Source organism: Castor canadensis, chromosome 15 (assembly GCF_047511655.1).
Source record: "Castor canadensis chromosome 15, mCasCan1.hap1v2, whole genome shotgun sequence".
NCBI lineage: Eukaryota > Metazoa > Chordata > Mammalia > Rodentia > Castoridae > Castor > Castor canadensis.
The window spans coordinates 1,349,660-1,421,227 of NC_133400.1; the positions used below are offsets into that span (position 1 = coordinate 1,349,660).

A 71,568-nucleotide genomic window follows, 5' to 3' on the forward strand; every position below is an offset into this window, starting at 1 on the left:
TGGTGGTGACGATGGTGGTGGTGTGTTGGAGATAGTGGTGGTGGTTTTGATGACAGTGGCAATCGTGGTGACAATGGTGGTGATGGCGGTGATGATAGTGGTGATAATGAGGTGGAGGATTTTAATGAGGGTGATGATAATGAAGTGATAATGTTCCACAGTAACACACTGAACTCTCCAGGACCTCATGTTAAGCCCAGCAAACGTGCTGACTTTACAGAGAACAACCAGCCCAGCTGGGTGGCTGACGAGTTACTACTGAGTGCAGTAGTAACTGAAGAAGAGCTAGGACAAGGGACTGGCCCAAGCCCACCAAGGCGCATCTGCTCTGAGCACGAGTGGAAATCCATTTTACCACAGCACAGCTTCCTGACTTGGACACTGAGGACCTGTGCTTGAGCTCTGTTTCACAAAGCCTGGCTGGAGACTGAGCAAAGCGCCGTGCCCCTCAGGGCTTTGGCTGGTAGTCTGTCACACCAGGGTGATCAGACCTGCCCAGCTTTTATCTGGCAGTTACTTGAGGACCGAACTACCACACATGTGTCAAGCCCTTTGTCAATTGTCACATCCGTGTCAGCCAGAGAGGCGGTTGCATGTGGGTGTGCTGTGCATGGATCTTAGGGTAAGTCAGTGTTCCCTCCATCGGAACATGGTGTCTACTTAGTCTGACTGACTCCTCCTCCTGTGTCTCAGCTGACCAGGCTTTCTCAGACATGTCTGTGGAAAGCTGACTTTTGTGCATGACAATCAACCTGCATTAGTGGTTAAAGTAGTGATGCAGCTGAGGCACAGGGTGCCAGGCACTGTTCAGCTTGGGCCAGCTTGACTGACCACTGCATTCTGCTGCTAGCATGGCAGGGCCTGTGGGTCTGTGGTTGTGACTGGTGGGACTGGGTCTCAGCCTCATTCTCCAGCAGTTAGCCTGGCTCACTCACCTGGTGGAGAGGCAAGGGCTCCCAGCACCCAGGGCAAGCCCCCACCAACAAAGGCCTTGATGTGGCCCCATGTCCAAGTAGTGGAAAGCAGGGCTCTGCTCTTGGAGGAGGGAATAGCTGCAGAGTCGCCTCTGGCCTAGGGAAAATGGGGACAGGACCAGGAGGGATTTGTGGTCACTTTGCTGGTTGCCCTCCAGGGCCAACGAGGACAGAGGGTCACAACTGGCCCTGGAGCCAGGTCTGGGTTGGAGGCAATGTGGTCTTGACTGTCTGAGGGCCTTGGACCAGTCCCGTTGTCTTCTCACAGCCGTGGTTTGCTGGTCTGTCAAAAAGGGAGGCAGAGCTCTCAACAAGGGCACATGGCATGCAACCAGAGCTGTCTGCGGGCTTCTTATCCTTATTAATCATATTCTCACAGAGCGGAGAGCACGCTGTCCTTAAGCACAGAGGGACAGTGATACCTCCAAACAGACCCAGCAGCTGTGGCCTGCTGCAGGGCAGACACGCTCCCAGTCCGGCCAGAGGCTGCACTCCATGATTGAGGTGCCAGTGACTGTCCTCAGGGGGCTTCTTTGCTCTCCGCCTGTCTCCCAGGATAGCACAGGAGTCTGTGGCTAGGGTTCTTGTGAGCTGGCCTCACTAAAGGTCCTGTCGGCCAGGGCTCTGCAGAACATCCAGCCACCCACAATGCACAGAGTGCTTCTCTGTGGCAGGGGCCTCTGGTGTTGGGACATAGGGTGCGTTATGCTGATCTGGCTCCAGCCCCAGGCGATGGCTGTTTTAAAAGCAGGGGATGGAATACCTTAGCATGTACAGTCACACGGGGTGGGAGCTGCGTGCAGGAAGCGGGCTGCCCAGCGAGGATGCTGTGGGCACTCTGCCTCCTGGATGGCTGAGCTGGGCCTGGGGGCTACCAAGAGAGGCCACAGGACTGTGGGTCCTCCTGGAGTCTTGCGGCACCAGAAAGACTGGCTTGCAGAGCAGGCAGGTTTCCAGCTTGTGGTCAGGGCAGGTCAGTAGTACGTCAAGTCCTTATGCCAAGGCTTCTCTGCAATATGGACCTGGGCGAGCCACTGGGTGTCCAGGGCAGAAGGAAGCTGTTAGGATGTTGGGGTAGCTCTTACAGTGTGTCCTCTGGAGGCCAAACACTCCAGCTGTGGGCAAGGTCCTTGACTCCTCCTGCAGACACCTGGGGACCCCAGGATCTGCTGGGCACAGCTGAGAGAGGGCATGAGTCATCCCTGTCCTCCAGGGAATTATATTCTCTCCTGAGGAAGGTGGAGCCTGAAGAAGGTTGCTCTCCAAAGTCAGGAACCTGGGGACACTACAGAGACAGGCTCTCAGGTATCTTCTGGAGTCCTCCTGAGACCTGAGAGCCTGGTGCAGAGCCTGGGGTCACTGCTTCCTCTACGTGGATGCTTCTCTTTCCACTCACCAAGGGAGAAGCATGGTGTGCTGGCTTGAAGAGTGTCTCCCAAATAGATGTGTCTACGTGCAGGAACCCGTTCCTGTGTGTGTGTGTGTGTGTGTGTGTGTGTGTGTGTGTGGCCTGTGCAGAAACAGGGTCTTTGTAGATGTGCTGAGCCAAAGTCATATTGAATTAACCCAACAACTGGATGAGCAGAGAGAAATTTGCACAGGAGAGACAAGGGATCAGCCATGTGAAGTCAGAGGCCTAGATGGAGTGATGTGGGCACAAGCCAAGGATACCACAGCCACCAGAAAATGGAGGAGAACTCAGATGGAGCCAGCACTGCACAGGCATGAACCCAGGGTCTTGGTCTCCAGGCTGAGCAAGGACACATTTCTATCATTGCCATTCTCCCAGTGTGTGGGCATTTGTCACAGCAGCTGAGGAAACTCACACACTCCAGAACTGGGAAATGGGCAGCTGGCACCAACAGGCAACAGGATCAAGAAATGTCAGTGGCGATGGCATGTTAAGAGTCTGCCCCCTTCAGGAACCAAGACAGGAAGTGACACCATATTTCCCTTAGCAAACGGTTGAAGGTTTCAGGCATGTTGATCATGAGGCTGGCCAGGTAGGGACAGCGAGAAGTCACACATGTATATTCTGGGACTCTCTGAGCCATCTCTGCAGTGTCCGTGACTCTGGGCCAAAGCTGGAGATGGGGAACATATACTGCCTGCAGTACGAGGTGTTTTGGCTAGGAGGAAGACGTATGCTAACATGTACGGGTTTTATTTGCTTTTGGACCTGGGAATGGAACTCAGACTCAAGGAAGTGTGGGAAGACAGCAGCCAGATCAGTCATGGTCATAAAATCAAGAGTGATTTTGACACCTATGGTCTCTGAGGGCATGGTAGAGGCAGGTTGCTGATTGCACCCTGATCCCCCAAAGCTGTGGCTGAACCCCTGTCTCCTTTGGCTCACTTCCATTCAGTGCAGTGCCGGGGGGACCCTTCTCTGTCACCTGAAAAGCAGGTAGGGGCAGTGCCACCCCTGGGAACTGCTCTGAGAATGTCCACAGACTCAGGGATTGCTATATGAACTTGGCTTGTGACTTTACATTAACATTGTCCCAAGAAGCGGTGCCAGGCTCAGAGAAACAGAGACTTGCCCAAGGTCACACACCCATGACCACGGGATGGCACTAAACCTTGCTGTGTGTGACTTTAATTTCATGTTCTCCTACATGGCTTGGCTGCTCTCTACTGAGGAGGAGTAGGCAACCACTCCTGTCCTGTTTGTCCTCATCCTATAAGCCCAGGAGCCCCAGGAAGAAACAAGATGACTTTAGCTACAAGGAGGGTTTGCTGTCATTTGCACCAGGCTGAGACGCTATGATGTGGTTAGGGTGGGGAGGAGGCCTGTGCTGTACATCCTACCTACCTGGAAGCAGGGCTTTATTCACAGGTGAGGCCAGGGTAATCCTTGGTCTTAACCTCCCTGGACCTTTTCCCTAAACCAGACCACTCCCTCCCTATCCTCTCCGGATATGGTGGCCAGCTGAGTAGACCTGCTGCTCAGATTCCTTTGAGGAGAGCAAGGAGCACTGGAGCCAAGGCCACTGCCCTCCATGCCCTTCAGGCTGCAGCCCCTTGGCGAAGACCTTGGGCACACCTTCCACGGCAATGCCTTCTTAGACCACGCCCCAGACCACACCCATGGCCTCGCCCCATACCATTCCCTCCACAGGCCACACCCATAACCACAGCTCCCACCCGGTGCCTGAGCACTGACTCCAGGGAAGGAGGCCTGGGTCATCAGGAAGCCTGCAGAGAGGGGCTCTGCCTTCCCCAGGAGTCCTCTCCTCTGGATCAGGGGTGTGTCCAGACCCAGAAGAAGCCTGGTCACTTTCCCACAAGTGCAGGCAGGGCTCTCTGCCCCCTTCCCATGATTGCATGAGGCTGCAACGGGTTCCCATCTATCTGGCAGCAGCTCCATACCCAGTGCCCTTCCTGGGCAGAGGCTAGGCCCAGTTGAATGGGGACAGCTTGTTTGTATTTGATATAAGCACTGGATTGTTCTCTACCCTTGCTGGCTATTATGCAGAGGCCAGTCCTAAAATAATATTGAATTTCCTCTCTTATAATTTGGAGGGAGGGTGCTCATCCGGAATTAAGCTGGATGGGGACGCTTTCATCTGTGAGCACTGGGGACTTCTGCACCGACTCCTGGCGTGGGGATAAGAATGTGGGTCTGTTTGCTGAGGAGCTGGAGCCACGCCGTGGCTCCAAGTTCACCGCGTGGAGGCTGCTTGGGAGAGCTCTGTTTTTGTTTTTTAATAAAGTTAGTCTCTTCGTTGCATTGTGCAGAATTCCAGATGAGGCAGTGAACCCTGGATCCCAGAAATGGGAGCCAGTGACTGATTGGTGGCCAGCTGTGTCAGGCCTAGGAAGGCGCCCCAGGACATGCAGTGCCTGGCGTGTAGTGGGTGGTCACTGTGACTCTAGCACAAAGAGCTCACATGGTCTTCCTTGTGCGGCTGGACTGCTTGCTCCAATTTCAAAATACTTGCTTTAGTTTTCTGCACATGCTTCCTGCTGAGGTTCTCATGGCCTCCTTGTATTCCTCGTGGCACAAGTGTTAGGGGCCCTGGGCATCAGAGGAAGGGTGAAGGTCATTCTTTCTGGGGCTTTCTGCTGGAGAGACAGCCAGGCTTTGTAGCCCCTCAGTCCATGCTCAAGTCCCAGACACTGCTGACTAGTTCTGGGACCTTGGACTAAACTTTTCTGGGCCTGGATTTACTCACGTTTAACGTGAACTCAGAGCATGCACCTTGAGGATTGCTAAGAAGATAGAGACGAGATGGCATGGAACCCAGTGTCAAACTCAATACGTGATACCACTGTTACTAAAATGAAGAACATTGTGCATAGCTGGGGTTTAATAGGCTAATTTATGTTATTTACTCAGCAAATATTTGCTAAGCACCCACAAAAATCAGGATCCACAACAGACACTAAGGGGACACAAAGAGCAAGAAGACCTGGATGATCCAGTCCTCCAAGCAAAACAAGATGATGACGGTGATGGTAGTAGAGGTGATGGTGGCAATGGTGCTGATGACAATGACAGTAGTGGTAATGACTGTTGTGATGATAATGGTGCTGTTGGATGATGGCGGTGAGGGCGATGATGAAGCTGGTATGGTGATGATGGTGGTGATGATGATAGTGATGGTGATTTAGATGGTGGTGGTGGTGGTGATGACGGTGGTGGTCACGATTGTGGTGATGATGGTGATAGTGACAATGATGGTGGTGGTGGTGATTATAGTGATGATAGTGATGGTGATTTAGATGGTGGTGGTGGTGATGATGGTGGTGGTCGTGATGGTGGTAGCAGTGATGGCAGTGGTGATTGTGGTGATAGTGACATGCACAATTACAATGATAGGCTACAGAATTTATTTTGTAGAAATGAACAAAGGAATTCTAAAATTAATAGGGGAATATAATGGACCAAGAAAACCCAAATAGCATTGTAAAATGAGAACAAAATTGTGGGATTTATACCAGTTGAATTCAAGGCTCAATCGAAAGCCACTGCCTCCAGACAGTAGGTGTGCTAGCCAGCCTTCCAGCACTGTAACAAATACCTAAATTAATCATTCAGAAAGAAATGTTTATTTTGGCTCACAGTTTTGGAGCCATTGCTTTTAGGCCTCTGGTGGTGTTGTTGAGGTAAGTAGAGTGCAGTGGAGCAAAACTGTTCATCTCATGGCCAAGAGGCAAAAGAGAGCAAGGACGGAGCTGGGTCCCACTGTCCCCTTCAAGGGTGCACCCTAGTGACCTGAAGGCCTCTCATCAGGCCCCATATCCCTCCACCTCCCAATAGTGCCAAACTGGGGACCAAGTCACTAACACCTGGGCTAGAGAACACTCCAGATCCAGTGTAGCAGGAGGTACTGACAAAGGAGTCAGCAAACAGATCAGAGAGCCAGCTGGCAGCTAGAAACGGATGCCTGCTTATATGGTTACAGTAAGCCTGCCCTATTCACAAATTTGGACCAAGAACAGCCGAAAATAAATTAAAAAATCAAAAGAAATTTCAAAAACGAAAGTGTTAAATTTCCACACGTGCATTTCTGTAGCTCAGTGGATGGGGGAAGCTCTCGCTCAGTCCCATGCGATCCTCGGTTGTGTTTAAATAGTTTGTGTGATCTGCTGAGTGGCCCTTAATTTTGTGAAAATCTGTCCCCCTCAGAAAGCAATGATACCCTATAAACAAGGTAAAAGTTGTGGTAATCATCCCAAGCCCAAAGGGCACATCACAGGCTTAATTATGTGATAAAGTGAAAACTTTGGTTTGTTGAACGGTGGCATGTCGTTAGTGAAGTTGGGCGGCGTAATGGAAACTGAGCCAAGCACCCACAGTTCCTGATACGTGTACTTTTCCTCATTGGTGGTGTCCTTGGAACCGCATGCCCACGGACACCAAGCCCACTACATTTGCCTTTCTACAAAAGTGCAAAGCAACCCATGCCAACGGACGACTTGTCAACCAATGGCTCCCACACCACAGTGTGCCTGCCCTACAGCATTAGCTCGGGACATCCCACAGACCCTAGGGTGAAATGCTGAGGCTTTGAAAAGAAATCTAGGTGAACATCTTCCTGACTTGGGAATTGGGAAGTTTCTCAGGACCTACAAAAGCAGTAACATACAAGAAAACATGTGTGAACTAGGGTTTAGTAAGATACAAAATTGTGCTCACGAGAAGTCATCATGAAGAAAACGGACAGACAAGCCACAGTGGAATCCTGTGGTGTGCGCCTCCTGGGGAGCGGGATTGCCTGGGAAGGGGTGAAAGGACAGGAGGGTCTGTGGGGATGGTGATGGTCTGTACCTTGGCAGATTTGGGGTAATATTCGTCAAAACTCATTGGTAGCTTCCACCTGTACACTTAAGACCAGTGTAGTGTATTACATGTAAAGCTCATCTGAAAAGCAAATCAAGAAGCAATATCCAAGTATTGACCTCTCAGGGAACAATAAGCAATGCCTCTTATTTTAAAATGCATCAGAAATGGATGATGGATGGATAGGAAGGTAGCCAAGTTATAGACAAGTAGATTCAACGTCAGTTGCAGGATCCAGGAGTCAGGCACAGGGCAGGGTGATCGGTGTAGGATTCTTTCAAGCTTTTTCATGTTTGAGCATTTTTAAACACATTAATCAGATGTTGGCCTGAGCTGCAGGTTGAAAGTGTATTTACAATGCTTTTTTCAAACAAACCACTGGTATCCAGGAAGTGTTTTAAAAGACTTCAAAAATCAGTAAGAAAAAGACGACGTTTTAGATAAGGGAGCAAAAACTTGAGCAGAAACTTCCCAAAGAGAACTCCCCAAAGACTAACAACCTTGAAAAAGTTTGCAGCGTCAGTAGGCAACATTTCAATATAAATCAAACCCAGTGCGGCGCCTCCCACGCAAACCGGAATGACTAACCATGAAAAAATAGCAAAATGGGACAAAACCAGACAATACCAAATATTGGTCCTGAGCCAGCAGCACACTTAGGCACCACTGCGGGAGTGCGACCTGCCCCAGGTAGCGTCCGCCAGGCTCAGCATCGGTGTAGCCTGTGCCTTGGCCATCCCACTGCCAGGGGAGCCCCAACAGGAGTGGCGGATGGTCATGCACAAGAGAGCCCCTCAAGGACACAGACCAACTGCAAGCAGGACAACCCGAAGCTTGGGATGGCCCAGGTGTCCAGCAATGCAGAATGGATCAGAAAATACAGCCCATTGACTGGAGGGAACTCTACACACTTCAAGGCTGGGGGATCTTAGAGGCACAATCTTGCTTAAAAAGAAGCCAAACGCAAAGAGTATTACTTCATGAATATAAAATTTGAAATTATGAGCCTGATTCCTAGTGAGTGGGCAGCCTAGGGTCCTCAGGGTCTTGGAGGAGGAGCTGGACACTGCAACGTCTGGCCTTCATGGCCCTACATGGGTGGTGCCTTGCAGAAATTTGAGTTAAGGAGCATCCTGACACGAAGGATTCTGCAGTACAGGAAACAATTCTTGGTCTACAGGGATCTCACTCATGACCCCACCCTAGAAGGCCCCCTAGAAGGCCAGCCCCGCCCAGTGTGGATCTTCCAGCTGCGGGGTCCTGGGCGTGGGGCAGTCCAAGCCTCCAGGCCATGTTTGCTTAGCTGGCCTCACAATGCCGCCCCTGTCTTTTCTGGGGGTGAGTCATGCACTGTGCATGGAGTGCTATGGGCACCGAGGGGCCCTTGGGCAGCCCAGGGGGATGAAGCCCACCCTGCAAGGGCCCTGGATTGGGAGTCAGGGGACCTTGGCCTGCCCCAACTCCTTGTGTGCACAGGTGACCTTGGCCACCTTTCTTGTCCTTGTGCCTCAGTTTCCTCCCGGGCCAAGTGGAAGTTTTAGGCAAAGTGCAGCCCTCTGTAGCCCCAAGGGGGTGATGAAGGAGACTTGGAGAGGAAAACACTTTGCTTCTACCCCAGTGGCTCCAGCAGACTCTGGGATCTCACCGCCTGTTCCCTCTGCTTCCTTGTCTACACCTCCTGCCTGAGTCACTCGCTTAATAACTAACACAGGTTGGGAAATATTTTAAGCACACTGCACATTTTTCTCATTGCATGGACAACAAAAGGACTAATTGAATCATGATCTCCCATGGTGATGGCAGACCTGGCGTGCTTGCATGCTGAATGCCGTTAACTTGAACCAAAGCCGCCCACATCTTCACACTGTCCGTGTTCCTTCACCACAGATGCTGGGCAGGAAAGGGCCCTAGGGTTGTCCTCCTCCCCAGCTGAGCCCTCCAGGCCAGAGGCAGGGGGCTCCCTGGGAGCAGGGCCCAGTTGAGACTTGTACCTAAACTTCCTGTCGCCATTGGGAGGCCTCTTCCAGCACTTGGGAGTCAAGGCTAAATGTCCACCTGCAGGTGAGGGACATGTTGAGTCTGGACCTTTGGGAGGGTGGCATTCTTGTTGATGACAGCTGGACCTGCCTCTGGTGGCTTCGGAAGCTCAATATGACATCTGGGCCTTGCACGCTGCACCGGATCATCGTTCCTCTCTCACAGGCGAGAGAACTGAAGCCCAGAGAGGCTGCCAGTGGGACAAAGCATGGGGCAGGAATCAAATCTGGTTCCTGGGGCCTGAAGAACCAGGGGAGCACAAGCCTGCTCCTGATGCATCTCACACTGCTTCAAGGGAATCTTTAGCTTCTGCTCCAGGCCTCAGCATCACCCCCTGACCCTGGCCTGTGCCCCCTCCCGGCCCCATCTCCCAAAGCTCCATGTGGCTCCTGCCCTGGGGACTTCAGCCTGGCAGCAGGATCAGGGAGCCCACTGGCTACATCAGAACCACCGCAGGCATGATGCATGATGGGATGTTTTCTGCAAGGACCTTGTTCATTTATTGCCCCTCCTCCACGTGGAGGAAATTCTGACCCTGATATCCCTTGGGAGCCAGTGACAATGGTGATGATGGTGATAGTGACCGGCACAGTCACAGCCATGTGTCAGTCAATGCTGTGTGGCACAGACAGATGTCCCATGGGGTGATGTCACCGAGTGACCCTGTAGCCATCTGCCTGTGGGTGCACAGTCATTACCTACATGATATTATTTACTGCACCCTAAGGACACATTTCCCAAACATCCTGTCATTCAGTGACACAGGACGATACCCGGGCACACACACGGCTGCTCGCTCCCACACCGACACAGGTGCCCGCTTCCCACGGACACGCACTTTCACTTGTAAGGAGGCACAGCTCTGCCCAGCCCAGAGGCTCAGCTATGATCCCCGTGCCATGCTGTACAGCAGGCATGGAGGCCCTGCTCCCTGAGGAGGCACGGACGCTCTGAGAGCTGAAACCTTGGCCATATGGCTCAGGGTGGCAGGGGTGGGATTTGACCCCAAAGCTTTGTACCCAACTCTTCCATCTTTGACTTCTGACCTTCAACTACCAACTCTCATCTCCATGTCCCTGTGACCAGTGGGGACAGGGTGGAGGTCTTCAGAGCTTAGGGCCCAGACCCGGGCAGAAGTGCCTGCCGGGGAAATCCCAGTGGTTATGGAGCCTGTGACAAGCCAGGCGTAGGGGTCCTATTTTCATGGACACACATAGGGAACGCAGTGGGTGACAAGGACTGGGCAGCCGGTTTTGCTGATGTTTGAAGAGTGTAAGGACCAGTGGTCCAGCTTAAAGGCCTCTCTCCTCTGGGGCTCAGGTGACACTGCCCCTCTTGGCAGACCCTCAAGCCAAAGGCTCTTGTTCAGCCCCTGCCTGCGTGTGGGACTCAAGGTTGGGTGATGGTGCCTGGCCTGGAGAACAGCCACCAAGAAGCAGCTGTGGAGGGTGTGTACTACACTCGCTGGGGTTGTCCTGTGCCCTCAGGTCCAGATCACTGTGCCCTCCTATGTGTCCCCATGGTACCTGCAAGCCCTGTGAACCACTGGCACTGACTGGCCTGTCGGGTCCCCCAGCTTCCCATGGGCTCTGGACACCATCCAGGATAGGCTCCTGCTGGTGGGCTCCAGCCAGCCTGGGATCTGGGGACTCCACCTCCAGTCCCAAGAAGCCAGAGGGTTGTGGCAGACCTAGCTCCAGGTTGGCCCAGGCTGGGCAGCAGGTATGTACAGTGTTGGGCAGTTCACAGCTGGGCACAGGAGCCAGAGGCACCAGTGTTCTCATCTCAGCCTCTCCAGCCAGGTAAGAATCAAAGGCTGCTTCGTCCCCAGATCAGCTGGACACAGGAAGGGGCAGAGCTGGGGCAGCGAAGGCCTCATCTGCTTTCCTTGTTCTGTAGCAGAGGACTCTGACCCCTCAAAGGTCAGGGGCTTGCCCAAGGTCACCACGCTGCTTATCTTTGGGCTTTACGTCTTCAGGTTTTTGGGGGGAGTGAGGGAGACCCCATGGGCTTACTGCAGACTGCAGAGGGCTGGCTGGCAAGTGGTCACAGGCTTAGCAGGTGACAGTCCTCTAGTTCTGCCTGTGTGCTGTGCCCCATTGCTCTCCGCTTGCCTGAGAGCTGCATCCCCATTTCCTGTGAATCAGTCGGGAGAGCACTGTGCGCTGCACCCGGTGGGCACAGTGACCCGGCGGAGACCAGCCAGGCAGGAGCTGGAAGAGCCTCTCTGGTGTGCTCCACATAAAGACCCCTGGACTCAGCCACCCCAGGGCTCCCTGAGCTTTGATCTCAGCTGTCCCCTGAATGCTGGAGCCTCCGAACTATGTGGGCCCTTCGAAGCCGATCGGTGCTCTAGGGGGAATAAACGGTGAGGACGCGACAGGAATGCGGCTCCTCCAGAGACTGGGCTGAAGTGGAAGTTGAATTCAAGAAGAGCTTGGGCAGATGTGGGAGCAGTAACAGCCGCTCCTCATCTGTGCCGAGGAGCCAGGCCTGGGGAAAGTCGCGTTCGCACGCACCTCTGGATCCTTCATGCTTGGGTGTCGCTTTCTCTCTCCCCGCTGAGCAGGTGGGGAAACAGGTTGGCCGGCTTATGTGGCTTGCCCGAGGTCGCGCAGCTGGCCAGGGTGGTTCTGAAGCTCAGGCCCGTCTCCGCTGTGCAGCCTGCAGCAGCCCCTGTGCTGTGACCTGTCCACGCCAGACTCCCACACCCCACATTCCAGAGCATATCCAGGAAGTTGAGAACCTGGCTGCCAGGAAGTCTGGGTGTCAGAGTCCCATAAACAGCCCAGTCTGCATAGGTGGGGGGCAGTCCAACCAGGACTGTCCCCGGGAGCCGTGATGAGGGTTTGAGTGCCACAGCTCAGGTACTGACTTTTTCCCGCCAAGGAGAACTCCTGGGGTTGACATGGTGGGCACCATCTCGAGGCACCTTGGTTTGGGGTTCTTCACCAAGTCCATTCATTCAGTACCACAGGCGATTCTCTAAATGCTGAGGTTGTACCCACAACCTGCTGACCAGTCCCTGACCTTGTGTCCTCATAGTCTAGGTGGGGGGAGGTGGATCGTGAGCAAGAAGATGAAATCGATGTTGGGGTCCCTTAGTGTCCCAAGGTTGCTGGGACAAAGTGTCACACACTGGGGGTTTAAGACAGCAGGGGTTTAGTCTCCTACAGCCTGGAGGCCAGGAGTCCAGAGGCCCCAGGGGAGGTTCCAGGTGTCCCTTGACTTGTGGCCACAACACTCCAGTCTCCGCCTCTATCTGCATGTGTTCACCCTTCCTGCATCCTTCTGTTTTTCCCTTTTCTTATAAAGATACCACCAGTCATTGGATTTGGGACCTGCCCTAACCCCATAGGGTCACTTTTTGAGTTTTGGGTGGACATGAAATTTTGGAGGACACTGTTTGCCTATTATAGGTAGTAAATGCTCCAAAGAAAGATGAAACAAGAAGATGTCCAGAGAGACTGGGGAGGGGTCGGGAAAGGGGGCAATGGTAAAAAGAGAAGGAGAAGGTGAGCCTGGGGGAGGGGCACAGTCCATGCAAAGGCCCCAAGGTAAGAATCTGCTGGCGACTTTGAGGGCCAGGAAAGACAAGCGGGGGACAGAGCTCAGAGGAGGTTCCACTGTTGGTCATGAACAGGAGGGGGTCACCCTGGCCTGTACCCTGAGTGGAAAGGAGACCTGCTAACGATTTCCAGAGGAAGAGCTGTTGCCTCGGGCTTCTGCCTCAGGCTCTCTGTGGCAATGCTCCTCTCTCTGGGAGCATGATGTCCCATGAGAGGGCAGGGGAAGGAATTTCTGTCATAAGATTTGGGTCATCCAGGACATCCATTGTTAGTTTGTCTGTTCTCTGGCATTTTCCAGCCTCTCCTAGGTGCCCCTAGGCTGTGGCAGGTTCCCTCCTGCTCTGCTTCGTCCCAGGCCACCCGGCCGGAAGCCTGGTTTCTCTCCACTTCAGCCTGTCTCAGGGCTGCCTGGGCTCAGACACCTGGTGGGGCTGTGGCAGCTGCAGGGTCCTGACGCCTGTGAGGCCACATCTGTCTGAGCACCTGCCTGAATTGGGCCTGGCCCTCAGCCTTTTCTGCCTCTGGCAGCTTGGCCTCAGCCAGAATCTGCTGAGTTAACTGATCATTTTGGTATCCAGGGCAGGGCCCAGGGATTGGGCCATGCATGGGGGGGAGGGGTCACCAGCAGAGCTCATTCTCTCCCTGTGGTGTGGAGCTGCCTGGGGAGGGAGGAGAAGTGTCGGCCTTTGGGAACTGCTCGCTGTCCCCAGCCTGCAGGTGGGCCCATTCCTATGGGCAGCGGCTGTGCTCAGGCCACTGTCCCATGGCAGCCCTCTTACCAATATGCCAACCTCTGGCCTCTCAACAGTGCTGTGAAATCAGCTGTATGCTTGTCTTTTCTGAACATGCAGAGAAACCGAGGCTGATGACTTTAGGAATTCCCCAACTGCCTAGCCACCAGCTGACTGGGTTTAGCTGTGGTGTGAGCTCTGCCCTGCCATGTGTGTTGGTACAGGGTTTGCACCATGCTCAGTGCCTGGCAGGAGCAGAGCAGGGGCTGCCTCCCTCACTGCTCCTGCCACACCCTCCAAGGGCAGCGGATCAGGGATTTTTCACTATTTTTTTTCCACTTTGAGCCAGACATGGTGGCATAGCCTATAATCCCAGCATTCAGGAGGTTGAGGCAGGAGGTTTGAGAGTTCCAGGCCAGCCTGGGCTACATAGTGAGAACTTGTTTTAAAAAAAGAAGGTTTTTGTCTTGTCGTTGTTGTTGGTAGAGTTTCATGTTAATCCGTCATTTCTTTAGGTCTGAATGAACTTTTTTGGTAGTAAAACATGAACACCTGAAACTGACTAAAGAGCTTGATCCACTAAATGTACACAGCGTGTGCCACCCACACCCACTCTGGTCCAGGGTCCAGGGACTTCCTCATCACTCTGAACAGAAACTGTCCCATGGCTAGTCCCCTGCCTCTGGCCTGGCAACCAGCAATTCACTTTCCATTTCTATGGAGTGGCCTGCCCAGGGAATGGGTGTAGCCTCTGTGGCTGACTTCTGTCCCTCTGCACTGTGTTCTCAGGGGCCACAGTGCTGTAGCAGGTCACTCAGCGACAACCATTTCATTACTGCACATGGAATGCACAGTGGTCCCCATGCATCGGCCGGACTGCCCACTTTTAAAACCCACTCAGAGACGTCCAGATGAGATGGTGAGCTTGGGGGCTCCCATCAGTGGGCTGCTGGCCCTCAGATTCACAGCCTCGCATGACCACCACAGGCTCTGTACGCAGACACAGCAGCGCTGCTCCTCTGACCTCTCTCAAGGGGAAGCCGGAACATCACAGGGCCCTTGCTGTGTGGGGAACCCTCGGCTGCCCAGCTCCCAGAGGGCCGAGCCCTGCTGAGGCCCTGATCTTTGATCTGAATTTTGTCAGACAACAATCCCCAAAGCAGGAGGAGCCAAGAGAAGCCTGAGGGACTGGGGAAGAGCTCAGAAAATTCACTATGTCCAACAGCAGTCTTTTCGGATGGGCTAAGGCCAGTGTGGCCTGGTGACTTGCTAACGGGTGCCCAGATCATAGTATGTAAGCCAAGGTGAGACACATTCCACGTGCCTGGTTGCCTCCTGCTCTGAGCTCCCACAGCCTCAACCTGCGATGAGGAGGACATAGCTTGGCAAGGACATGACCCTTGCCCAAGGTCACACAGCCATGCTGGGGGTGTCTGAGGTGCCATGCCTGCTTTAAGCACAGATATAGGGCTGGGGGGTGGTTCAGTGGTGGAATGCTTGCCTAGCAGGCGCAAGGCCCTGGATTCCATCCTCCGTATCTTAAGCTACATCAAGAAACCCCTGCAGATTGACTCTGAAGCTCCCGAAGCTGAAGTCCAAAATCACACTTAATGATAGGCAGTCATCCAGCTGTGGCAGGGCTGGCTCCTTCTGGGGACTCCAGGGACAGTCCTCCTTTATGACTTCTGGCATCTGCCACCTCTCTTGGCTTGCAGCTCTCCTCCATCTTCAGAGCCCACAGCACCGTGTCTGGGACCCTGTGTCCATTCTCTGCCCAGAGGTGGTGTTCCCTCAGCTTTAAGGACTTCTGTGATAATTTTGGGTTCCCTGAATAACCCCGGATTTTCTCCCATCTCAAATGGTCCCATTTGCAAGGTCCCTTTTGTCATGAAGGGGACATAGTTACAGGGTTCAGACTCAGGATGGAGTGTCTTTGGGGACCATCATTCTGCTGACCCCAGGCTCCTCGGCCATCCCTGTTGGTAGGTCCTGGCCATCTTACAGAAGGGGAAGCCAAGGCTCAGAGAGGTGAGGTGACCTGCACTGGGCACAGCGGGGCTGCAGCGGAGGCTGGGCTGCCTGGCCCTCCCCTGTGCTGATGGCTGAAGCAGCTGGTGCTGCCAGGTGGCACCACAGTCCTAGGCTGGGGCACAGCACATGTGCTGTAGCTGAGGTTGAGTCCTTTCAGGTCCTCACATGGTCAGAGCTTGCAACCCTGCTGCAGGGAGGGACGGCAAGAGTGAACTCAGGGTGGGCAGGGTGGCCCTGGATGAGGAGAGAGAGTCGGGCAGGGAGGCTGTCCATGGCATCTTTGGAGGTGAGATTAGGGGGGCTGCAGACCGTCTTCTTTAAACCTGGGAAGCATTGTTCCTTTGGTTACTGAAGCAACTTTATTTATCCATCAGCCCTACCACAAGCGCTGGGAAGGATTCGGAACACTGGTTTGTGGTGGTGCGGCTGCCTGGAGGGCAGCTGCTGGCATGTGGGATGGGCTGGGGGTCCTTGGCTGAAGTGGGGAGGCGTATGTGTGTGTGGTGTGTGCAGGGTACATGTTCACATTGCCGTATCTCATGACTGGTGTGAAACACACGTGTGAGTGCACTTGCAGAATGAGTGCTGTGTACTGTGTGTGGTGTGTGCATGGTGTGTGTGCAGCATGCATGTGTGGGCGTGTAGCCCATGTGCTGTGGGTTGCTGCATGGAAGACCATGGTGGCACCTCTGTGCTGCGCTCCATGGCTGGGAAGCTCATCCGTCCTCTGGGCTGTGGCCCCTCTTCTGTTCAGTGGGGGTGCGATGCCTGCTGGGCATCTGGACTGGAGCTCTTGGCTGCATGGGCTGAGGGCCTCTCACTGCCTTTTCCATATTGCTGGAAACTTCCACCTCCTGGCCAGGGCTGTGCTGGCGGGCAGATCGTTCCAAGTGAAGCCATGGAAACTGGGGTCACAGATCTGCAGTTTTCCTGGGCCCCATGGCTGGAGGCAGGGGCTGTACTTTGGCTTGGGGCTGTCCCTGGGGCTGTGGACAAGCTCTGCTCTGTGGTCAGAGATGTCCATGTGCACCATGCATGTCTGTGTGAGACGCCTCAGCCTGTGGGGTCCTGGAGAAGGGGTTGGGCCCCAGCAGCTCTTCCCTAGAACCTGGGCCCCAAATGTCCACCACTAGGCGACTACCCCACACCTAGCACACTTGCTCATCCATCTCACCTCATTCCACTCACGGACCAGGAGTGAGGCTGCCAGGTCCCCATCCTTATGGGCAAAAACATCAAGTTGTCCCAGTCCTGAGGGATTGGAGGCGACAAGACCACACAGTGGGCAGAATGGTGGCCCAAAAGACATGTCCACATCCTACCCTTTGGGCCTGAGGTGTGGCCTCATCTGATATAGGATTATGGATGTGATCCAGGTGGGATGAGGCCGTGCTGCAGTGGACAGCCCTAACTCCTGGGACTGGGATCCTCTAAGCAGGGGAGGGGTCTTAGAGGCAGACACCAGAGGGGCCATGGGAACACGCAGGCAGAAGCAGAGTGATGTGGCCCCTCCAAGGCTTGCCTAGGACGGCTGAGCTCAGAACTAGAGGGAGACCGGCCACTTCCCCTCCGAACCCCTGTAGGAACTGGTTTTGGCTGCTCCGGCTCCTGGCCGGTCTTGGCTACTGGCTCCAGACACTGAGAGAAAGCGTTTCTGCTGCTCTGAGCCCTGGGCTCTGTGGCCCTCCGTCAGGGAAGCACCAGGGTGCTCACACCAACAAGAAGAAGCAAATAAATGAGTTAACCCAGAGCCCCCTCTGGGTCCACCACAGCCAGCTCCCACGGGCCATGCTCCTACAAGCCACATTCCCACAGGTCACACTTCCATGGTCACACTCCCACAAGCCATGCTTCCACAGGCCAGGTTTCCACAGGCCATGCTACTGCTGTCTGGGCTGCCACAGGCCAGGGTCTCACGGGTTCAGCTCCTGCACGCTGGGCTCCTGCAGGCTGCCCAGTGAGGCCCTGGCTGGGGTACAGGCAGGCCCACACACCACCTGCGGAACTCTCTGGAAGGACCTGCCCCTCCCTAGTCTAAGATGCCTGCCTGAGGCTCCGCATCTCCTGTTCACTGCCCCCTAAGTCCTTCACAGAACTAGTTTTGTGTCTTCCTGGGAACCAGACAACCAGTGGTCCTGGGAAGCTGGGGGTGGGGCGTGTCCCACAGGCCCTCTGTGTAGAGGGAGCTGTGAGCCAAGGTAAGAAGTGAGGTGATGGGAAAGCCCAGAGGGGGCTTTGGAGTGAGCAGTGACCTCAGGTTACTCAATCTGTTCCCTGTGACGGAGGACCAGGCCTTCTTGGGGCTCTGTGGGTTGGGGGTTTCTGGGCTGCTGTGACAAAACACCACAGGGGGCATCAGTCCTCATAGACTGGAGGCTGGGGCCCTTTTCTCTTTATGTGCCCGGTTCCCAGTCACTGGATGGGGTCCACCCAAATGACTTCATCTTAACGGGGTCATCTGCAACGACCTATTTCCAAACACTGTCCCCTCATAGGTATGGGGGCTGGGACACCAACATTTTGGAGGACACAGGCCAGTCCATGACATAGGGGTCTGTGCAAAGGATCAATGGTGCCCTGGACACTGCTTTGGGAGAGGACGCCGCAGGGTGGCAACCAGGCTGCTTGCTGGACAGGAGACTGGGTGGGTCCCTTGATCCACAGGACACACTAGGGGAAACACCACCACCTTGAGTCTACACAGGGCTCAGCCATGCTGCCTGCTCACGAGTGGACACACTTCTGCTCTGTCCTCATGAGTGTTTTCAGTTTTTCAGAACCGGCAGGAATCAGAGCATTTCCTACTGAGCTCACCTCTGAGAACCGCAACGCTCACCTAAGGAGCAGTTAAGCATGGCGGGCCTCTGTGCCTCTCTTGCTGTGGGACACTCATCCTGCCACTTGCTGTGCCTTGCGCTGTGTCCCACAGGTAGTCTGAGAGCAGCTGGGGATCTACGAAGAGCTGTCGGATGTGCCTGGGTGCGGGGCCAGCTGTCTGTCCAGCAGCTGTGGGCCCCATGCCTGTAGCTGCCCATTCTGTCACTTCTTCTTAGTGTGCTCTGTGTCTTTGAGGCAGAAGGCCAGGCCATCATCCACAGGGAGGGGCTCTGAGCACACTGTTGCAGGCATCGCCAAGAGGCCTGACAGCACCTGGTGTCACTGACCTGGAGATCAGTGGGCAGGCGTGGTGGGGTCCTGTCCCTCACGTGGCTTCATTCTTTCTGGAGGCCACAGAGTCCACACCCTACCCCTCACTCAGCTCCTCCAATCACCCGTCCCCATATCCCAGCGGCCAGCTGGAGAGACAGGGCTGGGAGGGAGCCAAGAATTCCTGTCCCCAGAGATGTTAGCCAGGCACCAATGAAGAAAGAGTAGGAATGGAATAAAAATTCTTTTTTAATGCTCTCGGCTGCTAAGTTCAGCCCTTTAGCCAGAAATCTGAGTGCAGCGCTCTTAGCCTTGCTGTTTCAAAACTCCATCTTGCACACTGCTGCTGGTCCAAGAATAATGGGAGCAGATGGGACGTTTTCCTGAGCTCCTCCAGCACGTGCGGGGCCAGACTGTGAAAGGGACACTCGGCTAGGGCAGATGGGGATCCTGCATGAAAGGACAAGGTCAGGAGACCCCTGGCCAGGCCGGGGCTTGTGAAACTGACACTGGCCTTGTGGCCTGCTGGCTGGGCGTCTCCCACTGAAGAGCTGCCTGCCACCCTTCCAGGACGCAGCACTTCATTAGCAGGAGCCTGGCCAGCAATTGGGAGAAGGAAAAAGGGTTTGGAAGAGGATCCTGACTAAAGTGTCCCCACGTGGCCAAGGAGGGCAGGAGCAGCTCCCCAGAACTAGGATTCTGGGCTGTTCACCTAGAGAGACCCTTCACTGTGCAACAGGGCCTGAGGCCAAGAAGGGTGCAAGGTGCCCAAGTCCCAAGTGACTGGCAGCCCAGGCCTCAGCTCACCTCTCCCCACACTCAGACCACCCAACCCCATAATGATGTCCTGTGTCCTCCACCAGCAGAAGCTTGTCTCTGGAGGACTGGACTTCCCTGCCCAAAGAGGCAGCCTCAGTGGATAAAATGCAGGCGGTCATGATGAGGAAGAGTCTGAGTTAGGACTTAGGTGGCAGCCATGTTTCTGATTAACCTTGGGACTCCTGACTCCCCTCCCCCCATGACAGCGGGAATCCCTCCAGACCAAGAAGAATGGGACTACTGTGGGCAGAGCTGGAGTGAGCTCATGACCTGTACCTGGCTCAGCTGAGTGCAGGCTGCTTTTGACCAATCCCAGCTGACCTGCAGTGAGTGAGAAGCAAATGCTTACACTGCACACCATTGAGATTTTTGTCGTTATTTGTTACACAGCAGTAGCTGAATGACACAGCTCGAAATCTGGAGAAGCTGGAGAGAAGAAAGGAAGAAGATGAGGGGAAGCAAAGGCGGTTAAAGCCTACAGAGGGCTTTGTATGTCTGGTCATCCCCTTGTCCACTGGGAATACATTCCAAGACCCCCAGAGGGTACCTGAAACCATGCATGGGACTGAAGCCTAGACACGATGTGTCATTCTACACATATGTAATGTTACATCTTTTCATCCTCACTAAGCACTGACCACACACTGTGGCCATAACTTTTGAGGTGCAACGGCAAAACTCACATGAATTTCTTCTTCCTTCGTCCATCTTTTGGAGATGGAAGATTTGTTCTCACCGTGGACCTGGTTAACCTCACAAAGGGTTGGTTCACACCTTCCTTATTCACTCAAGAACTCTCACCTTTGCACAGAAAGGAAGGCCTCTAGGCTTCTCTCTGTCATGTCTGGATTGCCAGGGTCAGTACTCTTGCCACTGGAGGTCACTGCTCAGTGAAATGAGAGTAACTTGGGCATAAGCACCAGGATACCATGACAGTGGGTCTGAGAACCGAGGTCACCAGGTGATTAGCAGTGGGGTAGTGTGTGCAGCATGGACATGCTTGACAACTCACGTCCCAGGCAGGACAGAGCTGGTCAGCTACTCAGAACAGTGCAATTTAAAACTTATGAGCCATTTGTTTCTGGATTTTTCCATTCAGTATTTTTGGACTGTGCTGGCCATTGGTAATTGAAGCTGTGGGAAGCAGGACCACAGATGAGGGTCAGAAGAGGCTGCTGTACCTGGCTCTGGTGACGCCATCTTGTTCCACCTTCTCAACAATGCAACTAATTTTTTTCTTTTCTTGGTGGTACTGGGGTTTGAACTCAGGGCCTTGCTCTTGCTAGGCAGGCACTTTACCACTTAAGCCATGTCCCCAGCCCTTTTTGTTTTAATTTGTTTTTCAGATAGGATCTTGTGTTTTTGCCCAGGCTGACCTCTGACTGTGATCCTCCTACTTATACCTCTCATGTAGCTGGGATTACAGGTGTCATCCATGCCCTGCCCAAATTGGCGCTATTATTTCCCTCATTTCAAGACAAGGAAACAGGGTTAGGTTGGGAATGTGGCTTGCTCAAGGCCAACAGCCAGAAAGTGGTGGAACTGGGGCTCATTTGTGCTTTCCCTGCTCAATCTGCCCCATCCACAGTAGCCATGGGACTACAGGCAGCTACAAACACTTAAATTAATTACAATTAGGTGAAATCAAAACACCACCTCCTCATCACACCAGCCTCATTTCAAATGCCCCAGGCAGTTGGGTTGGATGGCACTAGCACCAGGAGTTCCTGTTGTGGTGGGAGAGTCCACTGGACAGAGCTGTAGGCTGGGTTCTGTCCAGGGGACGATGGGCACTGACTATTAGACTGGATGCCTGGGAGATGGTTGACTGGCCAGGCCAGGGCTCACCTCCATCAGCTCTGTGACCTCAGCATCCCTCCACCCCCCTACAGCCCGTGTCACCTGGAGGGTCCTGGATGGGGACTGTGTAGTGGCTAGTCTCCATGTGCATTGCTAGGGAGAGAATTGCCACCTCATTAGCACTTATTTATTTATTCATTCGACAATTTATTTACGTGACTATGGACTGGGGTATTTATTTCACACTCTGGGTTATAATCCCATGCTGTGCTATTTATTTTGTTTGCATGGCTCCAGCCTGGGCTACTGGAAGCTGTTCAGTGGGCTCCTGTGACACCTCTATGCTCTCATTGTGTGTGGTATATCTGTGTCTGGGTGTGCATGTCATTTTCCTACTTTTTGTCACTGACAGCCTTCCAGCTTCAGTGGCACATTCCCCACACAGCCCTAAACGGAGTCATTTCCCCAGGGAGAGTTGGGACCTCCATTGGAGGAAATATTAGATTCCCAGGGGAGTCCACTGCTACTGGGGCATCATGTCTTCTGGTCTACTCAGGAAATGCAGCCGGGCACACGCAGGTGTGTGTTGTTTCTGCACCTGCCCTGCTGAGCCTTTGAAGTCGAACATGACTTCAAATGATGTCTCCAGCTCTCACCAGGGACAAGGTTCCTTCAGGCCTCTCCTGGCTTCTCTGGTGCCCTCCCACGCCCACCTCCACTTGCCTATCGAAAATGAGATGGTTTCAGAACTGTTAGCCATGTGTGTGGAACAGCTTCATCATGCAGACCACAGAGCTCTGCCTTTCAGATTCCCGTGATGCACAATCCCTCCTAAGGACGGGGACGGAGACCCTCCTGCTCCCCATGCAGACAGAGGCTCAACTGCTTGACTTCCGAGCTCAGGCCCCTCACTCCAAAGTCCCCTCTTGGTTACCACCCTGCAGCAGCCTAAGAAGTGTGTGTCCCATTGTGGCTGACCTCATGTCGTCAGCCTGTGCCTTATGGCAGACACATGCGGGTGTGGGTTTGGCTGCAGTATCTGCTTCATCCCTCCTCTGACCTCGATGGGGAAGGCAAGACACCGCTAGGTCTGAGTGCCTGGGCGCAGTCTCCACACAGGTCTCACCTGGCCACTGCTGCCAGCCTCTTGCAGGTGAGGATGTCTTAGCTCCCACCCTGGAGCTCTGGACGAGGTCTGAGAGAGGACGTCTCAGAGGCTATCTAGGATCTGGGACTGTGAGGGCTGTAAAACAGAAAACCACTGGTGCTGGACCCGACAATAGAGACTACCCTCTCAGGGATGCAGATGAGCAGGACAGTGAGGAACTGGACAGCCACCACCTGCTAAGCCTGGCCTTGCTGCTCTCAGCTGGCAGCTCACCCAGGGGGGTGGGGGACTGAGGAAGGGATGACCTCCTGCCTGGCCTGCTACCCACCCAAGTGTGAGGCCCTGTAGCTGCGTGGAAAAGGTTTGGGTACAAACAGCAATGTGAGGGTGGACTGTGCTGCATGGTGGCATCAAGCAGCCATTATTTTCTTCTTATGCCTCCTTCCTTGCATCCTTCACCCCAACATAGACACCCATTTGAGAATAGTGGGGATGTCTTCCTATTCCCTGCCTTGGAGCCCATCTGGATCTCTCAGGAAGGGGAAAGGGCTTGTATACAGAGCCTTCCTCCATAGGAGAGGATGCGTGGGCAGAAGGACTAAAACACAGTGTCCCAAACAGAGGAGAGCCAGGTGGAGGGGGCCGGGAGGCAGTGGGACTGTGTGGTTCCACCTCAGTGCTGGGCTGTGAGCCGAGGGCAGCACTCAGGTTGTAGGTAGCTTTATCCACATGCCTACCTCACTGACTCCCTCTGCCTGCAGAGGTTTGGTTTGAGAAGGGTTCTGAGGCTCTGCCCAGGCTCAATGGAGCGGAGCGTGTTCACAGTCAATTAGAGATGTCTGCCATGAGCTCAGAGGAGTGGCACTTGGAAGGACATTTACCTCTTGCTCAGGTTTCCCTTGTGGCCCCTGATGCACAAAGTATGGGATAAGAGACAGAAACTCAAGTCCCAGCCCTGCCTCCTACTTTGAGCTCCCCAGCGGTCCTGAGCCTTCCTGACAGTTAAGCAGGTGCAGGCGGTGCCTAGAGCTGAGATGGACTGGGTGAGCTGTGGGCTGCAGAGTGCTGGGGGGGGAGGGCTCTCCCCAGCCTTACCCGCATTCCTGCTTCATTGCTTCTACCTGCCTTCCAAACACTGTTCCCAGAGCCCCCACCTGGGCCTAGGTCCTGCCTCAATCTGGAGTCCCTGGGAGCCAGCTGCTCCCGTGTTGCCACCACTCCTGGACCCTTGTCTTTAGCCCAGCCCCCTGGTTCACCTCTCACCCTACTTCTCCAGCTGGAGGGCCCTAGCTGCATGCTCCCAGGACCACAAAGTTAATGCTTAGTTGCCCCTCTCCAACACCCAAATCTACCCTTCGTGTTGTCATTTCTCTGCTGCTGGCATCCCTGGAGCTGTCCCTGTTCCCCACTCTGTCATGACCTTGATCCCTGGGTCCTGCCAAGCCCACTGTGAGTCACTCCACCTGACCAGTTCTCACTGGGGTGGTAGTTGAAGGCCTCAGCTGCGAACAGCCTCCCACCTAAACCTCACCCTTGCGCCCCATGCACCCTAAGGACTGTTGGCCCCTTGCAGCCCTCCATTGTGGAGCAAGAAACTCCCCACCCACAGATGCCAAAGAAACATACAGAATTCACCTCATATGGGCCACGCTGGTCCCGCCCACTGACCACGTCTCACCCACTGGTCCACTGAGGAGAGAAGGCTGCCTTGGAATGCAGGGAAAAGCATTTGAGTGGATGTAAAAGGAAGTGGGGTGGGGATTACGTCAGAGGATGGGAGGATGGCTGGCGCTGAGGAAGCTGGAGTGCGGCCTGGAGCAAACCCCCAGAGGACAGATCAGAGCAGCCCTCCCGCCCTTCACTGCCTCCTCCTAAGTCTGTTAGGAAGAAATAATATTTTTCTCCTTAAACACATTAACCTGCTAAGCGTCAGGTCTCCACACTCTTTCCTCTGTTCACTGCAGCAGGAAGCAGAGGCGGGAGCCCTGCCTCATCTGTTCTCCTGGCCGGTCTTGCTCTTCTGTGAGCTTCTGGGTCTCAGAGACGCCCTGCAAGGCTGGCTCTACTCCACTGCTATGCACGACACCACAGTGGCAGGAAGGACCATGTGGCTGACCCCTACTGGGCAGGACTGAGAGCTTTGTGGCAGGTGAGCTCGGGCTGCAGTGGTTGACACAGTTCAGACGACTGCTGGATACATGTGCTAAGGAAGACTGATGTTTTCCCTCTCTGCTTCTAGTCAACCTTGTTTGAGACTGGAGGAGGCTGTATTCCCTGGCTTTCTGGTTCACTGTCAGGGAAGAGTGTCTTAGGTCCCATGTCACTCTACTGTAGTTAAATCTGAGGCATAAGGGATCAGAAACCACTAGTGACAGCCTCTTGCTACCTGTCCCTGGGTCATGGAAACCCTGTGTGGTCCATGCCCCAAGATCCTGGGGTTGGAAGTAAACACTGGTTTGGAATTTGGCAGGTCCCCTGGGTGGGGTGTGTTCAATAGGCATTCCAGCTCCTGAGTGTCCCCAAAGGTCCAGCACAGAGCCAGGTTCCCAGCAAGTGTATAAGCAAGGTTCCCACAGTCTCTGGAAGGGAACCCTCAGATTCATGGGACTCACAGGCAGCAAGCACTCAGTGGTGGGCTTCAGAGAGTTAACAGGCCTGGCCAAGTCCCCTTCTGTATGGCCCATGAGCTCAGAATAGTTTATACATTTCTAAAGGATTGTAAGAGAAAGAGGAGACTGCATGGCAGATCATATGTGGCCGGCAAAGCCTAAAGGTTTCCTACTGGGCCTTTACCTTCAAAGTCAGAGCCTCTGGGTGGAGGGGGATGGGCTCATGCCAGGGCAGGACCCTACAACTGGGCTTCTAGCCCAGACCCCCAGGCCCGCCCCTCCCTGGAGGTCCCCTCCCACCCTCTCATGGCCCCTCAGCACCTGTGTGACCAGGAGATTTTGTTGCCAGAGGGGCTGTACCCCACATGGCCACCTCCTCTATCCACACTCCTGTCCATGTGACTCTGAGCCCACTGTCCACCTCCCCGCACTGTTTCTTCATGTGCTGGGTGAATGGGTGGACTCAGTTCTCCTTGGGCCCTTCCAGCCTCAGACCCCAGGCACTCCCTGACCCTCACAGAGCTCTCTGGACCACCCAGAGTGTGATGAATGCTAGGTGGGCACCCTTAGGGACCTTGTGGACCTGGCACATGACACCTGCTTTGTTATACTCAGCTCACTCCCACCTCTCCTGTGCTGTGTGCACACACAACTCCCCTGCAGGCCCTGCTGACCTGAATGCATGCTAGGAAGGAGCTGCCCCGCGGATCAGCTAGCGGCAGGGAACATGGGACAAGTGTGCTGTGCACTCCCCACCCCCTGCTCAGCATAGGACATGTCCTTGCTTCAGATCCAGACACTTTCCTGCTTAATACTGCAACCTCAGAGAGAATCCAAGCCCTGGTCTTGAAGCCAAGCCCGCCACTCCCTATGCACCACAGGCCCCTACCTGGCCAGCCATGCATCTGGGCTCCGCCTCACCCAGGGGGCTGGGTCACCGTCTACCCATGAAGTGTTCCCCTTCCCCACCCACTGTGCCTCGGCTGGCACTGCCATCTCTTGTTCTGTCTGTATCAGTGTAGGGCTCAGCAGGGAGGATGCTCCCCATGCAGCTGTGCTGGACAAAAAGGGGCACCCTTCCTTTTCAGAGGATCCTGGTGGCTGTCATTTCAAGGTCATTTCAAGGCTTGAGATAGTGACTGAGGCTACCATCTTGGCCCCACTTGCCAGACCCCCAAGAGAGGTCCCAGGCTGGTCGGGTCTCAGAAACCACTGGGACACAGCTCTGTGCCTGGATCTCCTGGGTGACCTTGGACAAATCCCTTGGCCTCTTGGAGCCTTGGTTTCCTCCTCTGTAAAAGGGGCTTAGGAGAAGGAAACTATTACACGAGAACAGAGCGGGAGAGGCCCCAGATCTTTGGAGAGCAGCGGAGATGTGAAGGCTCCCATGCCCTGTGACCTCTGAGTCCTCTCCTGGCTATGACCCTTAAGAATCACTGTGCTCAGGAACTTGTGAAAAAACGTGCACTGCGGGGTGACTTTGAGAGAAAAACTTGGAACCAACTTCTATCCCAAAGCAGGAGGCTATGTGAAAATGTCGTGCCCACAGAGAGATGCTCAGTCATGGGCGTGAGCCAGAACTGCCTGGAGCCAGATGGTAGCATCTCAGAAACACTCTGAGTTGCTCAAGGCTGATGTCTACAAATCAGCAAGGCAATCATGACATGTGTGCAGCCAGGCATGGGGGGCCCAGTGACTCAGGGTGACAGTGTCAATCTGTCTGTCCTGTTGTGCTGGGTGAGCTGGGGTTTTCTCACTCTATACCTTCTGCTCTAAACAATGTATCTCAGCATAAAGAGGGGCATGAAAGGGCTGGAAAGGGGCAGGAGATGGAGCAAACATTCCATCTGCTCTGCAGGGCTCAGGGCACCCGCGTAAGACTGATTTTAAAAGTTCCCAAAATGCTGTCCCTCCAAGGGCATGTGACACAATCTGGACACAGGGAGCCAAGCCTCCAAACGTCTCCCCCATGCCAGGGGCAGATTTAAGGTCAAGGTGTACCCTTCCCTTTGGTAACTTGCAGAGGGCTCAGTCCCCTTTATTGTACCTGGAAGCTGACGTGCTCCTGCTTCCATCCTAGGGACCACGAGCTAGATGCATGCTCAACAGGCCCTGCAGTTGCCTGGAGTGCCCCTGAGTGGCTGACTGCCAAGGTACAGCATGGGGGATGTTTGTTTCTGATGGTCACATGTGTCTTCAGTGCCATGAACAGGGGGCTTCAAACTCAGACGTCTGTTCTCTTGCAGTCTGGAGACCAGAGCCTGAAATCTAAGTGTGGCAAGCTGCACCCCTCCCCAGGATCCAGGCAGGCTCCTTCCTGCCTTCCCAGCTTCAGTGATTTCTGGTGTTCCGGGTGCTCTCTGCTGTGACTACACTTCCCCACTCTCTGTGCCATCTGTCCAAGCCGCCTCCTTCTAATAAGGACACCAGTAACACCCCCCAGTTTCACCAGTCACATCTGCAAAGTCCCAGTTTCCAAATTGTAGCATACTCATAGGGTCCAGAGACACTGATTTGGGGCATTGCTCACCCGGAACAGAGACCAGCTCACGGCTCTGATTTGCTTCCTCTGTGGGGTACCTGTGGTTCTTCTGTAAGAGTTACAAGTTCACCCGGGTACTCTGAGCTCTCAGAGATCTGACATGGTGCAGGACCATGAAGGGTAGACAGCATTCCAGGTAGGGGTGGAGCCATGGTTATTACCAAGCTAGCCCTTCCTGCCAGGCACTAGTGTCTCACGCCCGTAATCCTAGCTATTTGGGAGGCTGAGAATGGGAGAATTGTGGTTCAAGACCAGCCCTTGCAATAGAGACCAGAGAAAATGGACTGGAGTTGTGGCTCAAACAGTAGAGCACCTGCGCCAGAGTTCAAACCACAGTCTCACAGAGAGAGAGAGAGAGAGAGAGAGAGAGAGAGAGAGAGAGAAACTTCCCAAGACAGCTTTTCCTTATCCTGCTATCCTGCTTGGAGAGTCAGAATCAGGAGGGAGACTGGCTCCCAGCATGCCAGGGCAGACATTACCAATCAACCACAGAGCTCCTTCCCATAGAAGAATCCTCTTGCAGATCAGCACTGGGGGCAGAACCCGAAGACCCCTGCCTTCCTGAAGCCAGGGGTCTCTCCACAGTTAATCACAGGCACTGATGGGGTCACTTGGAACATTCAAAAGGAGTGCCATGCATAGAATACCTTGGGGGCACAGAGAGAATGCTGGTCAAATGACGCTCATCTTCTTTGAATATGCTTCATTAAGAACCCAAAATAAAAATAGACAACCTGAACACACACCAAAATAAACATATTTATATTCTAAAGGATGCCATCAAGAGAGTGCAAAAGGCACCTCCAGAGCAGGGGAGAATACGTGCAAACCATACATCCGATGAGGGTCTAGAACGGAATGCTCACAGCTCAACAGTGAAAAGATGAATGACCCACTTAAAACACCAGCAATATGGTGAGCAGGCATCACTCTAAAAAGAACTGGCGAATAGCTGGCAAGCCCAAGGGGAGATGCGACTGGGAGTCACAGTGGGAAGCTGCTTCACATCCACGAGGACGGCTGTCACCAACATGGCAAGGAATAGCACTGTTGTGGAGGGTGTAGACAGACTGGAACCCTCACCTGTCACTGGAGGAGGTCAGGGGACACAACACAGGGTGGCCCTTGTGGGATAGTCCTCAAAATAGTAAATGTGGCCACTTGTGGCCCAGCCATTGCACTCCTAGGTACACGACCAATAGAAACGAGTACACACAGCCATGCATAACCCGTGTACAGGCTTTCACAGCAGCACTGCTCACAGCAGCCGAGCAGAGACGACTCCACGCTCTCCACTTGATGTCAGATAAACACACCATGGTCCATCTGTAGAATGGATGCTTTTCAGCCATGAAGATGAACCAGGTTCTGATATAAATGTGGATGACCTTGAAAACACTATGCTGGGTGACAGAAGCCACACACAAAAAGACAAATATGATGTGATACTACTTATACAATATGTCCCTGAGAGGCAAGTACAGAAACAGAGAAAACTGGTGGGCGTTGGGGGGTGGGAACCACTCATGGGGACGGGGTTTGTTTTGGGGAGAATGGTATGTTCTGGAGCTACAGGGAACTGTACACATCAGAAGGACCAATGTGCATAGCATGTGATTCACTTCGCAAACACATCTCAATGCAAAAGAGGTTTCTGTCATTCGTTCCTTAGGTTTTTGTCAATGCCCACTTGGAGGAGGCTGACTTGGGGTTGGTTCTATGTGGAACAGACATGAGTGATGGGGGCACCCTGTGGGGCTTACATCCTGGCAATTTAGGGCACACGGTTCTGTCCACCCCATTCCTGTGATGAGGCCAGGAATTCCCTCTGGTGAGTTATAGGCTCCATGATCAGGTTATGGCAGAGAGCGTGGGCTCTGAGTCCCCCTGTGGTTTCTGCAGATCTCCAGCATGGCTGTGGATGGAGCAAAGCTTTTGTTCTCCCATTGAGATTTGGGGTCTGACTCCCCACCCTGAGTGGACTTCTTGACCAATGGAATGTGCCAAGGTGAGATTCCATGACTGATCATCAGAAACCCCCTCAGGACAGTCACTGTGGGAACCCTGAGCTGCCATGAAGAATGTGCCTACACAAGAGGCCATGCTGGGTGGGCCATGGTGTGTTCCCATGTAGGTGTTTGTCGTGGCACCTGCCAGGGTGGTATGGCTATCTTCTTGATTAGGCAATCTGCCCACTGAACACCACAGAGTGATCTTCACTGACCCCAGGTGTAGCAGCAAAGTTAGTGGCTAGACCTGCTGAGTCCCCAACCTTAGCACCAGAGCTCAGGGTTGTGTTAAGAACTGAGCTATGGGTGGTGTGTTACACGGCAGGAGAGAGCTTGCCCTGCATTTGACCCCCAAAGTCCCATCTCATCCCCTGCATGTGGAGGTAGGGATTGTGCTGTGCAGTGGGGACATGGGGACAAGACAGATGCATACTCCTGGCACTGACCCTGCACAGGTTTCCTGAAACTCAAACCACTCCTTGCAGAACATCTGAAATCATGGCTGCTCCAGAAATGGCTTGAGGTTGCCAGAGAAGCAGGTAGGAGGCTGTCTAGCTACCTTCCCGGAGGGCTGAGAATGTCCACCTGCCACCAATGTCACACCCCATGCTGAGTGGCATGGCTAAAGGTCATGGTGTAATCCATATGAGTCTTCCAGATGTCCCTGTTTTCCTAGGTTTCTTTGAGAATGGGTGGTCTGCACAACCTATCTGGAGGAGCCCAGCTTGGGGGTTGTCTGTCTCCATGACCAGCAGTTGAGCCAACGCCTACAGCTCAGAGGTGGGAGCACAGCTAAGTTTACCTTGGGGATGTGGACAGTGAGGAATGGTTACTGATGTCCTGGAGATGGAGCCTTGGAAAGGCTACACTCTTAGGTGTGGGCCTCCCTGGGTCCTGGCCAAGTGGTGGAACAGGAAACCTGGTCCAATGCCCTCTCCAGAGAGCCCCCTCCTCCTTCTCTAGCAAAGGCTTCTGGAAATATCTCCTGTCCAGGGCAGCCCAGGGACGGGGCAGGCCTGGGCTGGGAAAGCACTTTGTGAAGGGCCTTGCCCACATCAGGAATCATCATTAGCAGAGGCGGCAGAGCCATCTGGCAACTTTGCCAGGCCCATCCCGATTGCTGCTCCAGATGAGCAGGAAACATGTCAGAGCGGCCAGACAGCAGGAGGGGCCAGGATGCTAGCTGAAGCAGCAGGCTCTGTCCCCCAGCAGGATGAGTCACAACACATAAACAGGTAGCAACTGCCCTCCTTGCAGCCCAAGGAAACCCCTCTGAGACCTGGGGATCCCTGGCCTGCTGCCCACCAGAGAGGAGGCGACGGCTGAATCTCTGGGCCTAGAGTGCTGGATTGGAGTCTGGCTTGTGCGGTAATCTTCACTAACTTGGCTGCAGGTGGATTATTTCCATTTGGCCCTGAGAACCCCTTCTCTACTCATAACACCCCCAAACTCATGTCTATCTAGGGCCTGCAAATAACGTCTCTGCCAATGAAGTTAACTTAGATTAGGGCTGGCCCATTCCACTGAGACTTATGTCCTCATAAGACGAGAGACACACACAGAAGCGAAAGTCATGTGACCATGGGGTCAGAGACAGAGTGGTGCAGCTGCCTGGGGTCACCAGGGAGCTAGGGCCTTCCCTAGAGCTCTCAGAGGGAGTGTGGGCCATGTTTTGTACACCAGAGGTACAGTGGGCTGACGGGTATTGGTGGCAAGGACAGAAGAAGACACGTGACGTGAGGGAACTATATCCAGGCCACCCGGGGTGGGGGGGGGGAGCAGGGTCACGCTGTTCTCCTACACTTGTGAGACAGGCATACACTGGATTTGATACTCACTATGCTGCTGAAGACTCCCCAAGAGGCTGTCATCCTCCTTGACTTCTTTTATTTACTCCCGTGGTCCCAGGATCTCTTTCTGGGGAATTGACCTGACCCCTTCAATATCCTCTGTCCCTCAGAGAGCAGGTTTGTTATGAGCGACTTTCAGATTTCACCAGCTCAATATATCAAATGACCTTTGCCCTGCATAATTCTAGACTTTGACGCGTCCTTCTTCAGAGCATCTCCAAAGATGCTGGCTGGTGGTGCCAGGCTCACCGACAGAGCTAAGTCAAACTGTAGTTGGTGTAAAACAACAGGACCATATCTTGGGGTTACAGATGTTCAAAGGCTCTGATGCAAGAATCACTTGCACAAACGATCCTACAGGAAGGATCCAAAGAGCAGGCACACTCACACAGAGGGGTTCAAGGCAGGGAAGCTACAGAGCAAAAGGTTTGAGGCAGTGAGCAGCCCAGCATCTCGGCAGTGCTAAGGCCAGCTGTGGTTCACACTCCTCAGAGACACAGCAGGAGGCCAGGGAGGCTGTGCTCACGACCCTTCATGATGGGCAGATGTATCCACAGTGGGATGTGCTGTGAAAACACATGCAGCAGATCACAGCTACGTAAGTGTGCATGCCATCAATGAGAACCTTAGTCCACATGCAGAAATAACTGTGAAATAGCTTAACTCTTTAGTCTCTTTGGAAAAGGAGCAAGTGACATTTGTAACACAGAAAAAAGCTTCTTAAACTCTCTGCCTGCCTCCCCTTCTCTCTCTCTCTCTATCTCTCATTGCTTTCAGCTTTACCCTGGCCCTCCAGCATCACTCTCCTGTTCACATGTGGTGTGGCGGGTGCTCAGCCTCTCAGGGGGTCTTTAATCTTCCTCTGGGATCTTTAGTAATAGCCCGACCTTGCAGCCCCACCTCTGTGGACAACAGAAGCTCCTCCCTCCAAGGTGGGATGCAGGCTGGGTGAGCGTGCCTAGCCTTCTGTTCTCCCAGCATCTCACTCTGTCTCTGCATCCATCAGATGGAAGGAAATGCCCCACCTTTTTAACTGTGACTTGCCCGTGGGCCCCTTTCTCTTGGTCCAGTAGATCCAAATCTCAGCTGGGTGTCCGCTGGGCTCGGAGGCCTAGGCCAGGTCCCCAGGTCTGGTGTCAGTTGGGAGGGAGGGAGCTCGTGGGTAAATGCGGACAGTGAGTTCTCTTGGGGGGACCACGGACATTAGGAGGTCATTTTACCCATGAAGGCTGCACTGCAGCAAGGGAGACACAAGCCCACTGGGCTCTGTCCACCCAGGTTTTACCCACAAAGGCCGGGTCACAGCAGTGGGCCCAGGTTTTACCCGAACACCACTGGGCAGCAGCAGCAGAGCTGATATGAGCATTCACAAGCCAGGGATGTGAACTCAAGGAATTATGGGAGACTGTGGCTGGGTTATTGCTGGCTGGGAGCACAGCTCAGTGGCTCTGAGTTAGTGTGGGAAGGGCTGCAGGCTGTGGGGCAGACCCTGGACTTCAGGTGTCCAGACTCCAGGGACAACCCAGGGCCTTTTGTCCTCTTACCCCTGAAATAGGATAGCAGGACCCACGTTGCAGGCTATTTGCATGGACCTTGATGGGAAGAACTTTGCAAACTGTGGGGTGCTGGGTGGATTTTGAGCAGCTGGTACCCAGGGGGTTCTGCCATGTTCTCAGTGTCCCTCTCTCCATTCTGCTCCTTCTCAACCCATGGTGCTGGGGTCCCATGGGGGAGGTCTTGCTTTACTCATTCAGGTGGTACCGTCCCATCCCTGCCCCACCATACCACCTGCCTGTCGCAGGTGTATAGGAAGGGTCTAGCTCCCTGAAATGGTCCCAAACCTGGAGCTTGGATTCAGAACTGATCCAGGACTCAGTGTCCAGCAATGCCTGCAAGAACCTTGCTCAGGGTGGGTGCCAGCTGGGAGGCTGTGCCCTTGTGTGGAGGTACCCGGAGGTCGTGAGGTGGGCTGGACACAGGGCACGCCCTGAGGGTGTGTCAGGGTTCCCACAGGATGTTTCCAGGCCTCAGGCCCCACAGATGGCGTCATCCTCCTGCCATAAGCCACAGCATTCTTGGACAGCACGCGGAAACCCGACTCGCTTAATACCTAATGGGACAGTGTGCTTGGAATGCTGATTTCCTATGAATCACTCTCCATCCTCTGTCCAAAAATGCAACTTTGTTTATTTCGGAAAGATTCCCTCCATGGCTTTGCTGATGGCACTTGAACATGATGGAAGGGGGTGGGAGACTCTGTCCCAGCGCCTGTCCCCAGCCCGTTTGGAGAGCTGTCTTCTGGGAGACTCGAGCTCAAGAGGCCTGAGCCTGGGGGCTAGCATAGGCCAGCTCTGCCCAGCTCAGTGGCTTCATGTCAGTTGCTGATGCTCTAGGCCTAGGTCTTCCTGTTCACTGAGAGGGAACTGGCCTCACAGCCTACAGCTGAGCTCCCAGGACTCACAGAGGCTCAACAGAGGGGATCTGAGTAATGGCTCCCAGTGATGGCTAGGACGGTGACGGTGACGGTGATGGTGACGGTGATGAGGACGGTGATGGTGACAGTGATGGTGACAGTGATGAGGACAGTGACGGTGATGAGGACGGTGATGAGGACGGTGATGAGGACGGTGATGGTGACGGTGATGAGGACGGTGATGGTGACAGTGATGGTGACAGTGATGAGGACGGTGACGGTGATGAGGACGGTGATGGTGACGGTGATGAGGACGGTGATGAGGACGGTGATGGTGACAGTGATGGTGACAGTGATGAGGACGGTGACAGTGATGAGGACGGTGACGGTGATGAGGACGGTGATGAGGACGGTGATGAGGACGGTGATGGTGACGGTGATGAGGACGGTGATGAGGACGGTGATGGTGACGGTGATGAGGACGGTGACAGTGATGAGGACGGTGATGGTGATGAGGACAGTGATGAGGACGGTGATGAGGACGGTGATGGTGACAGTGATGGTGACAGTGATGAGGACGGTGACAGTGATGAGGACGGTGACGGTGATGAGGACGGTGATGAGGACGGTGATGAGGACGGTGATGAGGATGGTGATGGTGACAGTGATAATGGGGATGGTGGTGGTGGTGGTGAGAGAAATGAGGGTGGTGGCTGGCAGTGATGGATGGTGACGATGATGATGATAGTGGTGATGGTGCAGCAGCTGTCCAGCATTGAGTGAGCACCTACTGCATGCCAGGTACTTTTGTAGACATGTTCTGAGTGCTCACAATTCATTTGCAACGTGAGGAATATGGCTCCCTTTCATGGGTGAGGCCCACATGAGTGAAAGGATGAACCCAAAGTTACAGAGCGAGCAACAAACAGGTGGCATGAGGACGTGGCTGGTCTGGCTCTCATTCAGGATGCAGTGTCAGTGCAGGAAATCATGGGACAGGGGCCAGACTGGAATTGCCCCTTTACCAGGGGAGATAAGTCTCTGCTCTTCTATCCTGGGGGATGGGGTGTGAGCTACAACTCTGCTCCTGTAAATAACAAGCTGTTTGAGAGGTCCTTTCTTGGCCTTATCCCTGCCAAGTGGAAGCCATAGTTAGGCTAGTGAGAACAAAAGAACATGGAATAAAACCACAGGTGTCATTCCCACTGTGGGAGCCTCCTGGGTCTCCCCTTGGGGTGGCTCCCTGAGGCAGGAGCTGTCTTATGTGCTACTGTGTTCTGAGCCCTCTGATCTGGCAGAATAGGTGAACCTGGGGTGGACTAAATGAACCAACGTGTACAGGAGAGCAACATGGCTTCCGAGTGAAATCCTGGTTACGTGGCTTGTGTGTAGCCTCAGTTTACCTCTCTACAGAAAGCCTTGTCTCTGAAAATTGCTGTCAGGGATGGAGCAAGTTGGCATAAAGTGCTCAGCATAAATGCTACCACAATTCTTGACTTCTCCCTGGTTTGGCCAACTCTACTTGTGGGGGGTGAAGGCAGAAATTATGGTTGGAAACAAGATGGAAGAATGGCCACAAATCCAGGAGCAGGCTGAGGGCTCCCCACAGGCTGGGCCTTGTCCCAACACCCCCTCCCCAAAGGCCAGTGGTGAAATTCCTAAGAGGGAGCATCAGTCCCTGCCTCTGCCCCGAGCTGAGGGGCTGGGCCATGAGATGCAGATGTCCATGGGCAATGGCTGGGCAGGCTGCAGTCCACATAGGGAGACAAACAAGTGGGGCTCATGACAGTCCTGAGACCATGAGGGTAAGAGACCATGACCAGGTGCCCGGTGAGGGAGGGTAGGGGAGCTGGGCTGTGAGTTCAGAGATCCAGGCATAAGATGACCTCCTGTCTGCATTGCCTGGGATGGGGGGCTCTTGAGAATCTGCCCTGAGGGAGAAGTGTCCAGTTACCTATGGGCATTCTGATCTGAGGCCTCCTGAGGGTCACATTTTCCTGTGAGCTTGGCTGGGGTGCCTGGGTTCCAAATTTCATCCCCCCTCCATTCTGAGCCAGGATCCTAGAAGTGACTGAAAGGTGACTTATGGGTAGGGAGTGCTCACCCCAAAAAGTAATCTCTTCAGGGGACCATATGAGAAGCAAAGACTGAGTCCCAAGCCAGACAGTGTCAGCATCCAAGGAGGCCACCTTTACCAGAGCCTGGATGTAATAGCAGCTTCAGGTCCAGGAGGGGCTGTCCTGGGATTGGGGTTGCTGAGATACCCCTGGTTCTGGGGGTCATTTCTCAAAGCAAATGAGGCCTTGGATGGCCACATTTATCTAAGGCCCATGGGGGCCTGTGAGGAACCTTCTAGGAGTAACTTTGTCCCCATGGTTTGACCCTGTGGTCACTCCAGGAGTTTCCTGGGAGCCCCAGTTCTTTTCTGTTCCCACTTGGCTGCCAGCTCAGGGTCTGGGCTGACCATACATTCTTATCCCTCCTCAAAGGCTGAGGTCCCTTGTTTTCATGTTGTCTGCCCTGTCCCTTGGGGAAGGTGGACATCCTGGAGGTCTCAGAGACACTGAGGGCCCAACAGGCTCCTTAGATGTCAGCATAGCCCACCCAAGCCTCACAGCAAAGTCAAGGTAGCTATCCTCCACACTGCATCTATCTCTCAGGTCTGGGAATGTCCTTGTCAGTCAATCACCAAACGAGTTACAGTCCCTTTGAAAAAAGAGCCGAGTGCGCCAGGCTTACAGAACTCCTGGGAAGTGTCAAGAGCCTCAGTTTCTGCAGCGCTGCAGAGCCAGGTCTGTGTCCCCTCCAACTACCCATGCTCCCAGGGCGGCCTGGCCTAACCTGCTGTGCAGCTGACAGAGTCCCACCCAGCCCTGGGCCTACAGCCTGTCTTACAGAAGAACCACCTACAGGAAAGTTGCCTGTATGGGCAGGGCAGGGCTTGTGGTGGGATGGTGAGCACCTCATGTCCAGCTGTCCTGGACAACCGGCCGTAATCAGAGGCATCTTTGCTCCAAAAAGTCTGGATGCCCCGTGACTGGGGGCAGGATGGAAAGAGAAAAGGAAGATGGAAGAGATTAGACAAGTAGCCCATGAGTGCCTGGAACCAGCATTCCTTTGATGGCCCCTGTGTTGTCCTGCAGTGGACTTTGGGGTCTTGTTCCCTTGCCCTGCTCATGCAGGCAAAGTCCAAAATGGCCCTTCCCTGTGGGCCGTAGCCTTTTGCAGACCTGGCCTCTCAGGCCTGGGCACAGCTGGTCCCTCATGGCATCGAGAGAGAGAGACAGGGATGATCCAGCCTCAATTGCTCTCCTAGACCCACAGCTGCAGCTCAGCATCCCCTCCCTCAGCACCCTAGCACCTCGGTGCCCAACCTGAGCATGGCTCCCTCTTGCAGGTGCTGGGCCACCTACCCAAGAAAATGAGCAGAGCCCAGGGCCAAATGGAAATCTGTGCATTCCTTGAATTCCCTTCTTCCAGCAGAATTCCTAGTTCTTCTGCCAAAACATACAGGAAGGACGTGATCTGCAGTCACCTGCCTGGAAGCCTGGCTGGGCTCTCAGCTCAGCAACCTGACCTCAGCTCACCTGGGTGGAGGAACACACCTGTCGGATCCAGCCTGCTTGAAGTGTGCATTTGCTCTTAGCATTTAAAGGTTACCAAAGCCATCCTTATTAGGTATAAGAAAAGAGCCAAAACTACAGGAAAGTTTGTGTCCCCTCTCCAGATGGACTCAGGCTCAAGATTATTTGTATTTTAGTTTTATAATCCTCCAAACCTCTACTGCATGCTAATCACACAAGAGACCCACGTGTACTGAGAGCCCTCGGCTCAGCCGTCTTTCCAGGAAGGCCTGGAAGGAGCTGCTGTCACCTGCTCTGCAGAGCCTGCAAGGAGGGTCCACATCTGCCAGGAGTCAGCCAGAGGTGCAGGTAGTACACAATTCAGAGATCATCAGGGTGTTCTCAAGGTCACCACCTCTATCTCCTTTCAAGACTTTCTCACCGCCTTCCTCACATGCCTGTCTGAACTGGCAGTTGCTTCCCCTCCCCACCCTCCAGCCTCTAGCTACCCTGGGTTCAGTCTCTGTGGATATGACTGCTCTGGACAGCTCACAAAAAAGGGATCCTACACTGTGTACTTTTCTGTGTCTGGCTTCTTTCCCTCCATCGCGTTTCATGGTCCATCCACACTGCAGCATGTGTCAGACTGCCCTTCCTTTTGGGGACTGAGTAATATCCCACTGTGTGGATGGACTGTGGTCTGCCTGCCCAGCATCTCTGAATGGCTGGGAGGTGGTTTGTCTCCGGGGCTGGCAGCCTGTCTGGCCCCATCTTCCCCTGCCTTGGCTTTGTTCCCTCCCCTTTGGTGGGAGCATTTTGCATGGTGAACCCTCACCTGCCCACAGAAATCTCCTTGGGCCCAACCGGTGCCTTCAATGCTGCAAATATTGAAAGTCATCCAACATGACTGCAGCTGGCAGTGAGGGAGTATGACTTACAGATCAGGACAAGGTACAGACATGACAGATCTGTGCCCCTGTCACCCTGCCCCCAGGGTCATCAGGGACCTGCAACACAGGACCCTTCAGTGTGGATGGCAGTCATGGGAAGACAGCATTGCCAGGGCAAGGACAGAGAAAACAGACTCATCCTCCCCGGGGTTGGGCACTCTACAGTTGACACGTCTCTTAGGAGCAAGTGGTAGTTTACGAGGAAACTGGGGGGGTTGGAACTTTACAGTTTATAAGGAATCTAGGAGGCCTGGCACTCTCCAGTTCTCCAGGGCCTCAGAAGCTGTGTCCTCCCGGTTCCAGGAGCCCAGGGCACTGGCTACAGGAAGAAAAGGTAGGCTCAGTGGAAGCCTGGCTTTCCCACACTATGTGGGAAGCTGATGAACAGCAGTAGCTGGGATTGCTGCCCCCCTTACAGATGAGGGAGACTGAGGCTCCTATGCCATCCATGCATGTACACAGGTCATGACCATTACAACTGGCAGATGGAGGACATCGGTGACACCATGCCAAGAGCGTCTGTAGGGTGACAGCTCCAGCCACTCCGGTGAGCTGTACTGGGTAGCTGGACTGGCCCGAGACTGCTCCTGCCAACTGGGATGACAGCCATGAAGTGCAGTCTGATATGGAGAAAACTGCAGTGGGTGCCCCAGCGGACATGGGCAGCTGCCATGGCTCCAGCCAAAAGGCTGTCAGGATTAATACAACAGGATAATTACGTGAGAGACGGAGCTTGTAAGTGCACAAAAACAACACAAGGATCAATTGCTCCCGGGCTAGCATCTCATTTGAACACCACCTCTCATTTGACAGGAGTGGTGCAGGCAGCCAGGCCTGGCTAGAACTGGCTGTGGGGCCCCAGACAGGTCACTTCTCCTGCAGGCCTCAGCTTCCTTGGGAAAAGGAGCAGTGGACCCAAGGGGCCAGCTCAGACAGGCCAAGGCCTCTGTCTGCAGGGAGATGCTGCTGGAAGCTGGGAAGGAAGTGATCAGGGCATGGGGAAGGTTGGGGTGGGGCCCAGGAGCCTTCCCTTATCCTGAGAGGCCGTGGCCTCAGGCCAGTCCCCACTCCACCTAGACTGGCAAGTTATGCCATCAAACAACAGACTGGGTGCTGCTGAAAAGATGTTTGGTGGCAGTGATCAGCCTCACGTCAGTGGGCCTGAAGCAAAGTCGAGACCTTTGACTATGTGGGTGGGCTCTGTCCAATCAGGCAAAGTTCTTGAGCAGAAACTGCGGCTTCCTGAAGGGGAAGGCCTCTGCATGGGATTGCAGTACCACAAGCTGGCCTGAGTTTCCAGCCTGCTTCAGACAGGGACCTGGCAGGACTTGAGGGGTCACCCAAGGCCAGGGCTAAAGGAAAGTTGCCCCATTATCTTCCTGGACACACCTAGTGTGACATCCGACGACCCACTGATCTTCAGCCAGGAAAACCAGGGATAATGAGTATCAACTTGGTTCCTGGGACGGTTTGGAATCCCCTCTAAACATATGTGCTTGGGTCTGCTGCCTGGTCCCCTGCAACACGTGCACTGCACCCTTCCTCAGGGAATGTTCTCCTTCCTTTCCCAAATACCATCAACGCAGCACCTGCCCAGGCAGCACAGCAACAATTGTGCCAACGCCAGCCTCACTGTGCCCACCAGATGGGCAAGTCGGGTCCAGTGTGTATGGCAACTCTGGCATTCTTAGTTCATGAGTGATGGAACCCCAAAGAAGTCCCTTGTCTTGGACTCCCTGCACCCTCTGAAGAAAGCCCAGACTTTGACTCACTTGCTAAAGGGTCTGAGTAGTGACCAAAAATCCCCAATGCAATTAGTCTCAAAGATGGTGGGAGAGGCCATCATCCAGGGGGGCTCTTTCCTGCCCACCCACATGGGCACAGGGCACCCCGTGGAGAAGAGGTGGAGGTAACACAGCTGAGCCTCCAAGGGAGAGGCCTTTGAACTTCACAGAGATCCAAGCCCATTTGGTGGCTGTGAAGTTATGGCCAGTTCTAGTAGGGTGCAACTGTCCCTGCAAGGAGAACCTCCTCCTGTTCCAGGAAGGCCGGCAGGTCTGGGAGGTGAAAGATGGAGGAGGAGCAGCCACTACCCAAACGTCCAGGCTGAAGAGAGCTGGAGCCAGAGGCATCCAGGGGTCAGTGCCTCTCATCACATGAGGCTGATGGAAGAATCAGCAATAATAAAGTGCAGGTGAGGGATTGCAGTCCTTTGTTTCTCCTGCCCCCAGACCTCCAAGGACCCCACTCCCAGCTGCCTATGGCTTGGACACCTGCACCCTGGGCCAAGAGACAGAGGCATCCCTGAACCCTGGGTGTCCAGGAGCTAAGCGTGGGTATCTTCCTCCCTGCCCCCCTCACTCTGCTGTGCTTTACAAAAAGGAGGCTTGGAGGCGTGGGGACTCCCAGGCTGGGAAGGCTGCCCTCTTCCATGTCCGGGTGCAGGCCTGCCTAAAAACATGGCCCAGTTTCCCCTCAATGAGGTGTCCCAGCAGCACTCTGGGTCACAGGGGAGACAATGAGCCAACAGAGGCTGAGGCTCTGCACAGACAAACACCCACTGAGTATCAGCTCACTGGCGAGGTGGTAGAGTAAAACAGACCCCGAGATGACCTGTGCTTTGAATGTTAAAGGTGGCGTTTGAAATTCTGGTCTTGACCCCACTGGCAGCCCGCTTGGAAGAGGCAAAGTGGTGTCCCCACCCTGATTCGTGAGTGTGAACAGTGAAAGCCCTGGAAGGGAATGATGTCATTAACAATGTAGCTGAACGAGGTCCTTAACAAAGTGGCCAGAAGTCTTAACAATGTAGCTTTAGCAAGGCCTCTCAAAGAGCCACTCAGCCCACAAGACCTTAGGAGGAGGTGGATACACTTGATCACATAAAGATAAATGTCCTAATGTTGAGACAATCAAACAAACAAAACATATACACGGAAGCAAAGGAAAAAAAAATGGGGAGAAAAATTAGCAACTTATGTGTCAGAAAAACCAGCCACAAAAAGAAAAAGTCAAAGACAAACCCACCAAGGGACAAGCAGGCAAATGGCTGGCGTGGTGGATATAAGGCTAATCTGCATAGACATTTAGACACCTGGGAGCGACACTCCTCACTGGGTCGGAGCCACACTGACCACATGGTTTCCCACTCTGGTTCTGAGTGCAGTGACATGGGGAGGCGAGGAGGCACAAAGGTGGGAGCAATTTGAAAGTTTAAGTTCAAGATACACAGACCTGGAGTCCCTACCTAGTGGCTACACACCCAGACAGCTGCTCGCGGATGCTCAGCCACCCTGCACTGACAGCCCTGGAGGCCACCCAGATGCTCTTTGGTGGGCTTGCACAACATTTTCCAGGGTGTCCCAACGAAGACTTGTCAGCCCCAATCCTTTAAGTGCTGTCTGAGGTTCCCAAAAGTCTCTCTGGAACTCACTCAGCAATTTGTGCCAAGGGTATTGATTGCTTTTACTCTGGCTGGGGTCCCACTGCAGAAACAGTCCACATTTTATTACGGGTCGTTCTCCTGGTCCCCTGGGAAGGCTGTGCAAATGTGCACTATGTCTGTAAAACCCCGGAAGTTCTGAAGCCTACACATATCTGCTGCAGGGTTTGCAGTTTCAGCTGTCAGGCAACAGCCAGGTGACCAGTGCCAACGCCAGCAGGGACAAATCACATTCATGGCATGGACCCTGCTGTGATGGGATGGGGAGGACACTCACCAGCCGAGGGAGTGGGACAAACAGGCTCTCGTGGGGCAGTGATATAGGGTGGCACACGTGGAGCATGGAGACTCCTTTGTAAGTAGTGCACTGGAGACACAGAATGTGCTGTACCTCTACTGGGGTCCCCTTGCCTGTCCACCCACACAGGGATGCTGTTTGGTACCAATGCAGAGCCAGAACTGAATGCTGTGGGGGAGACAGACTTTCCTGCATACACTTGGGTAAATAGGGGTTTCATCGTTCTCCTGCACTTACAAAGATAAGACAAACACATAGATGGCAAAGGCGGACTCAGGCAATGAGGTGATGGGGACAAGGCAGCTATGACAACATTTCCAGCATCCCCACCCCTGCACTGTAGGTGTAGCAGTTCACCTGGCCTCTGCTCTCTGAGACATCAGCACCCCTCATGTGTTCTCAGGATCAAATGAGGTGTGGTCCTTCAGAATGCCTGTCCCTCTGCTGGCAGGAAGGGCTCTGCCACTCTGGCTTTGTCCCCTTGCCCCCTCCCCAAAGGAGGGAACTGGCCCAGATGCCTCTGTAGGCAGAGTAGACTCCAGAGGAGAGTGCAGCAGGTGGCTGAGGTGTGACGGGTGGCAGGCATGGACTCCCTGTAGAGTGAGCCTCCCTGAGAACAAATTACAGGTTGGTACTGCTACCCACTGCTCCTTGAATTGCCAACACCCACCATCAAGCTCCCCTACTGTGGGGGGCACTTAAGGAATTTCCTCCCCACTCTGACAGGTAGAGGGTCTGAGTCCTCCAGGCAGCTTGTGCATGGGTAAGGTCAGGGAAACGGTTCCCAGGATCACACCTGTGAGCAGAGTGGGGCAGGAGGTCAGGAGCAGGTTGGGTGGACACAGACCTGGGTGCTGTGTAGAAAAGCTTAGAAGACCCTCCACTGTGGTGCCAATGTCCACTAGGGGTCCCCAAGCCACAACTGTCACCACCCAGGAGTAGTTTGCCAGGACACCCACTTGGCCTGGGTGAAAACATGGCCATGGGTTCAAGGCAGAGGCCGGGTATCGCTCAGCTCTGCTCTCTGTGCTGGGAAAACCAAGAGGCACATCCTATAGCCTCCGGAGGTGGCACTTAGGAGGGTGTCCAAAGAGCTGAGGAAAAAAAACACACCTTGATTTGTCTTCAGAAAAAGACAACTCTTTTTCAGCCCACTGAGCTAAATTCCCTGGAGTTCCTTTGGATTCAGGGCTGCTTCACTATGGGGCTCTCCCCTTGAGCCTCAATCTGCTCCAGGTTCTGGGGGTAGAGTGGGGAAGCAAAGAGGCAGAGCCACTCCTGAGGACACATCCCAAGCAGAAAAGGACCAGAGGGCTGTGCCAGAACCCCATGAAAGGCAGAGATGCTCTTAAAGGTGCAACCCGGTGGGGCCATGCCTGAGCTTCCCAGAAGCAGTGTGAGGGTGGCTGTGGGAGATGGCAGAACTGGTCTCCAGAGAATCAAATGGTTGTAAAATCTCATCCCTAGTTCTGTGCCACCCTTGTCATAACCACAACTGGCTTCCTTGCCCAACTTGCCAAGGTGATCCTGAATTCTATGGAAATGCATGGGGCCCAGAGCAGCCAAAAGAATCTTGAAGGAGAAGGATAAAGTTGGAGACTCATACATCAAGATCTCAAAACTGACTACAAGCCGGGCACTGTGGCTCAGGCCTGTAATCCTAGCTACTCAAGAGGCAGAGATCAGGAGGATCATGGTTCAAAGTCAGCCCAAGGCTGTATCTTGAAAAAAATCCATCCCCCCCAAAAGGGGGGCTGGTAGAATGGCTCAAGGTGAAGGCCCTGAGTTAAAGCCCCAGTACCACAAAAACAAGCAAACAAACAAACAAAAAACCACCACAAAGCTATAAGATAGTGATGGCTTGATAGAGATCAAGGGAACCAGAAGAGGCTGGTGTGCCAGAAATAGAGCTCACATTCAATCTACTGCTTTCAACATGGGCCCAGGACAACTTAATGGGGATAGACAGTCTCTTCAGCAAAAGGTGGTGGGGCCCCTGGATCTCCACGTGCAATAAAACGAAGTCAGATCTTCCACATCACTCACGAAAAATTAACTCAAGATGGTCAAAGGCCCGAACATGAAGGGTAAAAACCATAAAACTCTTAGAAGGAAGCAAGGAAAAAAAATTCTTTGTGACTTTAAGCAATGGTCTCTAGATATCACACCCAAAACATAAATAACAAATGAAAAATTAGAGACTTTGGATTTCTTCAAAATTAAAACTTTTGTGTTGCAGTGATGCTATCAAGAAAGTGAACAGGCAACCCACAGAATGGGAGGGAGTTTTTGCAATCATATATCTGACAAGAGACTTGGGTCTAAGATACACAGAGAAGTCTTGCAGTAATAATAAAAAGGCTCAATTAGAAATTGGGGAGAGGGTCTGAAATGACATTTCCGAGGAGGATATGCAAATGTCCATAAACACAGGAAGAGATGCTGGAGCTCATTTGCCATAGGGAAATCAAACCCAAACCACGGCGAGATGCCACTCTGTACCACGAGGTCGGCTGGTGAGGATGTGAGGAAACTGGAGCCCTCATGCATTGCTGGTGGGACGTAAAATTTTTTGGCCACCTTGTGTAACAATCTGGCCAGTCTTCAAAATGTTAAATGGAGTTGCCACTTGATCTAGCCGTCCCACTCCTAGGTATATAACCAAGCCAAAGGAAAACTTCTGTCCACACAGAAACTTGTACACAAATGCTCATTATTCATAATGTCAAAAAGTGGAAACAGTCCAAACTTCCATCAGTGGAAGAATGAATAAACAAACTGTGGTCCAGCCACACAGTGGGACGTAATTCAGCCATAAGAACAAAGGAAGCCTGATACAACATTACAACATGGTGACTCTGACGCATGCGAGTGAAAAAAGCCAGACACAAAAGGCCACATGTCAGAAGATGTCCCAAAGGACAAATCCATGGAGATGAGAAGTGGATTAGTGACTGCCAGGGTCAGAGAAGGAGGGTCGGGGAGGAACAAGGAGGATGGTACCGGATATGGGGTTTCTTTTGGGGGGTGATAGAAACATTCTAGAATCAATAGTGGGGTGGTTGTACAACTCTGTGAATATACCAAAGCCCACCAAATTGTACACTTTGAAATTTTATGGTTTGTGAGTTATATCTAAATACAGATGTTACTCTGCTTCACCCTGCCCTCTGGTTGAGGCAGGGACATATTAGAACACGTGATAAAGCCAGAGCCTGCTCAAACCCTTTTCTAGAACAAAGATCCTGATGCTGGTTGGTCCTGGTCACCATGTCACACCTGGTCTGTAGGTGTCAAAGCTTGCAGCCAGCTGAGTAATGCTAGATGTCACCTCCTAATGCCACCAAAAGGCCAAGAGGGATGCTGTGTTAGAGTCACTGAATGTCCACAGACCCTGTGAGCAGAAGGAAGCGTGTGGTGAGCTTAACCAACAAGCAACATCCCCTCAGGACAGATGTGGGCAGATCCCCCCCAGTCTCTTCAGGTCCCTAGCCTGAAAACGGATCGTGGAGACACCTACCAGGCAGGGGCTTTGGTGGACACAACACACAGTGTGTGCTGAACGGCCCGATGACGGGCCCGTGGGCAGGGGACTCGCTCAGCTACATCGTCAGAACCATGCCTTGTGTCTTCCTTTAGCCGGCAGCAGAACCAGCAGGAACTTCTGGCTCCAGCATCTCCCACCCTTCCTACGGGGAAGCTGGAAAAGGCACCCACATCCATGTTCTCCTGCGTGAGTGTGTGGACATTGTGTACGGGCAAGCGTGTGGGCGTGGATGTGTGTGGGCGGGAATGCACAGGTATTGCGTGGCATTGTCTGCATATGTGTGCCTGTGACTGTATGTGTGCATGAGCACATGTGTGCATGTGTAAGTGTGCACACACTCACGTTCCCTAGACATGTGGACATCCCTCCAGCATGGCCTGCCCCAGTACTAGGCATGGGCCTTAGTACTCAGGAGGCCTGGGGGGTGCTAGTGCCTGCTGCTTTGTGCTCTCTCAGTGTGGCCTTGTTACTGGCATGCTGCCCAGGTACCCAGGAGGCTTCTAAACTGTGCAGCAGCTCAGTGCAGGGGTCCCTTGGTAGATCATAGATGTGGCTTTAAGAGCCCAGAACTCAGAACTTTTTGGGCAGAGGAAATGGAGTCAACGACCTAGTCCTAGCAGGAGAAGCCAGTCCCTGGCTTAGGCCAGAGCCCCTGGGACCCGCCCTTCCTCAGGACGTGTTACTGGGACTTCCTCCTGAGCAGATGACACAGGACAGATCCCGCAAGAAGCAGCGGGAGTCACGCTTGGGTTTGTGGCCTCCGGTTGCCGATGCTCTCTGGGAGGGGCGTAGTGTTGGCAGGAGGTCGAGGATGCTTTGGGCTGGTGCTTGCTTAGCGATGCTGTTTGGCTTCCAAACTCTTGAGGCTGAAGATGCCACAGAGACCAGAAACAGCGGGGCACAGCCCTGCCGTGCACATTCCTAAGCAGCGTGGAGCGAGTGTGGGAACTTTCTGGTCCCACCCGCTGCTCACCGGAGCAATGGTGACTCAGTTGCCAGCAGTCTCACCACTGGATAGAGGCCGGGCTCCTGCTGGTCACTTCCTCATCTCCAGACAGCTCCAGGCTGCTGTGCTGGCCGTGTGAACTCATAGCAACGGTGTGGGAAGAACCACAGCGTGGGGGACGGGTGTGGATTCCACCGCCATGAGTCACTGGTGTGGGAGGCCAGCTATCAGGGCATCGCTGGACACCAGATAAGAGAAATGACTGTAAATCCACAGCTCTTCTCGGGCTCTGCTCACACCTCCAGGATGAGCTTTCCGAAACAATCCTAAGGGAAGACCCAAACCCCTCTCAGCTCAAGCCCCCGGGTGCACCCTGAGTTCAGCAGCCCTGGAGCTTCCCGGTGCCTTGGGGAACTGTCCTCAGAGGCCAGCAGCTCCCCGTGAGTCACCTCTGCAGGGGGAAGCAGGGCAGCCCTTGGACATCAGCCACAGCTTTACTGAGAGTGGCGGCCAGAGTGAGTGCGACCACATAGGATCATTGCACCACTGTGTCCTTTAAGCCATGTGTTCATCCTCAGAAGACTGAGCCTCTTATGAATGGTTCCTGGGTCTGCCTGCAGAAGAATTCAGCCTGGCTGGGAGGACCAGTCAGAAGGAACACACGCTGAGTTGGGCTGTAAATCCTGCTGGAAGTTAGCCGTACCCCATGCCCTTCAGAAGTCCTTTCCACCTTGGCAGCTCAGAGATTGCCTTCTGAAATGCCTTGAAGAGGCACGGGAGCTGCTGCAGGCTCAGAGGAGGTGGGAGCCCAGGGCCCCTGGAGAGCTGGGCCTGTGGCCTCCTAGCAGGACTCCTGTGATGGTGCTCCTGCAAGGGGGCCAGTATGGCTGAGGAAGTAAACGTTTTAAAACTTTTTAATTTAGCTCACTTAAATGTAAGTAGCCACACACAGCAAGTGGTTGTCACATTGCAGAGCACCTCTGTAGACTCTGATAATGACAGGTTGGGAGCACCAAATCCTAGGGCAGGATCTCGTACTGTGTTATCAGGCCCAGGGCTCACAGCAGGAATCAAAGTTTTGGTTTGGTGGACATTGACCAAGGCCACCATTTGACCTTCAGGTTGGAGTTTAACCCTAGGGGACACTGAAGGGCAAACAGTATTAAAACTGGTGGCCACACACATGCCTGGGGGCTGTAGGAGGCAGTGTTGTGGGGTTCCCAGCCCTTTTTATACTCCCCCCCACTGTTTTTTCTTCAGGGCTCTGAGCCTTCCCTCCATAGCAGCCCATGGCAGGCTGGGCTGGGGATTCCATGGTGTGATGGAGCCCCCACACCTTGTCCCTACAGCAAAGGCAGATTGGGAGGTAGGTGGGAAAAACAGCAGCAAAGGCCTGGGGTTGCTGGGAAGTGGACAGGTGGAGAGCTGGAGAAGCAGTGGGCAGAAACAGGAACCTGGAATCCAAAGAGGAAGTTATCCTGACATGGGGAGGAGAGAAGCCATCCATTTCCCTTCCTTCTGGTCACTCTCTCTCCCTGAGAAGTGTCAATAGTGTACTTCTGTGTGCCATCATCCTCACTGCGGGAGGCACAGGCCCAACTCCAGCATGTCTGACCCAATAAAAGAGAGGTCCTATCTCTAAGGACTTAAACCAGATGACAAGGCAGCTGGCACAGGTGACTAGCTCCAAGGCTGAAGCCTGAACTCAGTTCTCCCAACTATAAATCCAGTGTCTGTCATGGAGGGCTCCCAAATGGTGTGATGCTGCCACTAGGTATTTTATCCTAGGGACCTGTCACCTAGTTGCAGGGTATTTTCCCTCATAGGGCTCATCTATCACACTCTGAAGACCTCCTAGCTCATCATGGAGGGACAGGGAGGGACGGGGGGAGCTCAACCACACTACCTGCCCAGGAACGGAGACTTCTACCATCTGAACCTTGAAGCAAGTCTTCATGGGTTTAACCCCTGGCCCCCCAAGGGTCACATCCTCAAGACAAGTTTCCTGACACCACCAAGCCATAGTTCTGTATAAGAACGATCTGTGCCAATACCTTGATCTGCACCCTCTGGCCTATATGAGGACCTCCCATTTTTCCAAGGTTTACTTCCCTCAGGAAGTTTCTGCAAGGTCCTGACCACTCCTCCTCTCCTCTGACAGCTTCCTATGCGTTAGAAGGCCTGGAGAGCAGGCTGGCCGAGGGACAGGGCCAGCCATAGCCTTGCTATCAGGGAGGGACATGAGGAACAGTCATGACACAGAACAGGGAGTGCCCTTGGAGGGGAGGGGGCCTCACAGGCTGGTCCAGGGGATGTGGGCTTTGACTCTGAGGATGCTGGTTGCAGGCCCATTGGCACAATTGTGCTCCATCGGAAGGAACCCCTCCCTGAAGGGCTGGGGACCACTAGGGAGGGTGGTGTGGTGTGCTGGGATCTTTCAGAGGTCGCCTGCCTTGAGTCCCAAGGCCAAATGTCTTTAGCACACAACCAGCAGCTCAGGAATGCGTCCATCTGAAATAGTGGGCCCCATCTGCACCTCATTACGCTTTCCTAATGTGGAAAGTTGAAACATTCCGGGTCTCGCCTTCCTCGTCTCAGCCTGGACCATGAGACCTGTGGCTGCCATCAGCCTTGCCCCAAGTGCAGCTCCCTGCAGGGGCAGCACAGAGGGTGGATGGCTTCTTGGGGACACTGGGTGCTGTGTGAAGAGTTGGCTCCTTCCTGGAGCAGCACCAGTTCAGAGCATCACCTCCTCAGGGGTGTGTCTGTGTCCTCCAGAGGAAGGGCATATCTCAGGGAGCAGCAGCTGCCTTGGGAGTGGACAGCACAGGCCAGAGGCCCCTCTTTGGAGGTGTGCCTCAAGGAGTAGAGCACCTGCCTTGCAAGTGCAAAGCCCTGAGTTCAAACTCCAGTCCCACCAAAAAAACCCAGAGGCTCCTCCTTCAAAGTTGCTGGTGACAGTGGGCCAGGGGAGGGATCTGGGCGTTCAGAACCTAGTGTTCCCATGCTATCCTAACTGGTCAACCACATGGAGCCCAGGTGTGTCTAGGGTGTGTGCTCACCTGACCAGGGCTCTCACAGCTCTAGCCTGGCCCCCCTACCATCTAGGCCCTCTCCTGACTCTGCTGTGGTCACCGTTCCCAGCCCCATAAGACTCTAGCTGTATAACACTTTCCAGAATCACACTGCTTAGAGGCCCCTGGGGACCCCTACCTACAGAGGCCTGGCTCCCTGTCACCTGTCTTCCCAGAGCCTCCTCTGCTTCCTTCACCCCTCTTCCCTCCAGCTTGCAAGCGTGCAGTGTGCTACCCAGTCTGTGTATGGACTGTTGACCTCTTGGCACTGGACTCACAGTGCCTGCGCAGAGGGGCTGTGTTTGAGAAGCTCCATGCTCCAGGACTCTGCAGTGGCTGAGTTTGTGTTAGGAATGGGTGGATAAACAGGGAGTGAAGGAGTGAGGGAGCTGTTGAGAGAGGCTGAGTGCGCCCTGAAGACATATATGACGAACATTAGTTCCAAGGAGTGGGATGAGGAGGTGGACCACTGGAAGGTGGTGAAGTCACCAAGGGGACTTTGCCCTTGTGAATGGGACCCACAGAGCACTCACTTCTGTCACATCTTCAGACGCAATGAGAAGGAGCCATCAGCACAGAGAGGGGAGGTTTGCGGAATGAAGCCATGCCAGCACCTGATCTTGGGTGTCCAGCCTCCAGTGTGGTGTTCAAGACACCTGGCCTCTGGCGTTCTGTCACAGCAGCCTCTGACCCATGCCACCTCTCATGTGTTGACACGTTTGCCTTCTCTAGCTCTCACTCGCTCCAAGGACCCAAAAAGGCTGAGTTCTTGAAACTCTGTGTTGACTGTCAACTGTCCCCAGCACTGTCCTGAGGGCTCTGGTTGGTCACTAGGACAACACTGTGCCACCATTCCAGTCATAGCTGCAAGAGTTACAGGATGAGACTGAAGCACAGAAATGGGTTTCCACTGACTTACGACCAGCTTCGGTAAAGCAGGATGCCTGGGACGGGGTGGTGGGCCATGACTTGAGGAGGTTCGATCGTGTGAGAAATGGGGACACCCATGGCTTGTTCTTGCCCATCTCTTGAAGTGTCATAGGCACATGCTCATAAGACCTTACAGGAGATTTCTAGAATGGGGTTAGGGAGGAGCCCAAAGGACCAACAGTGTTCTTCCACTGTTTGATGAAAACAGATAAAAATGTGCCAAGGCCAAGGCTGAGGCTCCTAACGGACAAAGCTCTCTGCCTCTCCTCGGAGGATGGCTCCCTTTTCCACTGTGTTAGTGAGTTTTTGTCACTGTGATAAAAACAATTTGAAAGAGCAGAGGTTTGTTTGGCTCATGGTTTCAGTCTGTGGCCGCTTGGCTCCATTGTTTCTGAGCCGATGGTGGAGGGGCGCTGCTCACCTCGGGGATGATAGGAAGACAGAGAGGAAGGGCTTGGGGATAAGACAGGGTCTTCAGAGGCATGTCCCCAGTGACCACTTCCTCCAACAAGGCCCCACCACCTAAGAGCCCATGCAGCTGTGAATTCATCAGTGGATTAATTCACTCTGAGGCGAGCATCCTCTGATCCAATCACCTCTTGGGGACCAAACCTTCAACACGTGAACTTGTGGAGGACACTTCATTTCCAAACCATAGTGTCCACTGAGTCCTCTTCAGACACCTGACTTGGCAAGTGGCTGAGGCATGGAGCAGGGCCTGAGACCCAGGCGTCCTGGCCAACTGTGAGGCAGGCCCAGCTCTGGAACTTCCCAGAGTGGCCTCTCAACCTGCTCCTGTTCCCCCTCTACCATCTTCTTCCCTAGAGCCCGAGGTCTCTTCTGATCTTCTGATCTCTTCTGTCTTAAAGGACAGGTTCTGTGGGGATGTCCAGCGGCCTGGATCTGAAGTCCCATGTGCCGAGAGCTGAAGGCCGTGGAGTCACAGGTGACAGAGACAGGTTGGCCACCTCCCACCATATAATGGCCAGTGCAAAAAAAATGAAGAAATAAAAGGTGATGCTCAGGAGATGCAGAGGAAAGGTGGATGTGGCCAGGCAGGGGGGAGAGGGGCATTGTCACTTGTCATGATGTCCAACAATCTATGAAACCCTGCTTCCCTATTACTCCCTGCAAGTTTCCTGCTCAGCAGTGAAGCTGTCCGGATAGAGCCTGCAAACACCCCAGCAGCTTTTAGCAATTAACGTGCTCGGGGGTGCCCCACTGATGGTGCTCTATCCCAGCCCTTTTTCTCCTGCTGCCTTCAGCTGGCAGATGTGGGTGCAGACACCTGGGCTGGCAGGCAGCATTTGACAAGGGGGGCTGTTTGCTTGACATCCTCCAGGTGTCTTCTGGACAGATGATGCTTCTAGCACTTGGAGACGGGCTGCTGAGAGACACAGTTGGGTACCTTGCTTGTGTTCTTTGTCAGTCTTGGTCATTCCTGACCCACCTGCCCAATGTGGCCCCTGCTTCAAACAGCTGCAGGTGATGAACCACACCAGAGCCACGTCCTTCTGGCATGGAGCAGCCCCACCCTCCCTCTTCTCCACTTCACTGGTGTGTGCACGTGAGTCGGCTGCCCCTGGGGTCAAGAACAGGCCCACAAGGGCATCCCTGAGAAGCTGGGCCACTCCCACTGTTGTCTGGGGTCTGGGAGCAGTTAGCAGGAGCCCATGGCAGCCTCAGGGCTGTCTGTAGCGCATCAGGATTTTCCAAGGGGCCGGTCTGGAGGGGAAATTGCTGTCACAGGAAGGACCTGCGGAGGAAAGGGCCTTCCAAAGACAGGCCTGGGCGGCCACTCCCCGTCCTTCAGAGGCAAATATCCTCTGTAGAGCAGAGAGCCCAAGGTTGAGGCTGATCAAAACCAGGCCCATCAGGAATGGCGGCAGCTGCCGTGTCTCCCACTCACTCAGATGTGTCCTACACGCAGAGGCGCTGTGGGCTTCACCTAGGCCAGTCACCCTCCATGTTTCTGGACTGGCTGAGTGTAGCTTGTGAGATTCATGTTCAAATGTCACCTGTTCATCACAGGACAGGGGCTGTCATTCTATATGTGTAGTGACAGCAGACAGGAGATTCCAAGACGTCCTCACCAGATCTCTTCCAAGAAAGAATTCCTCTAGAACCCAGTCTCTGAGCATCACAGAGCTCAGCATCTGCTAAGCCAGCAGCTTAGCTCCTGGGTGTCTTGGTGCCTGTGCTAAAGGACTCAGCCACCTCAGTGTGGACAGTTGTACAGCTTTACTGGCAGGCCAGTGCCATCAGACAGCTCCTCCCATGGAAGCCCACACACAACAGACCCCCACAGCCCACCTAGTTAAAGGGGTCAACTGGAGTCACAGACCCCTTTGTAGTCCCTCAGTCCTGCCTGTCCTGGGGCCTAAGTAGCTCCCGTTGGTCCCTGTGCCTGTAGCTGGCCCAAGAGCACAGGCAATGCTTGATGGCAAATCATTCTTCAATTACTATAAAGACCTTAAAACAGCCTCTCCCCTGCCCAGTCCCCTCTCTGCAGCCCCAGTGCTGAGAAGCTGCATGACTGACCTCCTCAGTGCACCTGCACATTCACCTGGTCCTGCAGCAGCATGTGTTAATTAGACACTGGTCCACAAAGACAGCAAGGCCAGGCTTTAGGCTTATGGCCATCAGGAAGAGGTGGGTTAAATTTTAGTGCCCAGACTCAAGGATGCGAGGAGAACAGTGGTCAGTTCCACCCAGAAAAGGTTTCTGGGATGGAGTGGTCTCATAACACAAGTGTGTAATTTCTTGCCCATATCTTTGGAGAGCTGGGAGCTCTGGATGGCAGAGACCATGGACCTGCAAAGTGCTGAGCAGAAAGTGTTTGGTGAGTGTTGAAAGAGCAGGTTTGCAAAATGGCATGGAAGACCAAGTTCAGATGCTCCAAACCTTGGTGGAAACAGTAAGGCTGAGTTTGTGGAAGGAGGGAGGAGAGGGAGGAGGAGAAAGGAAAGCTTGGACTGTCTTAGGAGCCCAAAGGGCAGAACGCAGGCAGGCAGGAGCTGTCCTGGGCAGCAGCTGAGGTGGCACACAGAGGGTTGGCATGGTTAGTTCTAATGGATGCTTCAGTCTAGGGACAGTTTCAACAGATCTTTGTTACTGGTCCAGTGCATTTTAGCCATGAGCAGCTTTTGTGCACAAAGGCACTTGGGCTGGAGCTGTCCTGGGTGACCGTGGGAAGATGTCTCAGCCTCTGACTGAAGTCACTGACTTCCTCATGTAACCATGAAACACACACCGGGCTGGGGGCTGTGATGAGACCCTGTGAGTAGCTCTAGCACTGAGCATAAGAAAGGGCTTGTACATGTTTCCTTGGTTCAGATTAGGGCTTTATGGCCTTCCTGTACATTGTTCCCTCAGTGTGATCAACCGTCCTGGTGCTCCCTGCCCCATGACTTTCCCCTGTAGCCCAGATTTCATATACCCATCCAGATTTGATACTGTAAACTTACTATTATTTATTTAATGCTGGGCTCCTTGGAGGGTCAAAGAATCTAATGTCACCTCTTGGAAGAGGTGACATTTCTAGGTTGAGAGGGAAACAACACACCCTTTAGATGCTTTGAGGAGAGATTTTTAGGAAGAAGAAATAGTCAGTATAGAGACTCTATGAGGAGAAATACATAGACAAAGTCCAGAAGCTTGGTGATGGATATTCATTGTTCTGTCCGGTTAGTGAATAAGTCCATCCTTCATCCATGCATCCATCCATCCATTCATCTGTCTATCCATCCATGTATCTATCCATCTACCCATCCACTCACCTATCCTGTCATCCACTTATCATTTCATTCACCATATACCATCCATTCACTCATCAATCCATCCACTCACTATCTACCTACTCACATATCCATCCATCCACCCATTCATTCATCATTCATCCATTCTTTCACCCATCCAACCACCCATCATCCATCTTCCTACTCATCCATCACTATCCACCACCCATCCGTTTATCCACAAACCCATCCACCCATGCATTCATTCATATACCCACCCATCAATCCACCAGTTGATCTATCAACCACTTGATCAATTTATCAATAGATCCATCCCTCCATTAATTCACCCTCAATCCACCTATTCACCCCCTATTCAGTAATGTTCTCATTCACCCATTGATTCATCAATCAATTGATCCATTCATCCACCTGCCCACTGTCTACAGCTTCAGTCAATGCAGGAGCTTATGAAGGCGGGTGTCCTGCCATTGATCTCCATCTTTCTGTTTAGAGGATGAGGAAGAACCTTGGGCTTCCCCTGAGGGGCATTTAGGCTGAAACTGTCAGAATTGCACCCCTCAGGGAGATGCCCTGGTGGACCAGTGTCAGGTAAGGGATCCAGGGTGTGAGATTTACAGCAAGTTGGATACAAGTTAAATTCAGCTAGAACTTTTATAGCACAGGCTGGAAGAAGCTAACTTATGGAAAAAGTGACTTGAGCGGGGACTGGAAAGGCCCCTGGCAAGTGACGAACCCAGCCTGTGCATGCAGCAGGAGGTGTGTAGCCAAGGGCACCGAGCCCCTGGCTGGACCTGCCCCCCTCGCTCGGGCTGGATCCCGCACACGTCTCCCTCTTTCCATGCCTCCACTACCATGTGTATGTTTGGGCCCTTTCCTGTGCGCCCCCCTTTCTACCACAGCACTTTCCAGGGAAGCATTTCCATGGTGTTAGCTCCCCAGTCTGCCCCCTTTCATGAATGGAACAATAAAAGCCTGTGAGTACTAAGTCACCAACCTGAGATTTCAGCAGAGAAACACACTCAAGGCTCCCTAACTAGTGTCCTGCAGCCTGTGCTCTGGGCTCCCCCGGGTAGAAATTCAGTCTACACTGTTGGGTCTGAAGCAACCCTACCTGTTGGGTCAGAGCCCCCATGGTGTACTCAACCAACTTGTGCCCATGTGTGATCCCCAGGCTCATATAGGGGACTCTACCTCTGCCTCTGTGCTCTATTCCCTGAACCCTCCCATGCCCTACCCCTTTCCTGTCACTTGAACTCACATCTAGGTCTTGGTCTCTAAACTTTTGGCACCATGGCCAAAGCCTTGGTCCCCAATCCTGTGGTGCACTAGGGGATGGACTCTGGGCCCCTGGTGCTAGCCCCTCACGTGGGCATCCAACATCTACTGAGGCCAAACCCAAACCCCTGGCGGGGGTACACTGGGTGAACAGATCTTAACTGACTATATCAGACACCAAAGGAGATGGTCCTCTCTCTCTAAAGGGGAAGCCAGGACCCAGGATGTCTGGGTGACCCTCCTGAGTCACCAGGTTCAAGTGGCCCCAGTAGCAACTCTTCACTTTCTTCTTACTGGTTCTCACAGCCAGTCTGAGCCAAGAGCAGGAATAAGCATCTGCACAGGCTCTTTTAGGTCAGGGTTACAGGGGCAGGGCTCCCACCCTGGGGTAGAAAGGACAGCTTTGAGGCAGGGCAAAGTCCAACAGGGGGATGAGTTCAACTCTTGATGCCATTTCTTGTTACCTGGGAGACATCAGGCAGTTACTTCACAGAGCTGAGCCTTGGGTTAAACCTCACCTCTCAAAAGAGGAAATAATGGCTACCCACAAGGCCAAGGTGAGGATTACCTGGCACTATGAGGAATAGGGATCAGCATTTGCCTCAGCAGATAGAAGCAACTTGGTGAGTGGTAGCTGGGTTTATGTAACATTTCTCATCGAATGGGAAATGGACTGAGAGCCTCAAGCCACTCCCAATCTGACACCAAGGATTCTGGTTACTTATTAAACCCATGCTGAAGTGTGGAACAGCCACAACCCTATGGTAGACAGTAGACAACTTAAAGAGTATTGGGCTTCTCTGAGGAATTCTAAACAGGAAGCTGATAGCTTCTGTCTGTGGTGCATGTGAGCACAGCGGGGCGGGGCGGGGTGGGGGTTTCTGAGGAGCTGGTTGGGGGAGGGCGCAGACTGTCAGGCCACCTGTGTCCTTGAGCTGCCTTGGCCTGCTTAGAAGAAACTAATGGGCCTGGGGCTGTTCGGTCACTCAGTGGGTAGTTACTGGATGGCCCTACATGGAAGGAACCATTTTGGGCACCAGGATCGCAGTGGCCAAGACTGGTGTGATCTGGCTCTGGGGAGCATCCAGTGCAGTGAGAAAACATTAAGAAGTGCCTACCCCAATGGTAAAGGGCACAGGACCCAAGCAGGATCCCCAAGGAGGACATCCATCCACCCAACAATGTGCCCTAAAACACATGGTTTGATGTTACTAGGCAATGCTCAATCAGGGTCATGAACAAGTAGGTGCCTACTGATGCTACTTCATTTATTCACTCTCTGACTCATTCATTCATTCACTGATTCATTCGGGAGAATTGTGTTGAGACACTGAGATGATCGCAAAGTTCAGTAAGACCACCCTGGCAGAGACTCTTCTTGGTGGCAGTGACCAGAAACAAACCAATGGTAACAAAGCTGCTTGGAGTTAGGGTTACTTAGAGTCTCAATATTCATTTACATATCATATGTAAAGTTATAGAACCCTAGGACTTTAAGGAACCTATTAGGAAGGTAGTAACATAGTCAGATGCAATGCTGACTGTGGCTCTGAAGTGAATCCTGCTGGCTAGTCACTTGGAAATGCCATTTCAACATGGCCCTGAAATGTCATGGTGCCAGTGCTGGCCAAGGTAACAAATTTGTTTCAGGAAGGGGATATCAAACATGGGGTAGAGGTGGCTGTTCAAAGAACTTGTGAGGCCCCAAATGTGTCTTCTCTTGCCCGTTACAGACATAGTTTTTGAGGAAGTGGGAAGTCCAAGAGACAACACTGAGATCAAGGGCACAGGAAATTCTGTCTTTCATCTGAAAGTTCCTCAGCTGCAGAGGAAATCTGAAGCCAGGCAGAGCCCCTGCAGGCACTCGTTCACTCCAGCTGGGTGAGTCAGCCATGCCGCCAGCCCTCACTTTGAGTGCCGCTTCTCCCTGGGATGGGACACCCCCCCTCCCCCCCTCCCCACCCCCGGGCAGCTCACCACGATGTCCCTTGCCGCTCTCTGACCTGAGGGAGCTGTATCACGGTTGTGACATGGGAGCAAACAGCTTTCCCAAGGAATGCCTGGCAGTCTGTCTCCCGTGGATTCTGACGCAGCCCCAGGCTCCAGACACTCAGGAATGCTCTCACCAATTGACAGAATGAGTTTTTTTGACCAGTGAAAACCATTCCCTGGTTAGCAGTGTGTCCAGGGATTTCCTCCCCCACTGCATAAAACATGCAGCAGACGCCTGCTATGGAATGTTCCGTATCTGGTCCATAAATTCGACTTTGTGCATCTGCTGGTCTGCATGTTTCTAACATCTGTGGCCAGGGTCTTATGGCACGTGGACCAAAAAAGCTCAGGACATGCTTGCCAGCCTGCGCCTCTCTCAGAGGTAGCTCCATGGGGCTAGATCCCATGTTCACCCACGTATCAGCCATTTCATCCCAGTCTCAGCTTCTTTCTGTGTGCATAAGTAAAATATCCTCATCCTTCAGGGAGTAGGGGTAAAGAATCAGCGAGTCAATTCAGGGGATGTTCTCAGCACGGTACTTGGCAGAGAACAGGTACTCAATAGCTAGTGGTCACTGATTGGTGCTGTTGTTCATGTTATTTCTTCATGATCACCACCACCACCACCACCACCACCATCACCACCATCACCATCACCACCATCACCATCACCACCACCACTACCACCACCACCATCACCACCATCACCAACCACCATCATCACCACCATTACCACCATCACCACCACCACCACTACCACCACCATCACTATCACCACCACCATCACCATCATCATCACCACTACCATCACCACCCTCATCACCACCATCACCATCACCACCCTCATCACCACCATCACCACCACCATCACCACCATCACCACCATCACCATCACCACCCTCATCACCACCATCACCCCCACCATCAACACCATCACCACCATCACCATCACCACCCTCATCACCACTATCACCACCATCACCACCACCACCATCACCACCATCACCACCACCACCACCATCACCAACATCACCACCACCACCACCATCACCACCACCACCACCACCACCACCATCACCACCATCACCACCACCACCACCACCATCACCACCATCACCACCACCACCACCATCACCACCATCACCACCATTATCACCATCACAATCACCACCATCACCACCATTATCACCACCACCACCACCACCACCATCACCACCACCACCACCACCATCACCACCACCACCACCACCACCACCACCACCATCACCACCACCACCACCATCACCACCATCATCACCACCACCACCATTATCACCATCATTGCAGACTTAAGGAGTCTAATCTCATGGTTTTTGTCCTTAAATGACTTCCCAACACTGGTCCTTCTAGTATTTCTCTGATAAATACCCTCCCTTTGGTAAACTCTGGTCACAGCCCTTTACTTGTCTTTGTCATTTCTTTATGTTGAAGTCCCTTTGTGCACACTTTTATCATAGAGTGACCAAGATCCTGGAAGTCAGGGTTGCATTCTTAGGCAAGAGAGTCTCAACCTTTTCATCTCCAGGACGGGGTCACATAGGATGACACTGGGGTCCCCTCCAGCTCCAGTTTCCTAGGACTCTTCTGATGGCAGGGCTTGTTTTTGGTTCACTGTGAAGTCCTCCAATGCATGCAGTAAGTGCTCAAGAAATGGAGGCTGAAGTAATGAATAAACCTGATGTGTCTATGTTCCAGAGGAGGTCTACACAAGTGTCATAAGAGCCACAGCAAAGAAGCACTTGGCCAGAACTCAAAGCCTGCGCTGCTTTTTGAAGGTTGGTTGTAAGGATGGATAAAGACTCCGATGGGTGGATGGGGTGGAGATGATGTTCTAGACAAGACAAATGGAGTGAGCGGACACATGATCAAAAGCAGCCCTTACTGTCAGGAGCTGGATGACCGAGGACAACAGACACATATGCAGACAGATGCACAGGTTCTCAGCAGATGTCCTGCCCAGCCTCCTCTCTCAGGAGGTGCTGGGGGACGTGCTCCAGGAACCCAGCATGCTTCTCACAAAATGTGCAGTAAGGAAGAGGCAATTACAGTTGTCAATAAGACGCAGCTACACACTGTTGCAGTGGGATGGGTACAAAGTCAGCACCCACTGTGAGCGCCCCAGGGTGGGTGCAGGAGGTCCCACGTGGACAGTGAGTGTGTAACACCCCAAACAGAACTTTGAGAAGCAACGACACGCCAATACTGATTGCCACACACAGGCAAAGCCCCCCAAGCCAGCTCCAGGTTGAGCATAGCAGCAGGGAAGGACAAGAAATGGCATCTAGAGGGAGGGATGCTTCTCACTAGCTTTGTGGAGTGGTTTGACAATTTAACTGCTATAAAAAGGCCAACTAGATAAAACCAGGATATGGTTTTGTCACCACTAGATAGATGAAGAAAACGGGAACATGAACGATAGCTGACCACCTGGCATGTTTGAATGCAATTCATATATTGTAATGAGAAGAGGTAACAAAAAGGGCTTTGAGTGGCCTCTTCCAAATGTCATCTGACCCTACGGGATGCAGCATTACAAGACACAGAGGCAAAAAGAAAAAAACCATAAAAGTAAAACAAACAAAAAGAACAAGAAGATACAGAAGCAGGAGGAGTCCTCAGACAGGAATCTGACCTGGCTAGGTCAGGGCAGGGAAGCATCTGTCCGGTGCTATGTGCCACGCACAGAACCGGGAACATACAGGCATTTCCACTCCTTCCAGGGCTCTCAGCAGCACACCTGTGCCCCAGGTGCCTCTTCCAATCCAGCCCCTGCTGAGTGATGGCATCTTGGCACTGATAGCCCAATGCACCCATTCTCTGATTTCCCTCTACACCTGCCCCAATAAAGGCCTGGCAGGGACTCAGGCCAGGTGAGGGACCAGAGAGGAGAGGATGGGCTGTGTCCTCTCCTGACAGCAAGCAGCTCAGATCAGGAGCCAGAGGGTGGCTTAAGAGCCAGGTCCCACAGACAGGCATAAGAGGCAAATACCCAGGCCTCGCTTTGCAGAAGCAGCGCAGGGAGAGGAATGTGCCAGTGAGTGAAGAGCAAAGAGGAGGTGCAGAAAGCACTCAGACCACATGGGTACTCAGGCCAGCTGTGGTTCCTCAGTCCCCAGAGAGCAAATGGTTCTGCCACCTGGTCACCTGCCATTTCGTCCTGTGGGTCTTAATCCATAAAGGATTCTGAAGAGAAAGGAGTGGGGCTTCTCAGTAAGACCCTGGGTGGACCTGTGACTTTGCCAAGTTCATCTGTCATGGCAGGAGAGATGAGCAAGTGCTGTGTCCAAAAGGGTGGCCTCCTAGGAAAGCTATCCACCCAGCAGTTTGAGTGGAACCTGCAGTTGTGACCTTATGGTGGCCAGGCCATATCGTATGAGGGTCCTTTCTGCCTGTCGCTCAGACCCTGTGTTCGTGAAATGGACCAGGCTGGACACATGAACAGGCACACAGTTGTGACCCAGTCAGGCTCTCCCCAGCCCCCTGGCCACAAGTAACTGGGGACAAGCACACCCTGGCTGTGGTGTGTGGTGACGCGTGGACCTCAGGGATCCCAAGTACAGGGGTGAGGAGGGAGAGGGAGAAGAACCAGGTCCTGAAGGCCTCACTTGGCCTCAGAATCCAGCAGTTCCTGAGCCCTGGGTCGCTCAGTCATTGTGTCAGCCACACACTCATCACCAGAACTGACCACATGGCCTCGAAGCCAGAGGTCTGGGGTTTGGTACCAGTTCTGTTTGACACTGGGCACCTTGCAGCCTGTCCCTGAACTGTCACCATCAATGGAAGTCCCTCCTAATTCTAGGTAGAGTTTGCGAACTAGTCACCTTTTTGAGTCGGCAAAAGACAACAGAAAAGAAGAAAAGGGGACAGGAAATGTAAATTTTCAGAAGTGTGGTGACAAGGGTCCAGAAAGCTGCATTGGAGCCCATTCACCCTGTAGCCTGCTCTCCCCTCACCTCTGTGTGATCACATGGAGCAGATGGTGAAAAAGAACCTGCCCTGAAGGAACCCGCGCACCTGCACAGGTAAACCAAGGCTGCTCGGAGAGGCCATGGGACCTCGTGTTAAAACCAGGCTGCTGTGACGCACCCCTCCTCTGCACCGAGCACGAGCGTGGTCGCAGGCAGCAAGGATGGACAAGCTTCGAGGATGATCAGATAAGACGGGTCCACTCTGTCCACTGCCCATTGCTCAGGCAGGTCACTGAGCCTCTGAGGACAGACTGTATCATGGAAGGACAGGAGTACCATGGCAACAACCGAGGTGCCTGAGAAACAGTCCCCATACACCTGGCTCCTGTCCTTCCTGTGCTCTCTGAACCCCACATCGCCCTCTGGTGGGGCATCCCTTCCTCTGTGCTGAGGGGAAGGAGAGCTAAGTGAGGGCCTCAGCTGGCCTGCACTGTCCTGAGCGGTGGGGCTGGTGGGCAGCAGGCAGGAGGGACCTGGGTCCTGGTGCTGCTGGTTAGCATGGGAAAGGTTGCTCTTCATTCCTTAACCAGGATGCTCCTGCTGTTGGTGTCCCTGCCTCTGCTTGGTAGTGTAAAGTCTGGAAGGTACTGTCACATGGGAGACACTCTCCACAACCCCAACATGTGAACCCACCTACAGGGGATCCACATGGGGCACCAACCCCTCTGTGGACACTCAGCGATCCATGACCCCACCTGTCACCTCTAGCCCTGCCTCAGAGCTACACTGGATGCTCCAAGGTCCCTAAGACTAGGGTCACACCTGATGTACCTGGGCCCCGAGTGGTGTCTGGCCCCACACCTGGTCCCAAAGGAAAAGAAGCTGCACTGCCCTGGCTTCCTCAATTCCAAAGAGGTGGCATCTTCTCCTAGGTTTTCCAGTCCTGCCCCATCCCTGTGGCTCCCTTCTGGCATTTCTGAATGTCCCTGGCATGGTTCAGAGCCTGGCCCACGGTGTACCCTGGTGACCCCTCACAAAGAGGGGCTCAGCAAACCCTGTGGAAATTTCTCTCCCTCCTGAGCAATTACTCACTTGCCTCTGAGTCCATCCTGAAAGTGAGGTCTAGAGCCATTGTTAACCTCTGTGGCTCCCACAGTCCCCCAGGAGCATGGTCTTGTGTGCCTGCCACCACTGGGTCTTCTCTTTCCTTTTTCTTATGGGCCTCAAGTCAGGGCTTAGCTGTTGTGGCACTCTGAGCTCTGTCCCACAGCCTCACCTGGCCCAGGGAGGACCATTCTGTGTGCAGAGTAGCCTGGGTAAGAGCTGGGCGGACAGGTGATCAGGCTCTGAGCACACAGCCTCTGGCCTCAAACAGTAGCCACGTGACTTCCTGGTCACCTGCACTGTGGGCCTCTCCATGGGAGCTGGCAGTGACACCTCATCCTGGCCTGGGAACCTCCACGGTCTGCTCAGAGTCAGCAGCAGGGCTTGCCAGGCTGCCTGTCTGCAACGGCACCAGAGGAGAATCACAGCCTGAATATGCAACTGACCCATGGTCACCAGTGAGGTGCTTCCTGAGAGGCCACAGTCCCCAGCTCAGGAAGACCTGGAGAGTTACCTAACAGATTCCCACACCCACCAGCTGGGATTGCTTTCCAGCATCTCACTAGCAAACGTTCAAGCACACAGAAGTCCGGAGAGACGGCACGGGGCCCCCTCCTGGGCTCACGGTTATACACATTCACCCCACCTGCTTCATTACACACCTGTCTACCTCTCTGTCCCTCTAGCTGTCCGTTAGCCCTGGTTATTGTGATGCATTTCGAATTAAAGGGCTGACATCCATCCGTGCTGCCCCCCACACTTCAACACGTATCCCATTAGCTAGAGTTGAGCATGTGCTTGTGGTTTGAGGGGAATTTACATAGTGAAATGCTCACATCCAAGGTCCTGTCTCAGATCTGACAGAGGTGTGCCAGGTGACTCACACCCTCCCAGGACAGATGGTTTCCCTCACCACCAAGAGTCTCTGTGTGCCCCTTCCAGTGACCTCCCCAGCTCTGCAGCCAACAGCATACCACTCAGTGTTGCTCCATAAATGTCACTGGATGCAATAAACAATTTACACAGCAATGTCCTGAAGGATGAGGAAGGGGAAAGTGACCTAACCTGGCAAGCTTCAGGACCTTGTGTGCTGGCCACATTCCTGATGGAGTCACGTGGGTCCTCCTGCTCCCTTCAGCTCATATGAAGGTGCTTGGGGTTCTATGTGTGAACCTGCAGAGCTCATGAGCTTTTGGGATGTGTGGTGGACCTGGGACACTCATTCCCCTTTGCATACTTCAATCAGAAACAAGTCCAAAAAGCTACTTTCGAAGGGTGGCATTTTTTAAAACTAGATACAGTAAACAGCTGTGCCCAGTCCACTGAGCAACTCAAGATGGTATCCATGATGGGTGGTGCATGTTTGCTAGTTTCAATGCCACTGTGTCTTGTTGCATCCTGCAGACCACAGTCACTTAACGACCAGATAAGGGACTGTGCGTGTGCTGCTGACCTTGTGGCAGAGTGCGCGGTGTGGAAGGGTGTGCTGGCACTCTGCAGGCTTGGTGACGTTCCCCACCTCTTAACACATGCTCTCCTCAGCACACATTGGCTCCAGACCATCCCCACAGCATTGTCAGCTGGGGTGGACATCTGAAGAATGATTGCCTGTACCAAAAGCAAGGACGTCACATGCATGGCGGGCACATTTTCTCTCCGAGGCCCCGAGATCCCTTGCCATATTTGGATGCGGCCCAAGACCCTCAACACAGACCCAGGCGCTGCACCCATCACCCAGATCTGATGTTTAGGTCTGAACCTTACTTCTCTTCTTGGAGCAGTGAGGATGCAGACATGGGAATACTTCTCGCTGCTGTCCACAAGGCCAGCCTTGCCCGTGCTCACTGCTCCATGGACAGAGCCACCACTGCCCTCTGAAGTGTCTCTGGCCAGTGCCTTGAACTTGGCTGAAGACAATTTTCCTGCCCACTCTGAGAATCACCCCAGTTTCGGTCATGTCCCTTCATCGAGGATTCCACACACCATGTACCGACTTCAGTTCAGAACACACTCACGTACCAACTCTGGCACAGTACTCACCCATGCAACTATGTCAGCAGTCTTAACTAACCCATCACCAACGCCAGCACAGTGTTAACAGAACCCCAACATCGGTCAGCACAATTCTAACTAACCCATCACAGATGTCAGCGTAAGTGCCAATAACCGTCCACATGGGTGCACACTGACCTGGGCACCGACCTCATTCCAATACTAACTCATGCACTGCTCTCACACAGAGGGACCACTGACAATCAGCATAAGTGAGAGAGGCAAGAAGTGATGTCCAACCAAGCTCCAAGCAGAAGAGGAAGCTGCTCCCTACCTCTGCGCTCTCTGGTCACAGCCGAGGAGTCCACTCCAGGGAAAGGCTGGTCCACTTGATGACCCGCTCACACACAGCCTTCTCCTAGTCACCAGCAGACCTGCAAATCACATACAAGCATTTAGACTGAGACACCCCAGAGTTGTGTGGGGTGTTGACCATCTCAGGAAAGCTGCCCAATCCAGATTCCAAGGCTGATGGGCAGGTGGGTGGCTTCTGGGTCCCATGTGGAGAGTGACCCCATTCAGAAGGGCTTGTCTGAAATGCACTGGGCGCTCCTCCTAGTCATCCCTTGCACGCACGCCTCTGGTGCCGTGCCCCACCTCAACCTCAATCCAGTGTGAGTGAGTTAGAGAAAGAGAGAGAGAAAGACAGAGATGCTCTGCACACCTGCATAGTCACACTCAGATCTGCATGGTCTCGGTCATCCTGGGACATGCCCATTGGCCTTCTGTGACACTGATCTTTTTCTGTCTTTTTTCTCACTGCAGGGAACACTTGAGACTCCCTCTAAATCCAGTGCATTCTTGGTTGCTGCACAGTGTTCCAGTGAGGCCACCTGGGGGATGGCAGGAGGCACCTTCCATGAGGCTGGGCTGGGATGCTCTAGTCTGGGTGAGTTCACTCCTGAGGAATCCCAGGGGCGGACCCTAGTCTTTACATGGCTGCTTCACGTCCTCCAGCCCTTTGGTATCCATCTTCAAGGACTCTGGTCTCGCTGTAGACATTGGAACCAGCAGCGGTAGTCTGGGAATCCTATGCTCAGAACCCTGTCTGTGATGTACTCATCCCATTTTCCAAGTGACTCACCATGGGAAGGAACCAATGCCAAACAGGGTCCTAGGGTCCCCTCCTAGGATTTTCGGAAGCTTCTTGGGAAGTGAAGAAAAACTTGTGATGAATATTTGTTTAGAGACAGTAATGATTTGGAGTCAAGAGACATGGGCTCCAGCCCCAGCATGCTGCTCGCTGTCTCTCAGAGCCTCCGTCTGTCCCTTCAGGATCTGAAGAGAGAGACCTAAGCCTTCTTAGCTTCATTAAAGTGGAATGCAATCATGGGGATGAGGGAAGTCCCCAGTGTCCCTCCCACTGCTGGCACTAATAGCCACAGGCATTGGAGATCTGAGGTGGTCTGGTCTGTAACTCTCCCCTACTCCTGGAGATATTCTGCATTGTTTAAGGACTCAAGGAGCCGGCAGCTGGGGTCTCCGCGAGCGCAGCTGCGCGTATGTGATGCTGAGAGTTTATCCCGTCCAGGTGCTGATCTAGGATCGTTTGGACTGTCAGCCAAACATAAAAACCAGCTGCCTCCTATCTCATCTGCCATCTAATTAATAGTTCCCAGGTCACTGTGGCCCGTGGGAACATTTGTGCTCCATTTCTGCATCCCACAGATAAGGAGGGGGGATGCCCTGGCTTTCTGGAGACCCCCTCTCATGTGCACTCTATCTTTAAGGCAAATTTGTTCCTCTTTAGCCTTCAGCTGGAGAGTGCTGGGTGTGTAGGTGTGGGTGGGTGCTCGCACACACGCTTGTGAAACAGCTCAGCTTCCACATGGCGAAGGTGCTGCCTCCCAGTGCCTTTCAGCATCGCTCTGTGGTCCACATGGAGCCCACGAGGACATCCTCACCATCCACATGGAGACCAGTGAGGACTGAAGTGGATATGGTGAGGCCTCCGTGAAGCCACCGAGGGAAAAGTGTCCTTTGTTCTAAGAATTGAAAAACAGACTTGAAAAGGACTTGAATTCTGATTTTAAAACCTTTCCTTTTCTTTCTTTTTTTATTGTTGTGCTGGGTAGGTACATCGTGGCATTTACAAATATATCACACTTGAACTCACCCCCTCCACCGTTCTCCTTTATTCCCCCCCCCCCACAATTCCTGGAACAGTTTCACCAGGTCTCAATTTTCCATTTACGTACATGTGTACGCAGTGTTTGCACCATGTTCACCCTCCCAGCCCTTTCCCCACCTCCTCCCTGCTCTCACCCATACTAACCTCCCCAGGCAGGACCTGTTCCACCCTCCTGTTCTCTGATTGTGTAAATGAAAAAAAGAATGATGTTTTTGTTTGTTTAAGGTAGCTACACAGGGAGTTTCCGTGTGACATTTCCATGTGTGTGTGTGTAATATAACCTGAGTTGGTTCATCCCTATTTTACTTCTTTCTATCTTTGCCCCTTTTTATGGTGGCTTCAACAGGTTTAAAAATTCTACATTTATTCTTGTATAGAGAGCACATCAACCATATTTTACCTCCTTAACTTCCTTCTTTTACCCTCCCCCTGTTCTATGTGACCTCCCGTTAAAACCTTTTTCTGAGGATGACAGACATACAGAAAAGTGACCAAATACATACAGCTCACTACATTTTCACACTCAGGGCACCCAGGTGTGGACATGGTCCAAGCCCTCAGTCCTCGTCTAGCCGTGACCTAGCTTGTGACAGCAGAGTGGTAGCGCAGTTGTGTAATTTTATTGGTAGAAACATTGTGTGATTTCTTTTATTCAGTCTTATTTTTATGAAATTCATAATTTTTATCCTTTATTTTTAATTGCAGTGAAATACACACAAGATTACACCTAAACTGTCTTTAAGTGTGCAGTGCAGAAGCTCTAAGCACAGGTATAGTGTTGAACAACCATCACTGTCTGTGTCCACAGAGCTCTGCCTTCTCCCAAAGGGAAGCTCCATCCCCACTAAACACTGATGACCCCATCCCTTCACCCGGCACCTGGCACTGAGCACCCACCCTTCTACTTTCTGTTTGGATCTGATGACTCCAGTGACCTCACAGAAGTGGAATTGCATGAGATTTGTCCTTTTGTGCCTGGCTTATTTCACCTCAGTGCTCATCCTGGTTGTAGTTTGTGTTGGAATTTCCTTCTAAGACTGAACAATATCCCACGGTATGCACAGAGCACATTTTTTCTCATCCATTCATCTGTTCATGGACACATAGTGTCTCCAGATTGGCCATTGTGAACAGTGCTGTGAGCAAGCCTCTCTGAGTCTTCCCTTTCAGCTCTTTGGGATTTGTGCTCAGAAACAGATTTGCTGGGTTACACAAGTAGCTCTGTTTTTAATTTTTGAGGCAGCTCCATACTGTTTTCCATAATGGCTGAAACAGTTTATATTCTTACCAACAGTGCATGAGGGGTCCAATGTCTCCACATCCTCCCCAACACTTGTTACTTTCTGCTTTTTTGATGGCAGCCCTCCTACGGGGTGTGAGGTAGTACTTCATTATGGTTTTGTCATGTGTTTCCTAATGATGGTGATGTCAAGCCTCTTCTCATGTATTCAGCATATTCTGAATTAAAGTCCTTGGATGGATGGGTATGTGTTGAGAGAACATGGCAGCATCATATCAGCTATAAAGGATGGAGCCATGACTGTCTTCCTCCAAAGGCCATTCTTTTCCTGCCACAGCTCCAAATGGATTACAGCAATGGCTTCCACTGGCATGTCCATTCACCATCCAGCTATTCATTTACCCACCCATCTAGTCACCCATCTACCTATCCACGATCCATCATCCAACACCCATCCATTCTTCCACCATCTATTCACTTATCCATCCATTTACCCATTCACCCATCCATCATCCTTCCATCCATCTACCCTCCATTGTTCCATCCATCATCCATCCATCCATCCATCCACCATCCATCCATCCATCCACCCACTCACTCATCTACCATCATCCATCCATCCATCCATCCACCATCCATCCATCCACCATCCATCCATCCATTCACTATCCATTCTTCCATCCATTATCCATCCATCCATCCACCTATCTATTTCTGAGAACACCTGCCAGGTCTACAGTCTGACATCATGCACCCCCCATACAGCTGTTCTCCTGTTACAATCTAGATACTCAGTTCTCCCTGACTTTTGGGTGCCAGCTTCCACTCATGCCACTGGTTTCTGCAGGCTCCCCTTGCTTGTTCTGAAGCTCGACTGATTCTGCTCAGAGCTTCCTGGGGCTTCCTACTGCTGGAGCAAGCCTCACTGACTTCTCACTCAGCACGTTTAGACACCATCAAGACCAGCACCCCAATAATGTGGCCAGGAACACGTGCTCCTCCAGAGCATGGAGGCCTTTGCAGCCCAGCCCCAGGTGTGATCCCAGGCTGCTCCCAGTGCTTCACACTCATGGCTTATTCCAGACTAGGCTGCCTTCCTGCAAATCCCTCACAGCTGCAAAACCATCTCTGCATGGTGAGGATGGATCACATCTGTCCCAGCTTTCTCATGGGGACTGTCATTCATTGTTGACAAAAACAAAGCAGATGAGGATAACATCTTCATGGTCCCTGGGAAGCCAGCCTGTGCTGGGACACTGGTGCAGTATCTCACTGAACCCTCAACAACCTTGGAAGGCAGGTTCTGTTGCCACCCCGCCTTATGATGAAGCTCAGAGAGAAAAAATGACTCCCTGTGAGCGCTGAATGGTTGTGGCTGCTCAGCTTGGCTACCAGTCCCAGAGGTGGGACTCACACCTGCATGGTCCTCACATCCCTGAGTTGAAAACCAGGAAAAATGAGAGAATGTATGAACAGTGAGTGAGCTAGTAAACAGTCCAGAAAATGCTGTGGATCAGCCCAGAGGCCCATGGCAACCACACAAATGAGGCATTTGGACACTGTGTGGATGTGCTCAGGACCAGCTCTCTCTCCCTGGGGAACAAGAGTGAGAGGAGTCATTCCCCACTCTAAAGTAAGAAAAGAGTGAGAGGAGGGTAAAAACCAAGCAAGAAGCTGAAGAAAACAGCCTGGGAATTTCCCCCAAAACGAGCGTGACTGCTCTGTGGAATTTGGATGCAGCCTGAGGAACATCAGGTCATGGTAAGCGTGTGATTACATCTGCTGTGTGCCAGTGGAATTGCAGGCGGCGTCTGGAGCTGCTCAGGAGCTCGGAATTGTGCCACAGAGTGTGCCATGGAGGGCAGGGAGTGTGCTGTGACAGACAGGCTCTGTGCAGTCCTGGGCTCCAGCCAGCCCCATCTCTGCCCATCTGCTCACCCTCCAGGAAGCAGTTTCTTAGGAGGCTACCATCTGTACTGATGTCACAGGGCCATCAGCATAGGCTCTGGACTGGATCCTGGTTTGTGAGCTGTTGAAAAATGCACCCACCTTTGCTCTCAATGATGGAAAGAAAGTGCTGGGGCTGCTGGAGCTGAAGGTGGGGTGGGGAGCAGAACCAAAGGCAGCCTCTTCCCCCATCTCCACAGTTGGGCCCCCAAGGACCTGGCATTTCCTGGTATGCACAGTTTCCCTCCAAGGAAGGGAAAGAATCATGGACAAAGACACTTCTGCTAATGAGAGGCCTATGGAGGTCCCCAGGGAGGAGCGTGCCCTTGCCTGACACTGCCTTAGGATGCAGCCATGCATACGTGGACCCTGGATCTTGGCATCCAGCAAACACTCTGCTCAAGGAACCCAGGCTCCATAGATAGCAGCTGATTCCAGGCTCTGGGCAGGAAAAGGATAGGATGGGCCTGTTGCATTTTGTGCCAAAAAGTTGGGATGTGCTCAGATGCCTAGCATGGGATAAGCCACACAGGCAGTGGATTGTAGTCCAGTGCGTGAAACCAGAGTTCACAGGCATGGGGGGAGAAGACTAATGATTGAGGCAGCTCTTCCTGTTCCTTACAGTCAGTTGTCAACTAGTAAATGTCAAGAATGCTTTTAAATGCACCCAAAAGCTAGATGGCCACAGTGTGTGTATAGGGGGCAGGGCATGGAGTGGATCACCACATGTTCAGCAGGTGCAGCTGGGTCAGCACAGGGAGTCAGAGAAACAAGTTGGAACAAAGCAAGAGGATACAATAGAAACACACCTGAGCTTTCTGAGGAGCCAAGACAGAGACCAGGGTAAGCAGCCATGGAGACACAAAATGCCAGCCAGCGAGTCATTGCTGCAGACCACGGAAGCCACCAGGTGAGAGCCCCAAGCCTGGCAGGTGAGGGAACATGGTGAAGGTGCAGACACTCACCCCAGCTTTTCAAAATGACCTGTGTAATTGTAAAAGTCAACAACACAGAAGTTTAAAAGCCTTTGATTGGAGAGGCTAGGTCAGCAAATCCTATGGTCTTCATGGTGTGAGACTCTGTCCATCCTGCACCTGCTGGAGGAACAAACAATTGACATTGAGTCTTATGGGCAAGGAGACATCTTTCCCAGGTGGCTCTGTCCATAAGACCAGGCTCATGAAGCCTCTATGTGACATCCTGAGGTCAGAAGCCTCTATCTGACACCCCAGAATGCTGGGACCATGAGAGGCCTCGTTAATGGTGCAAATTTGTTTGAATCCAAAGGAAATATATTTCCTGAGTATATAAAGAGCACCTATCATCAATGAGAAAAGCACCAGCTTTGTGCAAAAGACACAGACACGGCTCCTACAACCACAAGCACACGCTTGCCCCACTCCTGATGAAGCAAGCACACATTGTCCTCTTCTGAGCCACAAGG

The 71,568-nt window shown here is 53.1% G+C and overlaps 1 long non-coding RNA gene across 1 annotated transcript; it reads right to left on the reverse strand.

The window, feature by feature from the left end:
* Positions 1-19,039: 19,039 nt before the first annotated feature.
* Positions 19,040-24,232, reverse strand: LOC141417177 (uncharacterized). Its single transcript, XR_012441764.1, has 4 exons — positions 24,141-24,232; positions 22,524-22,640; positions 19,874-20,023; positions 19,040-19,228 (listed from the first exon to the last, which is right to left on the reverse strand). It is a non-coding gene; the product is annotated as an uncharacterized lncRNA (long non-coding RNA).
* Between the last annotated feature and the right edge of the window lie 47,336 nt (positions 24,233-71,568).